Here is a 72,089-nt window from a genome sequence, read left to right as displayed (position 1 = left end):
ATATGAAATTTATTAACATTTTAAAAAACATTAAATGTATTTATACTTTTGTTCAACATTCCCCATGCTAGTGGAAGTAGGTAAAGTTAATTATTACTTTCTCAATATGTGCCCTAAGAGCACATGTTAACAAAAACCAATCTTATACTTGTAAGATTATCTTGATATTTTATAGTGACTTTTGCCTACACTTATTGTAACCATGTTAAATAGGTTTATCATTATATGTATTCATAATTTTTTTAAGTTACTTAATCATTTGCCCCATACCTTTTTCCCTCTCTCTATTGCTCTTTTCACTTGGCAAGTCATCTCATTGTTGACTAATTTCACCAATTCCGTGTTGTGCTAGCACATGATTGAGTTTGCTTTGTGGTGCCCTAGTCTTGCTATGATGCTCCTTACACTCACCTCCTTTGTTGATATATCCACCTATATATATAAGAAGCGCTACACCCTTCGTGGCTCGTATTTTTTTTCGATTTTACCCTTTTGCTTGGTTTTATTTATCAGTGGCTTACTTTAGTTTTCTCATTTTGACTTTTTTTTTTTTTTAACTACTCATTTCATCATTCTCTTTTGCTTTTTTGTCTTATTAGAAATCCTTCAATAAATTTGCTTTGTTATTTTGAAATTGTACATTTTAGTTTTGTTTTGCGATAAGTGGTGGTGGTACCAACCATGGTTCCTATAGAACCAAGGGACAATTTCAAAAAAAACTCAGGGTTTGACCTTTATAGCACTATAAATCCTAAGTTTTTAATTTTATCATTTAAATCCTAAATTTTTAATTTGTTTTCAATCTAAACCATTTACCTATTTTTGTTAACTAAAATCGACAAAAAAAATAGTATTTTAGCCATTAAACCTAATGTAGGTATATATAAAATGTCTAAAATACCCATTTTCATTGAGTTTAATAACCAAAATATCAATTTTCTATCGATTTTACTTAACAAAAATAGATAAATAGTTCAGATGGAAAACAAATCAAAAGTTTAGGGTTTAAATTGATAAAATTAAAAACTCGGGGTTTATTTTGTTACATGGGTCAAATCTTGAGATTTTTTTTATAATTTACCCTCAAACCAATAACAATAATGATAGTGGAGATAGAAGATAATGGTTGTGTTGTTGGTGGAAGAATAATGTAATGGAGATAAAAACGAGGGTGGCAGCCATGGTGGAATGATGGTGATGGTTATGGCAATGGTATGAATTGTAGTAGTAGTTGTTGTGGTGGTGGTAATGACAATGGCGATTATGGTGGTGGTGGTAGTGAAATGATGGCAGTACTTGTAATAAAAATGACAATAGTAATGAATGTGGTGGTCGTGGAAGGGTGGTGGATGTTGGTGGTGGTTGTGGTGATAGTGGTGGTAGAGGCAAAGGTGGTGATGGTGGCAGTTGTGAGGTTGTAATGGTGTACGTTAATACTTATGTATAACTATTTATAAATTTAGTCAGAATTAAGCAAGTTTCCTGTCATTTAAAGTTTTCTTAATTTTTAGCTTACATTTTAAGAGTCATTTAAATTTTTAAGAGATACAATTTGTTATTATCAAACGGACTTAATTGATTTTTATTTAATAGATTGGGTTTTAAGTGTTGAATTCAGTTATCAAATACTACCAAATTGAGGTGCTATTTGATAAAATTGAAAACTAAAAGATGAAAAGTTAGTACTAAAAATTGAATACTAAATTTTTTTTAGCTAAAAAGTTGTTTAATAAAAATATAAGTGCTAAAGTAAAATAAATTATTTGATATATATGATATTAATAAGTTTAAAATTTATTATTTAAATTTTTTTTTTATTGTGATAATGAGTTGGTGTTGGTGGTGGAAGCAACAATAGTGCCTATAGAGTTAATGACAATGGTGGTGCAACTAGAGAGACAATGGTTGTGTTGATGATGGAGGAGTAATGTAGTGATGATAAAAATTGAGTAACGGTAGTGTAATGAAGGTAGTGGAATGGTGGTGATTATTGTGGAGGTGGAATGATGGTGGTGGTTATGACAATGGTGGCAATGGTTGCTAATGTGAATTGTTGTAGTGGTGGTAGTAATGACAATGGCGATTGTAGTAGTGGTAGTGAAATAATGATAGTGCTTTTGGAAGTAATGATAGTGGTAAAGAAGGTGGTAGTCGGGGAAGGTTGGTAGATGGTGAGTGGTGGGTGGTGGTGGAGGCGGCAACGGTGATGGTGGTGGTAGTGACAGCATTGGTGGTAATGGCAGAGGTTGTGAGGTTTTAACAATGTATGTTGATACTAATGTACGGTGGTAAAATTTTCTTATTTTGGGCCTACATTTTCAGAACCACTTAAATTTTTAATTGATATCATTTGTGATTATCAAACATACTTAATTAATTATAACTTAATACATTCAAATTTAAATGCTGAATTAAGTTATCAAACACCACCTTAAATAATCTAATTAATTTACATATATTTAAATTTCTCAATAAAATTATTTCTTATGAACCTTCGACCTGTGTCTTGCACAAGCTTTTCTTTACTAGTATATATGTGTATATATATATATATATATATATCTTGTCTTGTACTCTGGTCTTCATCAATATAGTTTTCTTTTGCCGATCAAAAAGAAAAAGATAGATTTCTTAATTTAATCATATTTTGTTTTAGCTTACTTATTTATTTAAGTTAAATTTTATAGCATAATTTTTTATCAACCGAAAAAAACTTTTATTGATGAGGAAACCCATACAAAGTGTACAAGATACATCAATAAAAGAAGAGCAATTGCTCAAAGCATTATGGCGAGACAAATCAATCTCAACTAGCTTAGCACTGAAAAACATACCAAATCATCTGCTGAGCACCACGCCCACTGTTGGTGAGAAGCCAACAAAGCAAGACAAAACCAAACCAACACAACATTGCCCCCAACAGCAAACAAAGCTGCTGCTACATAGTCAAACCACAATTACAAGTAAAATCTAGCCTCCCTAATGTTTGAAACAATATCATGGATTGTGTACTGAACTCCTATGAAATTTCATTTAGCCCACATAGCCACACTCACCTTAACAAGTTCCCCAATCTCTGCAAATTTTGGTTGACGACCATTAAACACCCAATCATTTGGGTTTTTTCGGGTTTTGCGCATGAATTCTTGACTTTAAACTCAATTATTTTAATGATACGGTTTCGTAGTTTACCCTAACCTTGATAGTTTTGACCTACATACCTATATATTTTACCCTACTTTATCAATGTTCTCCTAAACGTTTTTTTATTAAAATCAGGTTGGGACAAATATAATTAGGTTGGGTAATTTTGCAGTCTCTTTGCCTTCCAGATCGACCACAACAGGGCAATAGGTACTGTTTTCTAATCTGCTACTCCATCTTCTTGAACTTGACACCCCTTCGCCATTGAAGCAATCCCTCCACATCTGCAGGTGTTACCCTGCTGATCTCCCACCAATCCAGCAAATCTGACCATACTTTTCGTACTCCTGGACAAAGTAACAGAACATGATTCCCTGTTTCAGCTTCAGATTTGCAAAAGGGGCAAACAATACCCTCACTACTTCTAATAACCCCAATGCTATGCAAGAAATCTGCTGTCTTTACCCTGCCTTTCCAACGTAACCACCCAAAAAATTGTGCTTTTGGTGGTGCTGCATTGTGCCATAACATCTGTGTAATTTGAAGCCAAGGTCCATACTTGGCATAACACTCCTTCCTTACTGATGCAACTGTAAACTGACTTGAAGAAGCAGCCTCTTACTGTAGGAAATCAGGGCAGTTCATTCTAAGCACTGGAGCATTACTCAGCAAACCCTGCAACCTGCCAACTTTTTCCTCTTCCCATGATAGGAGAGACCTTCTAAATGAGAGCATCCATTCCCCCGTGCTCCGTCTTCTTTGCACAAAATCCTTCAGAGAATCTTCTTTTTTGCATAGATAGACTATCGAACCTTGCGAATTCCTCTTTCAGTTGGATGCTCACGCACCACCTATCAACCCAGAAATGAATCCTGCAGCCATCACCTACCCCAATCTTTAGATTACTATCATAGAAGTTAAACAATGATGTGTTAGACATTACCACCTTCAACACGCCAAAGTGTTGATATCTTCCTTTCATCATCAGAGTTCATTACTAGTAGCCATCTTCCACCCTGTAAACCACACTTACACATTAGAACTCGTTTCCACAAAGCTTTATTTGCGGCCCTATACCTCCACTACCATTGCAATAAAAGACTCTCATTTACCTCTCATATCCTCCTAATGCCTAACCCTCCTTGATCTTTGTTCTTTGTCACTTCCACCCATTTGACCTTATATACCTTTCTCTTCAGCTCTGAGCCATGCCACAAGAATGCAAAATTTAGAGTTTGGTGTCTTGCATCATAGATACGTAATATAAGATCAATTCCTTATTTTATCCTAAGGTTATGTTTGGTTTATGGATTTGGAAAAGGAAAAGATATGTGAAATGTGAATGAAATATAGCTAAATTTCATACATTTTTTCCCTTTCCCTACCCAAATACATGAACCAAACAGAACCTAAAAAGAAATCTAAGATTAGTCACAGTTGGTTAATTATGCCTTGCAATTTTTTTTTCTTGTTATATATTGTTATATATAAGAGGAGTCAAAAATTTGTATTTCCAGACTCAAATATTATGGGAGTGAACGTGGGTCATAAAAAATCCTCCTTCCATTTTGACATATTGGACAATCTTGTTAAACTTAATTTATTTCATCAAGTTCTCAAATCTAATCTCCTATACTCTCAGTTTCACTTTGTGAGTTAGATTTGCTTGACTTCACCGAGTTCTAATATTTTATAGCTAAACTTCACCAGCTTTATAATCTATTTAGAAAATTTTAAATTTGTGCAAACAAAGATGTAGCATGAAAAATATTTTAATGGCATAATTGATTAACTGGAAGTTTCATGATTATTATTATTATTATTATTATTATTATTATTATTATTATTGTTGTTGTTTTTATAACCTAATTTTTACATGACTCGTGATTCTTTGTTGACAGGTTCTATCTTTTTGTTGCACTTGGCTAAAAGCACTAAAACATTATTGAATTCAACAAGATCAATTCATGATGTATATTTTTCATTTGTAATTTATGCCTTAATTAGTCTGTCAATATATATTTTTTAATAGCATGATTTCAACCCTTGTAGGAGAGTAACACCCTTGGCCATTGAATTGAACCCTCAAGTTTAAATTTACACTGTTATACTCATTCATTGTTAATAATTTACAGGTTGCTTTTTCTGCCTCAATTAATTGGGTAGAAAGGGGAGCACTACTTCCAGTTAGAAGAAAAATTGGAAGTAAATGTTATTTTCTTCTTCTTTTTTGTTTTTCTTATTGATATTAAGTTCATAATCGTTTGACTTTTATCCTCTCTTTTTTTTCAGATACATGCTTTGTTGTTGCCGTTATTGATGTGACGGCAAGTGCCCGTCACATATATTATGGAGAAGAGTTGGTTGCACTGGCGGCACAAGAGATCCTGGATTATATACCATGGAATCCGAAAAAAGGAGGATTGGAGATTATGGCATACGATTACATTTATAGGCAAGGGATCGCATTGGAGAAGTATTATCCATACACAGGAGTGAAAGGGAAATACAAAAAATCAAGAAAGGTATGTTTTACTTTTAATTAGAGTCAATTTGTGTGGCAAGTATGGTCAAACATCTGAATCATGTTTTACTTTTTTGTCCCTTTGTGTGGCAAGTATGGTAAAAAATCATAGGCCGGTGGGGATTAAAATGGTTATCCCATGTTTAGTTGAGAGCTTAATGTAGTGGTGGATGGGCTGGAAATTCAGAAGAAAAAAGGAAAGGAAAGTTTGGAGAGCAATTCCCATAGCAATTGTTTTGTCACGCCCTAAATTTTAATTACTTGAAAACATTACTAAGAGCATGAAATTTAGGTCCATTTGTTTTTAATTAAAAATATCTATTACCCTTGAGTAATAGAAACATAGTAGTGCATGTTCTCTCTCATTATGAGTACAACAATAATAATAAAAAATACATGCCAAGCTCCCGCTACGGAATTACAAATAAATAATTACAAACATCAAGGTACAAAGAGATTACACACAAGATATACATGAACTTCCTAATCCTTCAACCAGTCAATCTGAAATCTCTTCCTGTAAAAAAAATGAAACAATAAGGGGTGAACACAATTGCCGAGTAGGAATCTCATAGTTCTAAAACAATAACCATCCTATAGATAGAAATGATCATGCATGCAAGGTGATACCATATAGTAGGTGACGTTTTGTATTCTCAAAATGTCATACACAGAGTATCATTTTTCTCGAAATTTATTTGAACATTTAGTAAAACCTTCGACCATCAAAACTATTGTTTTTATCAGAAAACCAAAAATCCTTTTGGAAACAAACAAGGTTAAGGAACCACATCATTTTATATTTATTAACCCATTCCAAAATATTCCTTATTAAATTTCCATCTTAACATTCCTCCTTTTTATTCCCATTCTCCCCTTTTACTAGTTACATTTATTATAACTCCGTACCTCACGTTCATGTTCCCTTAATACTCAAAACAACCCTCATGCACTCTATTCCCACTTGTCAATCCTTTATTGCTATAACTCTTTAACGTAGAAATCCAAGAAAAATTACATCACATTCACATTTGCATTATCCAATATAACTCAACACATCACAAGGACAATAAACTCTTTTGATTCAATTTCTCAATTAAACACAAAGCAAAACTACTAATCTTTCTGTAATAACCCGACCCTCGTATATGTTTTCTAATATATTTTCAGACCCCATTCTGTGTTTTTGAATGCTTGTTGTGAAATTCCATGAGAAATTGAGGCTAAGTAAGTAGACCCCATGTTTAAGGGTATCCATCTGTTCAACAAGGGAAAATATCTGTTACACCTCTAAGTTAGAAGTAGAAATTGGAAGCTTTAGAGGCTTAATTATCTGAAATTGATTTCACATATATAATCAGCATAATTTTTAAGTAATATTAAGCATTTTTAAGAAATTTCAATTTCGGATGTTTAAACGATTAAATTTTTGTCCTTAGTCAACCTATATATATATATATACTTATAAAGCCCTCATGGAGGAAGACTTAACCATTTTTTTCATAGCATCTTCTTGGGAGAAAAGGGAAAAGGGGATGAAAGCAAGGAGGGATTGAAATTGAAGCTAAGGTGAATTCAACTTCCCTTGTCTAATTCTCCTCCTCAATTTGAAGTAGTAAGATTTGGCTATGGTGTGAGCTAAGTGTGATAAAAGTTTGGAGATGTGTATGTTGAAGACTTGATATGATAATCCTACTATTTGTGTATGTTGGACCAATTCAAATTATTTGATTAAGACCATCCTCTTGCTCCTTATTTATCAATTGATATCCATGTTTATGCCATGTTTTGTATATTATGTATGTGTGTATAAAGTTAGGAGCTTCAAGAATGATGATATGTGGATGAACTTCTAAGTTTGCTCCAAATCAATTGAGTTATATTCATGAGCCCAATTCAAGTTAGATGAATTTTGGCGTATTGTATTTATAATTTATATGTTTTTAGCCTTGATTTAGTACCTAGAAGTTTCAATTTAGAGTCTTGAAAACACTCCTAAAAGAATGGAATTTTATAGCAAATTTCGGACTGGAAGTGCAGAATCGCCGCACGTGCGGGAGTCATGGCCGCACGTGCGGGAAGTGCTGCCGCAGGTGCGGGGGTTGTGGCCGCACGTGCGGGAGAAGGGCAATTTTGGGGCTTTTGTTCTGCCAAAAAGGCACGTGCGGGACCTCAGGGCCGCACGTGCGGGGCCAACTGCCGCACGTGCGGGGCTCACAGCCGCACGTGCGGCTCATGCTGAAAAATACTGTTTGCTCCGTTTTGCGTGTAGAACCCTCTAATGTTATCGGAATGTGTATTTGATGCCTTTTAATATGTATAAATTCCTTCAAAGTAAAACGAAACAGAAAGAAATTTGATATGAAAAGGAAACTAAATTATAAGGGTTGAATGTGTGCAGGGCACACTCCGGGAGGAACAAGCACCTCTTCGTAACACTGTGAGTAATAGTACGAAGATATACATTTTATTTATCATTGATAACTACGATCACTAACGCTTTGTTTCTTGTAAGTGTTACACGAACATTTATGATGATTGAAAGTCAATGTGAACGTTGAAAGATTGGCATACATCGGTATGATTTTGAAATGACTATGTTCTGTTAATAATGAATAATAATTCTCTGTTATTCATAAGCAAACCACGTCGTTCCTGAATGAATATATGGAATTATGTTCATCTTTAAACCAAGTATCTGTATGAAACTAAGATTATTCCATTGTGATACATATGGACCTAAGGTCGTTAATAACCTATGACAAACATGCAGATGTGTAACATTCTTATGGGACTCACGTTAGGATGTGGGTTATTCTGTCCTTATTAAGCATATGGTAATGATGTATGTGGCCTCAGTTAACAGTTGTTATTATTATTATTCAGTGGTCTGCGAGACACCTGTATAAATTTGTAATCAAGCTATGGGAAACTTATGGGCCTTATTATATAATGGTATTCTACGAAAATTGGAATTATTTCTATTACTATTCCAATTATGCTATGCTAAGACATGATATGATGATTCGGTCTTTAAGACTTATGAAATTCTGGTATGAAACAAAGTGCTGTACGGAACTAAGTACTGCAATGCGAGTTACCTCCAGAATCTGTACGAGCCACCTCTTGAGTTCATACATGTAAGACAAGGTCTTTACGCCATTACATGGGCTTTACGCCAATCTGATAAGGGCTTATGCCGTTTTGGTATGAAACAAAGTGCTACACGGAACTAAGTGCTACGACGTGAGTCACCTCTAGAATCCGTGTGAGACACCTCTTGGGTTCATATATCTATGTGTTCAAGGGCTTTTTATGCCATATGTTCAAGGGCTTTTTATGCCATATGTTTCAAGGGCTTTAATGCCAATGTGTTTCAAGGGCTTTAATGCCAATGTGTTTCAAGGGCTTTATGCCATTGTGATGAGAGATTCATGCCATTTTGTTAAGGGCTTAAAGCCACTGTGTTTAAGATTGGGGCCAAGGCCGTTCTGTAAACGATACTTTAAGTATAAATGATTTTGAACATGACTATGCTATACAATGTTTAATGAAATCCGTATTTTGAGTTACGAAATGTTTCATATGATAAGTAATTTCTGAACTGATATGTTTATGACATGATACGCTTTCTGGATAATTTTCCCAAAATGCCTAGATGCACTATGAAACCCCAAATGTTCAAGATATGATAAGTTTTCTGAAAAAGATACTTTGCTATGCATATAGAAATAAATAAGCCATATGTTCTCTTTTTTGATAAATGCACGGATATGTAATATAATTGACGTTGAGCATTGAATTGTTATGTGCTATTATTCACTGAGCTTGACTCACTCTATTCTATGTTTGTTTCCGTAGGCACTCAAACTCGAGGTCAACCTTAACTTGTAGCTTTTGCTACCCAATTGTCAATCCCTGAGTATCTAAGCTCCTAGATGTTGATTGTTCAAGTTATGATGTTTTGCTAAGTTTTTAATTTGTACCCTACATATCTGTTAAAATCGATGTATATGTATATGTACGTAGCTATCTTCAGATGCACGTCTCTGTATATTTATCTGCATTATGTAATTTGTGATCCTGGCATGGTAGTGGTAGCTCAATGGGTATTATGTTACGCTACTATATGTTAATATATGCTTCCGTTCAGGCCCCATAAGTTATATTCATCAGGTTTTAGGTCCGTTTCTGAGGTGGTCATGCCCAAACTTTTAGGGGCGGGTTTGGGGTGTGACACTTTCCTTATAGATACAAAAAGCCCGGTGAGTTCTTTATCACTAACCCCTTCTCCAATTACCATTTCATTATCCATTCTTTTCAAATAATTTCTATATGTATTTCCATTTCATACCAATTTACACATCAAATGGTAATTTCACAAGTTCATCACAAGTCACATATATCATCACTGACCTCAACACACTTCACAACACATTCCACCTTTTGCTGGCTTGATACGGCGGGATAGCGGGCACCCAATTCATAGCACATTCCACCTTTTGCCGGCTATTATATGGTGGGAAGTGAACTCCCAAAAGTCATTCTCTCAAAAACCATATCTTTTTTTTTTTTTCGAAAACCATTTGCAACTTTTTAAAACCATCCCCCACATTTGCTGGCTATTATACGGCAAGACGTGGGCACTCAAAACATTTTCGAAAATCATCCATTTTTCCACTTTTGCCGGCTACAATACGGCAGGACTGTGTGGACACCTAAAATCATTTTTCCATTTTCGCCAGCTACAATACGACAGGACTGTGTGGACACCCAAAAATACTTTTGCCACATTCATCCAGCGATAAGCCTAGACAGGGCAATTGGGCACCTTGAATTCAAACCACCCCCACATTTACCGGCTATTATACGAATGGTTGTGGGCACCAAAAAACCATTTTTCAATTTTTAAAACCATCCTCCACATTTATCGGCTGTGATACGGACGGTCGTGGGCACCGAAAAACCATTTTTCAACTCCCCGTGCGGGTACTAACCACAACACAACTCAACTCAACCCAACACAACTCAACCAACTTAACACCACATAACCCAATACAATTCACATGACACACAACCATTTCAACACAAAGCTCATATCATCCATACTATTAGTAATTTCTTTTCCCCCAAGTTTGGTTCACATTATAACATAATTTAAAACATCAACATTGAGGGTTCAATCGCAGATTTTACATAAATTTGCAAACTCTTTAAAATTTCAATTAAACTTGTACATGTGTAATTTAACACTTCAATTTCATGATTCTACTATCAATTGAAGCAAAACCATTAACCATCTTCATGATCCAAACTAGGGTTTTTAAGAGAAGTTAAAGCTTTTCACAAAACACATTTTATTCCAACCCTTCTATTACTTTTACACCCAAACTCAAGACCCAAGATCTTAACCCAACAAGTGAACCCAACTCCCTTCAAACCCTAACCCTCAATCTCATGATTCATCACAATATGCATAAAAATATAAGCTCTTGTATTTATATAAAGAAAATACCACAAATCTATCCATAAACGAGGGTATTGAAAGAGAACTAGAAACCCCTACCTCTTCAAGCCAAGAGATGACGACCCAAAAATCAATGGCGACAAAACCACAAACCAATCGGACCAAAAGGAAGCCCTCGATGAGATCTACACTTTTTCTCAAAAGGACCATGGTGAAAAGATCACTCTAGGTGAATAGATCTAGAGGTCTTAGTGCCAAGAGCATGAGTTTAGAGAGAGAGAGAGAGAGAGAGAGAGAGAGAGAGAGAGGAGCACTCACGGTTTGAGAGAGAGGAAAGAGAAGAAAAGTGAAATGAAACTATGTTTGGAGCCTATTTATAGTAGTTGAAAAGTAGCCCTAAGGTCAATAAAATAATAGGCCCAAAACCTCCTAAAGGTAGGGCCCATTCAGACCTACAAATCTGGAAAAAAAAACACGCAGGGGTCGACCCTTCGGGTAGGGGTGTTGACCTTTTAGGTAGAAAAAGACAATCTGGCACAAGCAAGGGGGGTCGACCCTTAGACAAAAGGGGGTCGACCCTATTTTCCAACAACAAACACACAAATTCTACAACATAAGAGGGTCGACCCTCCCCAGACTGGTGTCTACCCTATTTTCCAGCAACACTTCTAGAAACATCACCAATAGGTAAGGGTTGACCCTTAGGAAGGCTGGTGTCGACCCTAGAATGGAATTTCTAAGTTTCTAATGAACTTTTTGACAAGAACAAGTGCAAACAAACAAACCCAACAAGTTTAAATCAGATCACACTCCTCCAAAACCAACACTCAATAACTCCAAAGGCTCCCAAAAAGATAAAAATAAGGGAATTAAATACAAACTCCAACGGATTAAAGGATGTGGGTGTTACATGTTTGGTCTATGTGGAAGCATATGAATGAATGTGTCTTTAGTGATACTCAACCAAACTTGGAGGCATTGTGTGAGTTTATCAAAGTAGGATTAGCCATCTAGTTGAAACCACATAATGTTGGGTGCTTTTACTCTATAAATGAGATTGTTTCAAATATACACTAGGTAAGAAGGTGTTGGAACCGAAGTGGTTAAGTCAGGACTGCTCAAATGAAGATGGAAACTGTGGGTTTGGCAGCTGCAGTGATTACAAGCTATTTCTGTGTCAACCTAGTTGGGATCGTTTAGTTTTGTTGTGATGCTCTTTTGCACCTACCTTCCCTTTATTGATAATAATTATTTGTATTGTTCCTTGATTATTATTATTAAAGTTTATTTTTGCTGATAAAAAATATATATATTGAATTTATGATGTTTATAATTTTTGTAGTTTCATAGTCCAAGAGTTTCTATCGATGGATATTTCGAGATGGGAGCCGGAAATGAGTATGAGATGTCAAGAATTCTCCAGTATCACCCGATCACTGTTGGTATAGCCTACCATACATCTTTTGATCTTTATAAAGGGGTATAAACTACTAAACACAAAAATGTTTTATTTGAATAATTTTGAAATAAGTTGTAATTAAATGCTATTGTAATTTATTTTTATATGTATGGTTTGTACAAGCCACCTCATTTTTTATTCGAGCTTGATATGGTGAAGCTGAGTGATAAATCAGATCTTGAAAACCATCCACTTCTGGAATTTCATGAGATTTGTCTTGTAGGCATGGGGACTTACAATGGAGAACCTGCCTGGCTGATAAAAAATTCATGGGGGAAGCAGTGGGGTGTAGGTGTTTATGCATACATCTCACGCGATGGAACCTACGCCGGAGCCTTAGGGATAAATTGTTGGCCAACTTATCCTATTATCGGTGATCACGAAAGATACGAGAAGCCTCGCCTCTATAAGCCACCTGCTGGGGTTATATTCCCGAAGAAGGATTAATCTTGTCATGTTCTCTACTTGTCATTAACATTCCTTTTGTTAGCTGTTTATTTATTATTTTTTATTTCTACAATCTGTTTCAATATATAAGGCATCTACTTGTACAGATGTGCACCTTTGATTTTGTGATAAACTCGTATGTGTGTCTGCTTATTTCATGGTCAAGCAAGGTAATGGAAATAAAAAGGATAATAACAAATAATAAAGGAGATGCATTCAACCAAGGTTTAGAGGGAGCCCAAAGACTCACAATGTTTCAATATTAGAGCCCATATGAGAATGGTTTTTTGCACGTATTTCAATTTGTTTAATGTGAATAAAGTTCTCTGGGTTTAGATTTATTAGATATGGTTCATTATGTTATTATTAAAATCTTGGTTTGGTTGAGGTTCTTTAAAGGATTCCTTGCTTTAAGTCAATAAATCTTGGTTACTTGATCAAGCATGGTAGAACACTATAGTTGGGCACATTTTTAATTTACACATGTTGGAGACTTAGATAGTAATTAGCTTTCCATGTATTTTACATCATGGTGTTGTGTGTTGATGGATATGAAATAAAGGGATTTGGGTTTCATTTCATATTGAAAGTAGTCGAGAGAATTGGTATTGAAGTGCTTCTATTTGAAGTGTTAAGGTAAAGGTATGAGATTCATCTTACTAGAATAGTTATGCCACTAGAATTTTGAAGGTTTTGGTCAAAATTCATGTTTTTTTTTTCTTCTTCAAAATCATTCATAAAGTTCTTATAAATCCATTCATGGAAAATTTAATCCAAGCTATATTGCTTGAAGTTCTTTTTGTTAGAAGGTGGAAAAATAAGAGGAATGGAAGAAGGTAAGAGCAGAAGGATATCAAAGTTCACCCTTTTTCTTCCAAAATTACTGAGATATGGTTCTCAAATTCATTCGTGGAGTTTGTCCTTGTCAAATGATTTTTAGTTATGTTTAGTCTTGCTAAGGTTCACTATAGGAATTTACACTTTTAGCTACCAAACTTTTAGTCGCCGAAGGTTCTTTTTTAGTCTTCGAAAGTCATTGGCGACTAAAGTTTTTATGTTGCCCATTTAGTCACTGAAGCCTTGTCGGCAATAGTCAATGGCGAATAAATTCACGTTGGTCACTAATTATATTATCTTCAGCTACTAAAACAAACTTAGTCGCCAATGGTCACGTTTTGGCGACAAAAGATTTAGTCGCCGAACGTGATCAAATAAAATGAAATTCTTTTTCAACGACTAAATATTTTAGTCGCCAATAATAACACATTTAGCGACTAAAAAATTTAGTCATTGTTTTATGCCACCATTAGCCACCAAATAGTTTTGTCGCCAAAAGACTGGATATTTTCATTGCATTGTATTTTACGGCCAAACATTTTTGCCGGCAAAGGTGTATTCTTCTTTCGTTACTAAAATATTTAGCCAGCAATATTGTTTTGGCTACTAACTATTTGGTCGCCAAAAGTCTTTTGTTTTTTTTTTTTTTTTGCTACAAAATATTTAGTCACCCAAAACCTTTGCCTACATTTTTGGCTACCAAATATTTAGTAGCCAAAAACTTTACAATCTGATTTTTTAATTAATTTCTCAACCACCTGTATTCATTCCATTATTAGTGCAACCTGTACCCTGTATATAAACAAAATAATCCATCTATTGATTATATTATCGATCATTCCAGAACGTGCACACATTTCACTTTCAACCATCCAATAAATTCATATTTAACGCCAAATTCCAAATGTAATAGAAGTTTCATATAAACGAAGTATAATCCAATCTCAAAAATGTAACTTCATACAGAACAAAGGATTAAACAAAATCCATGCCCTATAAACACAAAAAAGTAATCCAAAAAAATAATATATATGGACAATAGTAATATGTAGACTAAAACAATGTCCTCCGTAATTGTCCAAAAAAAGTCGTATCCACAATTCCACACCAAAAACCATCTGTAAAAATAAAATTAATCATTAGTATTGACTGAATATTGGCATATTTAAAATTATAAAAGAAAATCACATAAAACTCAAATGTAATTATTCTTTTCAAATTAATCATTAGTTTTGCATACTCAAATGTATAAAAAAAATCCAAAAAAAAAAAGAAGAAGAAAGAAATTCAAAAAAAAAAATTTCTAGTAATTTGTCTAAATAATTCTTCATAAACAACTCAAATCGCAGTTAGCAACTTTGAAATTCAACTGACAAACAAATTAGTATTGACACAGACAATTCATAATTCCAATTTAGTATTAAGATAAAAATAAATCTCCATTATAATTTCACCAAAAGCTAAGCCTATTTCAACAAAGTGATGCTAAACTTCTAGCAAAACAGGGCAAACACATAATATGTAGACTAGGGGCTCCAAAGAAAATTCAAAAAAAAAAAAAAGAAAAAAAAAAGACATTAATAATTTTCCCATTATGAGTATAGTCATTGTTCATTTGTGAAAGCTATGTTCAGGTTCGAAAGTGAAGGTAGACTTTTTAGTTTGTTTATGTTTTACTTCCATAAATGGAAAGTTTAAAAAAAAAAAAAAAAAGAATCAATATGCAACAACAGATCATACTAGAAGCAGAGTTGGAGATATTGATCTTCCTTTTTTTTTCTCACAAATCAAAACTACTTCTACTACTACTTGTGAGCAGCACATTTAAATAGCACAAATGGATATGGTTTTGAACAATTAATAATAATGTAAGAACATTTAAAACAATGGTTTGGGGCTATTTTGCATTTTCGCCCCCCAAATCCCATCTTTCGACTATGTTTAAGGTATAACTCTCAATTTATGTGTCCTATTTACATACCATCAGTTCTCACAAGTCATTTTTTGCACAAGGAAGCTGCTGTTACATCCAAACAGTGGTTGGGTGGCTGTTTTGCATTTTTGCCCCCCCTCGAACGCCCTTTTTCGACAAAGTTTAAGGCGTTTTTTACTCTAAATCCCAATTTACATGTCCTCTTTACGTACCATCAATTCTCACAGGTCATTTTTGGCACGACGAAGCTGCCTGTTACATTCCAACAGTGGTTGGGGAGCTATTTTGCATTTTCGCCCCCCAAACTAAGGATGGCAATTTGAACCCGGCCCGACGGGGACCCGACCCCCCGACCCCGATTTAAGCGGTTTCTTTCCGAAAAATATCCCCAACGGGATGGGGATGGTATTCAAAAATCAATCCCTGATCAGTTTCAGGCCGGGGACGGGGATAAGCGTCCCAGCCCCGTACATGGCCCGGCCCCGTCCCCGTCGCCGTCCCCGTTCATCCCTGAAGCAAGATTACTATTTTACCCCTTTATATATATATAAACCAAGCAACTCTTTCTCTAAGTCTCACGGCTCTCATCTCTCTCTCCCTCACTCACGATTTTTATCTCTCTAAGTCTCACCACCAGTTCTCTCATCTGTCTCCCTCACTCACTCAGATCTCTCTCATCTCTTATCAGCATCAACATCATCCAGATCCACCACCATCACCGATCTGAACAGATCGGTGAAGCCACTGATTTGAAGCCACCACTACCACCGATCCCTCCGTTGCCACCGATCTGAAGCCATGACCATGACCAGGACCGTGTACCGATTGATGTCTTGATGCTGATAAGAAGCTACTGATCTGAAGTCACTGACCGTAAAGCCACCAATCGTGAAGCCCCAATTCTATATATATATATATATATATCTGTTGTTGATTGATGAACAAATTTTTTTTCCAAGTTATTATCTATATTATCTGTTGTTGTTTGTTGTGTTTAATAGATCTATATAGATACAGATTAATTTTTTTTTTTCTTTTTTGTTCTTGTGTTTGTATCTGTGTTGAACAGATTTATCGGGGATTTTTCGGGGTCGGGGAAACCCGATCCCCTTTAGGGGACGGGGACGGAGACCGAAGAGGTGAAGGGTTTTCCACTGGGGATCGGGGGCAGGGCCGAGGCCGGGGATTTTGTTATTGTCAGGGATCGGGGATGGGGAGGGTCATCCCCAGCCCCTTCCCGCCCTGTTGCCATTCTTACCCCAAACCCCCATTTTTCAACTAAGTTTAAGGCATTTTTTACTCTGACTCCCAATCTACGTGTCCTATTTATGTACTATCTGTTCTCACAAGTCATTTTGGCATGAGGAAGCTGCCTGTTACATCCCAACAGTGGTTGGGGGGCTATTTTTCATTTTCACCCTCCGAACGCCTTTTTTTGACTAAGTTTAAGGCGTTTTCGATACTAACTTCCAATCTGCGTGTCTTATTTATGTACCATTAGTTCTCATAGGTCATTTTTGGTATGAGGAAGCTGCTTGTTATATCCCAATAGTACCTAGAAACTAACCAAGCACCCAATTCCCAAGGATAAAGAAAATAAATTGGGCAAATTACACTAATAGTCCCTGTACTTTATCTCTCATGTCACTTTGCTCCCCATAGTTTTAATTTACTCGATTTTGACTCTCAATTTTTGATTTTGTATCATTTTAGTCCAAGTGTTAACACCAGTTAAAATTGTCGACGGAAAACAAACACGTGAGACGCGCATGCCATACTCTTAGGGGTAAAATAGTAACTTCACCAATACTATTTATTTTGTTTCCTTCATATCAGTGAGTTAACTCATAGAGTTCACTCATTATAAGTTCACTCATAGAAAACAAACACGTGAGACAAACATGCCATACTCTTAGGGGTAAAATAGTAACTTCACCAATACTATTTATTTTTTTGCCTTCAAATCATAGAGTTCACTCATTATAATTTTTTCCTAAAATCTCATTTTTCTAAAGAGAGAACTAGGAGGAGGAAGAGAAGAGAAACAAAATGGAATAGGAAGAGGGGAATGTGGTGGTTTATCAATGTTGAGACGAAAAAGTAGTGTGGTTGAGAAGATTGAGAGGTCATGGTTGGAAGTCTAAGGCAGGGGTGTCACAGCTGGAGAATGGTGAAAGAAGCGTTGACAGAAAGGAAGAAGAGGGGGAGAGAGTCGTTGCTGAACGAGGATGACGGAGATTCTGACAGAGAATGAGCGGATCACGGTGAAGGAGAGCAAAGGTGAGGCTGATAGATAGGGGTTGTGAAGGGGCTAACTAAGCCCAAAACGATCGCAACTGAGCAAGGTAAGGAAGAGGTTGACAGATGGAAGTCGTGAAGGAGCTGACAGATGGAGGTCTGGATTGGGAGATGCCGATCTTCTAGTAGATCACGACGATCTGTTCAACAGATTGCAAAGAATCTTCTTTGCCAATATTCTTCTTCTCTTATTTTTTCTCTTCTCTTCTGTTGATTTTTTTTATTTGATTTGTATGATTTGTTGTTTGATTTGATTGAATTACTATTTGATTTGGAGGAATTGGTGGTCTGTCACTTTGTTATTGTTATTGTTATCATCTCTCTCTGTTATTTTTTTGACTGTCACTTTGTTGTTTGGTGATGGTGGGATGATAGGGGTAGATGAAGGAGGTTGGATGGAGGTGATCGATATGGCAAGTATGTTCAAAAGACAGAGTGGTGAGTTTGGTAGTCTGGGTGGCAGATGATACTAGGTTTGATGTGGTGGAGGTGGATGGTGCTGATGTTGGGATTAGCCGTGGATGATTTTGGTAGTGGAGGAAAGCAACGGTGGTAGGTGATTGTGTTACAAAGAGTCCAGAGGAAGAAGATGGTGAAATAAGGAAAGGGTTGTGAAATGTCTATATTGTCCTTGAAAAAGGGTCATGTGCGTCTCACGTGTTTGTTTTCCGTCAATAATTTTAACTGGTGATAATAATTGGACTAAAATGATACAAAATCAAAAATTGAAGGTCAAAATTGAGCAAATTAAAACTACAAGGACCAAAATGACACAAGGGGTAAAGTGGAGGACTGTTAGTGTAATTTTCCCAAATAAATTTACATGTTATTGGCTAATATATATGTAGCAATATTTCCAAAGTTGACTGGCCCTCCAACAATTATAATTAACAGCAAAGTGATGCTCATTCATTCTCCCTTTCAAACTTGACATTACAATGGCATAGATCATGCAATATACGTCTCTAATTATGCTTACCATAGACATACAGAACTTGAAATTATGATATGTATATTGCAATCAAGTTAGGCAAAAATAGATGTTAAAATTTTCAAACTTCAAACTCTCCGTAACACCAACTTGTAGGAGGTATGACAAAGGAACTTTCAAATGCCCATAAACATATTCATAATTTAAAAAAAAATATGTTATAGATGTGGTATTTATACTTCTTAGAGCAAATAATAACAACCTGATGGGTAAAAAATTATGCTTGGAAAATAGAATACAATTTATAAACCAGAAATAACTTGTGAAGGAATTCTTTCACCAGCTAAATTTTAGATTTCAAATCATGTTTACATCTCTGTCTTGTGCCATTAAGCTAGGAGAAACCTGGCTCTGATACCACTTGACAGAATGGAATACGCATGAAACTAGATATCATTTTAGTAGACGAATACTCTTGAATCCATAAGAAAGAAACCCTTGAATCCACAAGCAAAATAGAGTAACTAGAAAATTATAATGATAGATAATGCCTTTGCCTCTAGGGTTACATAACTATTTATACTAGATAAAGTCTTGGTCACCAAGCATACCTGGATACCAAGTAATATAAAAAGAACTAATTGACTAGGGTAGTACTAGTCTTGGTCAACAAGAATACTTGGAGACCAAGTATAGGAAAATATAAGAAAATAATAAATTAAGAAGTGGGGTAGGTCTGAGGATGAGATTCTTGTGGCTTCTGAGAAGAATTCGTGGTGTATGGTGTCATCCGAGCATAAGATCATGAGAGTGATGGAATTTTTTGTTAATAAAATGGGTTGGGATTCTTCATTTCTTGCAAGAAGTCCAATACTTATTGGTTTTAGCTTAGAAAAGAGGATTGTTCCAAGGTGTGCAATGTATCAAGTATTGTTGTTGAAAGGTTTGATTAAGAACAGTTTTAACTTGACAACTATGTTGAAGAAACTTGAAAAGTGGTTCCTAACGAAGGTTGTCAACTGTCATGAGGAAGAAGCTCCTGAGCTATTGAAATTGTAGAAGGACAAGTTGGCTCTTGCAAAGAAAATAGCATATAAGGATGTTTCTTTTGATACCAACTCAACAAACAATTGCCCTATTGTCTTGCTTCTCCTAGTTTAACACTGGTTATTGATTTATCTCATTTTGTCATCTGTAACCAAGTTTGAGGTCAATGTTTTCACTTTGACAAATGGGATTTGAAGGTTCACGTTGCTGCATTGAATCTTTATCATTATGTAATGGCTGAGGCTTGAAGCAGTGTACCTATATCTGAAGATTAGCCAACTCCTTAATGCTGCATTCATCATTTGAGTAACCGTTGCACATTAACAGTTATAATGTAGATTTTTGTGTCCAGTAAATTGTTGATGTTATGCCTATGAGATGTTAACAAAGTGTCGGTAAGATAAGCCATTGTCTAACTTTTTTGTAGGGCTAATTGTGCAAGCCTCATGTGAAGGTAAGTAATCTTTCAAAGTTTAAATGCCACGATTTCAAGTAGCAACTGACAAAGATTGTCACATTTTCTTCAAAGATGCATTTTGCATTTTCTTAAGTTCACTCTTCTATTGTAGGGTTCCCGAATATTGTATACTATTTACTGCATACAATAAGTGTAGTGGCTAGACCGGAACTAATATTTAGCTTCAATTTGAAATAACAATGATAGTTGAAATGGTTCACAACATATGGAAGTGTAGAGAAGCCTCTGGAATTCCTTGAAGGCTTATGGACTTGATGAGTGATCGGTATTAGAAGCTTCTTGAATGTGTTTAATTAATTCATCCATAGCTAACACCAACAAATAAGGATGCACAGTTGACCCTTGATGCAATATCCTGCAGTGATTGGAAATTAGCAACTAGCCCGGAGGTTCTGAATAAGCTGAAATTAGCAACTTCAATTATGCAAACCATTGAAACCTTTTCTGTACCCTGCATTTGGTTTGTGCAATTCTGGTAACCAGTGATGTTCATGGTCGTTCTGGTTGCTTAGTTTCCACATTTCTCATGTACATTAGAAGCATAACTGTGGTGTAAAATTGTCATATAGGCACTGAAATGTTCCACATTGTGAGCTGTGGGCTTATAATTTGAGGTTATCAAATCTAGGTTATTATTTGTATTCTATTGGAAGCTATTATTTGTTTTCTATTGGAATGGGCATGTGGCATGGCTGGTGCTGGACATTTTTACCTTATGACATTACCTTAAGTTGTATAAATAAGCTCACATTCTGTTGTCTTTTTATTGTCTATTTTTAGTTGGTTGAGATAGGGGATCTAAAACCTGATCCAACTTTGTGGCATGAGGATAATGGAAGGAAGCCATGGGAAAATTGAAGGTATACTAGATTGTCTTTTCATTCAAGTGCCAATTTTTAATTGATTGATTCTACTCTTGATGGATACTTGGCACTGTTGTCTTAATATTCTAAAAGAATTGTTGTTTTGGGCTTTCTTCTTTCAAGCAAGATCCCCCTGGAAGCATTTCTGGCTGGCATCTAGGTGATGCTGCACATCGACTTGTAGCTAATAGCTTACAGTTAAGGGCAAATCAGAATGGTTACAGCAATGAGGAAAAGAAAATATGTATAAGATCTGCAGAAGTAGCCAACAAGAAGCATTTGGAAGGAGTGAAGAAAATAGCTAAGCTGGAAGCAAGTGCCAAAGATTGCGTGGTCTTGTGCGGAAGAAGTTGCCAGGTCCTACAGCACTGGCTCAAATGAAGTTAGAAGTATAGAACTTGGGCTGGGATTACGGAGAAACTCGAGTAAGGAGGTCCCCTTTAACGTCTCGAAGTCCACACCCACCCCAATTGCCTAACTTTTCCCTTGATAGTGTACCAAAATTCTATAAAGAGAATGATTTTCTCATAGAACGTCTTTTGGCAATGGAAGAAGAAACAAAGATATAGAAAAAAGCTTTGGCAATGTGCACTAGTAAATTTCAAGCTTCGAGGTATATTTGTGCTAAGACAGTTAGCAAGCTTCAAATTTTAGAATCACAACTGCATGCTGATAATCAACAAAAAAGTCCATCAAAATCTAGTCTTCAGATCTCCACTAATGGTTCCCTCATTCAAAATGCTATCAGTCCACCGAGCTTCACCTCCATGTCTGAAGATGGAAATGACAATGAAAGAAGATGTGCTAGTTCTTGGGTTACAACATCGATCTCTAAGCTTTCCTATTTCAAGGGAAAGAACATCAAGAAATCTAACAAGGCTAAAAATGAAAATCAACTGGAGCTTATGGATGACTTTCTAGAGATGGAGAAATTGGCATCAAATGATTCAAATGGAGCCATCTCTGGTTCAGATATTTCAAATAATATGAGATCTGAAATGGCAAACCAAGTGTAGACGTCCCCGAACGCCCCGGGAGGGTTAGTCCCGTTCTGTTCATTTGGGGTCACTACAGCTCGGACTCTTAAATGTCACGGTTCCTAATCTGAACCAAAGAGTCCAAATCCGGCAAATCGTTTTTGAGAAAACTGATTTTTGAAAGAAGTGCCAAACATGGACTGCTTTGCCAGATACAGAGTCGCCACCTAAATATTTTATTTTGGGAAATTTAGGAAACCCTGACTCGGTGCCAAAAGGCCACGTGTCCGTCATCACCAAAGTTGCCTCGGCTCGGGAACTTGGGTACGATTGGGGAAGGTCACTTCATGAGCACCCCCGCTCGCCCGGTCATAGACCGGCCTCTACTAACCATGATATCAATTTTTGAAAACTTTGTGTGTCCTTATTCCGGTTTATTAGCCTAGGTTACTATGTGATGCGCACAGCATACAAATATAGACCGGGTCGCCTGAATTGGAACGAAACATTTCATGTTTGTTTTTGAAAATGGTTTGCTACCCGCAGGTAGGCTTTTAAAACATTTGATGATTTATTCCAATTTAAGTAACCCAACCTTCACCCACAGGCATTCAGGCAGTTGTATCATATAAGCACATAGCCTCATGGTAAGCATGCTATTCATGGCAGCACTCACACGCATGCAAGGATGCTAAAGCATAGAACTTACCGAGTACTCCAAGCCAAAATGGGAACTTCATTAGAAATCATGCATGATCCTAATTATACAGAAATGTCTAATGCAACACATGCAAAATGCAACTATAGCAGGCTCGGCTATTCTAAGATGGTATATGAAATGTTACAACTATCATGTATTCAATTTAGAATTGAAAGTACAATGCAGTTAGTATGATGCGCCGAGCCCAGTGCATGCAATAAAGATGAATGAATGCAAACATGCTGTCATACTGTATGCTAATTGAAATATGCCCTAATCTAACCATCAAAAGCGGATAAATAAAAGGGAGAAAGACGTGGGGTTGGAAGACATATATCACACTCACGCACACTTATTACAGTTGTGCCCTCGCGCAGAGGGTCCGAATAAATAATACAGTCCAAATATTACAGTCCCGAATAAAAGAATATTACAGTCCAAAATATTACAAAATTCTAATTAATTAATGAATTAACTAAGAAAAGGAAATAAAACTGGCGTGCAAGCCAGGGACTGCCTTGCTTCTAATGGATGATGCATGTCCGGGTTGTCTTGCGCGGAAATCCACCGGAATGCCCCAATTAGCCTCTGTTTACACCTGTTCTTGAAATGCGTGCCAAGTCCCAAAAAGCTGCTGATTCTTCGTTTTACTGCAACAGAGAGCAGGAAAGGGGCATAGCAATGTATTTGCACAGATATATGCATGTCTCGATCCTCGTGCCACCAATCACGCATACCGAGGCATGATGGCCGAGGAGTCGAAATGCACAACTCAATATAGGATGAATGCACATGAAACTACAGCTAAAACCTAACTCCATCATGGATAATCCGGAGTGTCGGTGACTGGGGAATTGAGACACATTCCGTCACTCGGAGTACGAAATGTACCTCGTTTCCAGTGCCCGGGCTAACTCCTATTCCGGACACGATGCAATATGCATGGTATGCATGAAATGCAACTAAGATACAGCCTAGCACGCACAATGTTATGAAAATGAGATGCCTCGAAGTGCGTGCACTCGGGCACGCAAATCGAGGCGATGGTATACGCAATACAATATGGCTAAAATGGCATGGAAAAGGCAACATGGACTTATACTAACATGAGAGAGCCTCAGCCACACTCACATAAGAAGCCGGTTGATGAAAATGAAGTGCCTCGAAATGCGTACACACGGGCACGCAAACCGAGGCAATGGCATATGCAATGCAAATGACATGAAAACATGATATGGGCTTATACCAACATGGGTGAGCCTCAGCCACACTCACATAGGATGCCATCGGATAAAAATGAAGTGCCTCGAAATGCGTGCACACGGGCACGCAAACCGAGGCAATGGCAGAATGCGATGTAATGACATGGAAACATGATATGGGCTTATACCAACATGAGTGAGCCTCAGCCACACTCACATAGGATGCCAACGGATAAAAATGAGGTGCCTCGAAATGCGTGCACACGGGCACGCAAACCGAGGCAATGGCGGAATGTGATGTAATGACATGGAAACATGATATGGGCTTATACCAACATGAGTGAGCCTCAGCCACACTCACATAGGATGCCGGCGGATAAAAATGAGGTGCCTCGAAATGCGTGCACACGGGCACGCAAACCGAGGCGATGACAAAATGCGATGTAATGACATGGAAACATGATATGGGCTTATACCAACATGAGTGAGCCTCAGCCACACTCACATAGGATGCCGACGGATAAAAATGAAGTGCCTCGAAATGCGTGCACACGGGCGCGCAAACCGAGGCGTTGACAAAATGCGATGTAATGACATGGAAACATGAATAGCAATCATTCTAACAGAATTTCAGCACTAAAATATGGGGGAAAACAGTCCCGAAATGAGGCGAAATGACATGAAATGCATGGAATTGTCCCGAAATGCGAATTTAGGCACCCGAAATGGCCTATAGCTATGCCAAACATGCACAATATGGACATGCAATGCAAAGACAGAAGCTATACAGTCCCAAAAAAGGCACTTTCACAGTTATAAACATGGCCAAAAAGCAAGCATAGGTATGGCAAAAATAGCATGCAAGAATAGGGGCCAAAAGAGGGGTAATGAAGCAAGTGATATAAACAAAATCCAAACTGAAAAATTTCCTTCTACAAAACTGAAGAGGGACAAAACATATGAATATTTACAGTATATGGAAGCCCCAAAATCAGTATACAAACATGATAGAAATGTGATGTAAAATGAGGCTCAAAAGTGGCTATAACATGAGGTATGCAAAATATTCACCAAACAGCCAAAGACCCTTAATAAAACATGTAGAATGGGCCAAAATAGGACTATTTCCAGAACTGTAAAATGGCCAAAAACAAAAGAATGGTAGGCTAACTAAACATGCAAGAATGGGGAATAAAAGAGAGATATAACATGAAGTGGCATATGGAGTCCCCAAACCATGAAAGGACCTAAATTAAAAATGAAGAATGGACAAAAATAAGCACTTTTTAAGAACTGTAAAATGGTCAAAAACAAAAGCATGGTAGGCTGCCATTGCATGCAAAAATGGGGAAGAAAAGAGGGATATAAAGGTAGGTATAACATGGAAGTCCCAAATGGTGTTGAGCCCTTCTTAAATGTTGAAGAGGGGCTCAAAATAAGCCTAATATCAGTTTATAACATGCTCAAAAACAGATTACTCATGGTCCAAAAATAGCATGCAAAATTATAACATATAAGAGGATCAATGAAGCAAGTGTATCATGGAGGGCTCAAACAGGGTTGAGCCCTTAATGAAAAGTGAAGATGAGCTCAAAAGAGGGCCCTTTTCAGTTAGGGCCGGAGCTTGAAACAAAAAGCATGTGGGGCTTACAAATGGATCAAGAAAAAGGGTCAAAGTGAAGAAATGTTACTCACCCTTGAAGACTAAGACTTTTGTTGCTTCTTGGATCAATTTGCAGCTCCTTTAGCCTTTGAGAATCCTTCCTTGTTGCTGGAAATGAGGTGGTGGTGGTAGAGCTTGGTGGTGTAGAAGAAATGGTGCTTAGGGACTTAGGAATTTTTAAGGAAATGAGAGGTATGGAGATGGAGTTGTGTATGGAGGCTTGAAGGTGAAGTTTTCTAACCCCAACAAATAATCTAGCTTGCTTGTTAAAAGGGCCAAAAAGGGGGTGTAAAGGTGGGGGAAAAGGAGAGTAACTTTCCCCCACAAAATATCCCCCGGATAAAGATCTTTTCTGGGGGATAAAGCTCCACAGCTGTAAAGGGAAGAGTGCAAGGAGCTCGGCCGGCCTGGTACTTTTGCTGCAGGTGACCGGCCGGCCACACCCCCTAGCCGGCCGGCTAGGGGTCAAAAAGGTCAATCAGATTTTCTGGCCGGCCACCAACTGGTGGTGTCCTCCTATCTGTGTACAACACAACCCTGTGGTTAAAAGTCCATGAAAGTGGGTCCAAGGGGTTCAACATTAGCTCGGAAGGAGGGGGTCAAAAGGGTCAAGTTGAATTAATGGCCGGCCATGAACTTTTAGGGTCCTCTCATGTGTGTACATCACAAATATGTGGTTCAAAATTCGAGAAAAAGGGTCTAAGGGGTTCAACATTAGCCCGGAAGGAGGGGATCAAAAGGGTCAAGTTGAATTAATGGCCGGCCATGAACTTTTAGGGTCCTCTCATGTATGTACATCACAAATATGTGGTTCAAAGTTCGAGAAAAAGGGTCTAAGGGGTTCAACATTAGCCCGGAAGTGCGAAAAACGGGCGCCGGAGGGCGTCGGAGGATGTATAACTGGTTGCTGCAACAATTGCTGGCCTCCCACCCTTTAGTGACCTCCCCGGTGATAAAACAGAGGTACCTGCCAAAAATGAACGAAAACCGTTGCAAAACGAATGCTCGGGGACCAAAACGCGCAGTTCGGGGTCCCGAAAATGGGCTGTTAAGCACCGAAAGTGGCATTCGGCCACGAAGTGGGTTTCTCAGCCCCCAGTGTCCCTCAAAAGGGAGCAAATAAGGAGTACGCCAAAAATTAGAGCAATAGGAGATGGTTAAGCGGTCCCGAACCGAGGCACACGGCCTACAGTCCCGAAAACCGGGAACCGGACTCCGAAATGGGCAAAATGGCCTACGGCCACAAAATGTAGCCTACGGACATTGAGAGATGGTCTACAGGACCTCTCCCTCCCCTCAGGAAAAGAAACAGAGAAAACCGAGTCTGGTTCGCAAACCGAGACAAGGCACAGAAGAGGGTTCGGAAGTCCGGAGGCAGGGCTCACGGCCGCGACTCTAAAACTTCTGAACGAGCACATTATGCAACATCACCAAGCGCTCAATCGGTGACGTCTGAGTCTTAAGGTCGGTCAAAAATGGGGTGTCTACACCAAGATACCACAATCAACTCATATTTCCATTCCAAAGAACAACCTGAGTTGGATTCGTTAGAAAATCATGAGTCAAATGCGGAATTGCCAGTACCAGATCCACAATCTGATATTAATCCACTACCCTTGATGAAATTCCAAATGCGAATCTCTATGTTGTTTGAGTCCAACGATGCTGACATGAAAAATATTTTGGACGACATCAGATGTGTTGTGCAAGAAACACGGGATAGCCTGCATCACCACGCCATGGGCTGTGTTTTCATGGAAAGTCACTACTCTGATGCCACTTGTGATAGGCAGGCTTGTTTTGAGGGGACTGAAGTAACTAAAAAGAAGGAAATGTCTTTGTCCAAAGATAGTTCCATTAATGAAGAATTGGTAGCTGTTGTATCTTGGATTCATGACTTTGTATTGGTTCTGGGGAATGAAGCTACGGCTGTCCAGGGAACATCTCCTAACGGGGATGTACTGAGCCAAAAAATTCAAAAGTTCTCTACCACCTTTGATAAGGTTATTAACAACAAAATAAGTTTGCTTGATTTTGTTCTTGACCTTTCATATGTTTTGATTAAAGCCAGTGAACTTCACTTTAATGTCCTGGGCTATAAGAATAATGAAGCAGAAACCAATTGTTCTTATTGCATAGACAAGGTTGGTTTACCTGAAAATAAGGTGGTTCGGGACACATCAGGAGACAGATATTCAAATAGTTGTGCTCACTTTTCTGATTCCGCTTTCGATCATGAAGGAAGTTTCATTTCAACCTTTGAATCAAATGCTACATCATGGAAATACTTGCTTGAGGAGTTTGAACAGTTGAAATTAAAAAATGATAATATGGCTTTGGATCTGGAAAGCACCAAGGCTCAGCTACAGGGAACAGAGCAGCTTCTGGCCGAAGTTAAATCACAATTGGCATCTTCTTAAAAGTTGAATAGCTTGGCAGCTGAAATGTATGGTCGAGTCATACAAGTCTCTTGAAACACATGCAGAGGAGTTGCAAACTGAAGTGAATCTTTTGCCTGCCAAAACAGAAAATTTAGATAACGAGTTTCAAGAGGAAAGGCGGAACCATCAGGATGCTTTGGCCAAATTCAAGGATTTTTAGTTCCTAGCATTTTTATCGCATACTGGTCATCCTGCCCACAAACTGATACGTATTTCAAGTACAATGTCCAAAAGGATAGTTACTGTAGACACCCCATTTTTGAACGTCCTCAAGACTTGGACGTCACCGTTTGAACACTCGGTGATCATCCTTGTTTGTGTTCGTCTTGAGTTCCCGGAGGTCTCGGCTATGCGCCTTGTCTCAGGATCTCTCGACTCGATTGTTTTGTGTTTGGTTTTGTACCAAACACTTGTGTTTTTGCTTTGGGAGGCAGGGAATGGCTTGTTGGCCATCCCCACACATCACCGGCCAAGGCTTGAGGCCACCGGCCTTGATTTCTTTCCACCGGCCATTGGTGATGGCCGGTCGGCTATTTGGATGGTCGACCGGCACTCTATTTAGCCGATGGCCTCCTTTTCTGGCCGGTACCACCTTTGTGCCTTTTTTAGGCATAATGCAAGCTAGTTGTGCCAGCTGGAATGCACGGACCCTGCCCCCCATGTATGGGTGTGGCTGTTTTGAACCTTTGCACCTTTTTACTCAAGATTCTTAGAGAAGCTTGCACTCTTTTGGTCTAGCTTCTTGAGGAAGCTTGACCCTTTGTCTTAGCTTCCCCAAGAAGTTTGGACCTTTGGGATAGCTTCTCTTAGAAGTTTGTTCCCTTTGACCCTTTTGTTTAGCTTCTTTGAGAAGCTTAACACTTTCTCTTGTTTATATAGGAGACCTCTCTTCTCCTTTGTTTGGGTTCAGCAAAACCAGACCTTAGACACACATATCTGATATATATATATATATATATATCACCTTCTCTCTGTATATCTCCCTCTCTCTCTTCATTTGTGTGTGTTTGAGAGCTTAAAAGTGTGTTTTGTTCTTAGTTTTGCACTAAGACACACACTATTACACCATACTTCGGTTGGGGAGGCTCTGAGAGGGTGTTCTTGGAGCTTTGAGTTGATTTTGATCAGAAGAAAGGGGCTAAGGTTGCTATTCTTCAAGAGTTCTTCAAGGGTGAGCACTATTCTTTTTTATCCCCCATTCTTGCACTAGTCTTTGACCCATCTTGCATACTGTTTTATACTTTGTGTATAACTGAAAAAATTCTTGTTTTTACTTGCTTAAGATAGTTGTTCAAGGGTGTTTTGTTGGTTGAGGTTGTTTGACCCCTCTTAGGGCTTGTTTGTCCCCATTTTGTGCTATTTTGGTTGAGCTCCGGGACCACCTTGCTTGGGCCTCCTCACCACTGAAATCTTGAGGGATTTCAGTGGTGAGGATGGTGGTTTGAGGTCCTAAGAAGGAGAGGGCCATCCCCTCTCCTTGTTGCCTTCAAAATTGGCCATTTAAGCCTCATGTGTGAGCATCTAGTTTAGGCTCATGTTGGCCATGTCCTAGCTCTTTTTTAGTGTTATTTAGCCATGATATAGCACTATGTTAAGTTGGTTTAGACACACCATGCTTTCCTTGCATACATGTCTTGTAATGCCATCATTTGCCTCAACATGTACTTAGCATGTAGATTACCATGCTTACTTGTTTTAGCCAAGCTTTGTGAAGCTTGTAGGCTTGTTTTGCCATGCTTAAGGTCTGATGTTGGTTGTCTTAGCCATGTTTGCCATGCTTTGCATACCCTCTTTACATTTTAGCTTGTTAGCTTTAAGTGCATGAACCATGAGCATGCTTTACTTCCTTTGTTTCAGTGATTTGGAACCACTTAACATGTCATTTCAGTCCTCATGATATACTTGTATGCTTGCATTTGATGCCCCTTTAATGCCTTAAGAGGTTGGTGTCTTATGCTCCATCTTTGTGCTATTGCGTATGCCTCTAGAATTAGATCATTTAGATGCCATCTAAGTGGTTTTGGGGGCTTACTTGTGCATGATTTAGGACTGTTTTGATCCACTTTGGTCATTTGCTTCATGTGTCATGTGATTATAGTTTAAATCCTTGGGCTAATCTTAAGCTTTGTGCATGCGTTGCTTGTTCTGTTTAAGTGGTTTGGCACCTCCTTTCATGTAATTCAGAGCTTACAATGCATGCCTTATGTCCATGATTGTCTTCTTTTAAGTGTGCTTAAGAGTTTCTCTTTATGTTCAAGTATTGGATCATGTGTGCATCAATGTTTGTGTGTACATTTGCCTCGCATTTTGTCACATACTTGACTTATCACATACTTGTTTGCATGCTTGAACATCCATATTGCATCTTGCATACTTGTTGGTTAACATTGCTTCATGCCTTGCATGCTTGTTTGCTTAGGTTATGTGCCTAGCTTGCATAATTTCCCTCATGCTCATGTTGCACACTAGCCTCCATGCCTTGGTTGCATTCCATTGCATGCATGCCTTGCCTCTTGAATTGAGTATGATAGAGGTTGGGTTTCATTTGTTTGTTTGATGTGCATTTCATTTGCAATTAAAATACACAACTTGGTTTCTTGGGCCATCATGCATCGAAATGCGCGATTGGTGGTCTGAGAATCGAGGACCATACCCCTTTGAGTCATAAACATGATAAGGGATGTGTTGGTGCACACATTTGCTTGAAATGCATTGCCATGCCATGTTTTCCCTCTACTGCTGTCAAAACAGGATCCTGCAGGAAGCTTTGGCCAGCGGGCCATCTTTAGTGCCGACTGACCAACAGTTGGTGGCCGATAGCTTCATTTGTGGCCGATGAGCATTCCCCATGGCTAGTGACAATTCCCCTTAGCCGGTGGTGTTCCACAGTGTGCAGAGAGCATACCTTGGGACTTGTGCAGTCTTCAGAGGAGGGAAACAGTGGAAACAGAGGCAACATGTGCATGACAGTGGACTTTTGAGTGGAGCCGAGCACGCTTTGTATTGGACCCTCTTCCCGAGGCCTTTTACTACTTTCCTTAGCTTAGTTAATTTGTTAATTAATTAAGTGGTCTATAATAATTAATTAGCTTGTAGGCTAATCAATTTGTATATTCTCTTGGTCCCTCCGAGCGAGGGAGAATTTGTAATAAGTGTGGGTGCGTGTGTGCATGTCTTCCAACCCCCACTTCTTTCTCCCTTTTACTTACCTGCTTTTGATGGTTAGTATTAGGACATATTTAATTTAGCATACCTTATGCAATGCATGCGCGCATCCTTCATTTGTCTTGCATGCACCGAGCTCGCGCATCATGCTAACTGCATAGTATTTCAAATCAAACTTGAATACATGCTATCTGTTGCATTTCACATGTCATCCTTAGATTAGCCGAGCCTATTCTAGTGACATTCTGTATGTGTTGCATTAGCCATTTAACATGGACTTGGATCATGCATGATTGCTAACAAGTTCTTTGTTTTGGCTCGGAGTACGCTGTAAGTGTTTTATGCTTTAGCATCTCGCATGAGTGTGAATGTTAACATGACAGCATGCTTACCATGTGGCTATATGCTTAGTTGATATAAACTGCCTGAGTGCTTGTGGGTGAAGGTTGGATTGTTTGAGTTGGAATAATTCATTAAAATCTGTATTTTAGCCTACTTGCGAGTAGCAAACCTCAAAACGTTTTCCAAACAAACGAATATGCGATACTTTGTTCCAAATTAGGCAATCTAGTCTATACTTTCGTGTTGTTCGCATCACATAGTAAGATTAGCTAATTAATCGGAATAAGAATACAAAACGTTTTCAAAACTGGATATCATGGTTAGTAGAGGTTGATCTTCGGATCGGGCGAGAGAGGGTGCTCATAGCTGACCTTCCCCAATCGTACCCAAGTTCCCGAGCCGAGGTGAATTTGGTGATGACGGACACGTGGCCTTAGGCAAACGAGTCAAGGTTTCCTAAATTCCCCCATTAAAAAATATTTAGGTGGCGACTCTATATTTGGCAAAGCAGTCCATGTTTGGCACTTCTTTTCTAAAAATATGTTTTCTCAAAATGATTTGCCAGATTTGGACTCTTTGGTGATTTATCAATCTCACATTGCACATTGTGAGGTCAGATTAAGAACCGACACAAAAGGAGTCCGAACTGTAGCGTGAGGCCCTCGGGCGCATCTACAGTTTCGGGCGACTCTGTTGGGGAATAGGAGAACTTGACTCGAACTCATGATATCTTGTTTTGACTGCACTTATGTGTTTCTTTGCATTGCATGTGCATTGGTGCGCCTAGGACACCGTGTTTGCCATCTGCCATTCCTGAACGGTTTTCCGGAGGGTTGTCTTGTCAAGGCATGACCATAAGGTTGACTGGTCATGGGCTCTGCCAGTATGAGAACACAATCCCCGGTTTTCACCGGGGCACCCTTTTTGACAATTCGACCTAGTGCATATTCGGAATCAATAGTGACCATTCCAAAATAGGACATGTTGCTTACCCGATGTTAGGTTGTTTGAAACCGCTGCGTGCGTAGTGAAACCCTAGCTCCTGACAAAATAGGGCAGGGAAACCTACCCCAACATAGGGGTGTTTTGGCTCTCACTTGCTTGCTATGTGCTTTTAGAGTGTATCTCTATAGGGAACGTACATACCAGTTTGCAAGTTTTTAGTATCAGGCCTGAGAGCATCAGTATCAGTGTTTTGGGGAATCAGTTGTATCTGCGGGTATCAGATTCAGTGTTTTGGGGCAGTGATTTTGGGGAACAGTGATCAGTGGTAGAATACAGTTATTCAGCTACGCTAGTGTCTGTTCTGTTTGGGCTGAAATGCTGCGTGCTTTCTCTTTCAGTTCAGAGAGTTGATACAGAATAGCCAGTGTTCTCCCTCGCTGAGGTAAGGCAGATATCAAATCCGTCAATCGCCGGTTGCGTCATCTCCATTCAGTTCAGCGGACTTTCGATGACCCAAAATTCAGAGGAAATTGTGGTTATGGCAGCCGCATTAGACCAAGGAATCACCCTGCGGGATGAGACCAACGTTAATGTACCACATCCGCCCAGGTCGCATGTTGCACACCCGATCTGGACACCCCAGTTGTATCAGGCCTGCGAGCCCACCACGTTCGAGTTGATGGGAATGATCGGCGACCTCCAGAGGTCCGTGGCTGATCTTGCTTATGGAATGTCGGCTTCGCCACCAACCATATCGTATGCCGGGAATTTTGTACCACAAGAGCCCCCGTTACTAAGACGGATTGTGATCGAGCTCAGCCAAACTGAGGTTGCCTCAAGCTATAACAATGATGTGTTAACAGCAACCCAAACCCTCGATCAGGCTGAGGCTAGAGGTAAGAACAAAGTGGGAACAGATGCTGATCCTATTGAACAACTGTTGTGGGCAGTCGAGGCTTTGAAAGCCGGGGGGATGAATAAGCAGCATGTATTCGCAGTTGTGGCCAAGACTGTGGATGATGCCTTCCCCACTCCACCTAAGGGTAGTTCAAGCCAGTTGGAAAATCGGGATAGGCCCCGTCATGCCAGAACAGTTCCTTCCACTCCTAACTCTGCATCCGGAAAAGATCAGAAAGTCAAGGCAGCACCATGACTCAACTTAGAAAGGAAGTATACAAAGATATGTGATTGATCCATGTGTCACAAATGACACTGGATAATGGCGTGGTGCTGATGTGGCTTGTCGTCGTGTGTGTGTTTGCACAACAAGCACTGTTTTCCTTGTACAATCATCTTACTCTAATCTTGTCCCAAATATTTTCTTGACTATCTCCTAGTGTCATGGCTATATTCCAAACAAAAAAATGTTTGTTGCTGAGTTAGGTTTGTACTTGTGCTATAATTGTCTTAATAATTCCATGCATTCAGTTTATGGTGGTTTCCAGGATGGTCAGGATTGCCCATTTTTTTTAATGAACATACATATTGGTTTACATTACCCACTTGCATCACATTCCTTCACATCCAATCTTGACCTTTTTGATGGGTCAGCGAGACTAACAGACCCACCCAACTAATAGGTTATGGTCTAACACTATGTTCAAGTAATAACGGATCTTGGCCCCTCGTCCAATATCATCATTGCTAAATCATGGACTTTATAGATATATATCTTGTTTGCTAGTCACCTGAATATTTTCGTGTTTAACCTATCCCATGCTAAAAATAAATTTAAAATCTGTTTGAACTATTTTTTGATTTTATTTAGGGCTACATACAGTGGTGGGATGAATGGTTATATAGCCCGTTGTGCTAGAGATCCTTGCTCCCTAATTTTTCGGTCACCAGTTTCTGGAATGGAAGATATTATGGACAATCAAGTCAAGTAAGCTTACATGCAATCAAAATAATTTTGTATTGGATTAATTGAATTCACCTTTTTTTATCTTGAGCTATTACATTGTGTTTACTTTTTCCTTATTCACTATCCAGATGTGCTATATACAGACTTCCAGATGCTCACAAACATATCACTCGACCACCTGCTGGGGTTATATCCCCGAAGAAGGATTAATTGTGTCATGTTCTTTTCTTGTCATTAACATTCCTTTTGTTAGCAGTTTATTATTATTATTTCTGCATTTTGTTTCAATATATAAGGCATCTACTTGTACAGACGTACACCTTTGCTTTTGTGATAAACCCTTATGCGTGTCTGCTTATTTCATGGTCAAGCAAGGTAATGGAAATCAAAAAGATAATAACAAATAATAAAGGAGATGCATTCAACCAAGGTTTAGAGGGAGCACAAAGAATCACAATGTTTCAATATTAGAGCCCATATGAGAATGGTTTTTTGCACATATTTCGATTTGTTTGATGTGAATACAGTTCTCTGGCTTTAGATTTATTAGATATGGTTCATTATGTTATTATTAAAATCTTGGTTTGCTTGAGGTTCTTTAAAGCAATTCCTTGCTTTAAGTCAATAAATCTTGGTTACTTGATCAAGCATGGTAGAGCACTTTAGTTGGACACATTTTTATTTTACACATGCTGGAGACTTAGTAATTAGCTTTCGATGTATTTTACATCATGGTATTGTGTGTTGATGGATTTGAAATAAAGGGATTTGGGTTTCATTTCATACTTAAAGTAGTCGAGAGAATTGGTATTGAAGTGCTTCCATTTGAAGCGTTAAGGTAAAGGTATGACATTCATCGTACTAGAATAGTTGTGCCACTAGAATTTCCAAGGTTTAGGTCAAAATTCATGTTTTTTTTTTTCCCCCTTCAAAATCATTCATAAAGTTCTTATAAATCCATTTGTGGAAAATTTAATCCAATCTATAGTGCTTGAAGTTCTTTTTGTTGGATGGTGGAAAAATAAGAGGAATGGAAGAAGGGGGGAGTAGAAGGATATCAAAGTTCACCTTTTTTCTTTCAAAATTACTAAGATAAGGTTCTCAAATTCATTCGTGGAGTTTGTCCTCGTCAAATGATTTTTAGTTATGTTTAGTCTTGCTAGGGTTTACTATAGGAAATTACACTTTCAGCTACCAAATTTTTAGTCGCCGAAGGTTCTTTTTTAGTCGTCGAAAGTCATTGGTGACTAAAGTTTTTTGTTACCCATTTAGTCACCGAAGCCATGTCAACAATAGTCAATGGCGACTAAATTCACGTTGGTCACTAATTATATTATCTTCGACTACTAAAACAAACTTAGTCACCAACGGTCACTTTTTGGCGATAAAAGATTTAGTCGCCGAATGTGATCAGATAAAAATGAAATTCTCTTTCAATGACTAAATATTTTAGTCGCCGTTTTATGCCACCATTAGCCACCAAATAGTTTAGTCGCCAAAAGACTGGATATTTTCATTGCATTGTATTTTACGACCAAACATTTTTGTTGGTGAAGGTGTATTGTTCTTTCGTGACTAAAGTATTTAGCCGGCAATATTGTTTTGGCTACTAACTATTTGGTCACTAAAAGTCTTTTGTGTTTTTTTTGCTACAAAATATTTAGTCACCCAAAACCTTTGCTTACATTTTTGGCTACCAAATATTTAGTAGCCAAAAACTTTATAATCTGAGTTTTTAATTAATTTCTCAACCACCTGTATTCATTCCATTATTAGTGCAACCTGTATCCTGTATATAAACAAAATAATCCATAAATTGATTATATTATCGATCATTCCAGAACGTGCACATATTTCACTTTCAACCATCCAAAAAATTCATATTTAACGTCAAATTTCAAATGTAATAGAAATTTCATATAAACGAAGTATAATCTAATCTCAAAAATGTAATTTCATACAGAACAGAGGATTAAACAAAAACCATGCCCTATAAACACAAAAAGTAATCTGTACCACGCCAAAAAAATAATATATATAGACGATAGTAATATGTAGACTAAAATAATGTCCTCTGTAATTGTCCAAAAAAAAGTCGTATCCACAATTCCATGCCAAAAACCATTTGTAAAAATAAAATTAATCATTAGTATTGACTGAATATTGGCATATTTAAAATTATAAAAGAAAATCACATAAAACTCAAATGTAATTAATCTTTTCAAATTAATCATTAGTTTTGCATACTTGAATGTATAAAAAAAATCAAAAAAAAAAAAAGAAGAAGAAGAAGAAGAAAGAATTCTATTCAAAAAAAAAAAAATTCTAGTAATTTTTCTAAATAAATCTTCATAAACAACTCAAATCGCAGTTAGCAACTTAGAAATTCAACAGACAAACAAATTAGTATTGACATAGACAATTCATAATTCCAATTTAGTACTAAGATAAAAATAAATCTCCATTATAATTTCACCAAAACTAAGCCGTTTCAACAAAGTGATATTAAACTTCCAACAAAACAGGGCAAACACATAATATGTAGACTAAAGGCTCTAAAGAAACTTCAAAAAAAAAAAAAAAAAGACATTGATAATTGTCTTCTTATCAGTATAGTCATTGTTCATTTGTGAAAGCTATGTTCAAGTTCGAAAGTGAAGGTAGACTTTTTTGTTTGTTTATGTTTTACTTCTATAAATGGAAAGTAAAAAAAAAAAACTGAATCAATATGCAACAATAGATCATATTAGAAGCAGAGTTAGAGATATTGATCTTCCTTTTTTTTTTCTCATAAATCAAAACTACTTCTACTACTACTTGTGAGCAGCATATTTAAACAACACAAATGGATATGGTTTTGAACAATTAATAATAATGTAAGAACATTTAAAACAGTGGTTTGGGGCTATTTTGCATTTTCGCCCCCGAAATCCCATTTTTCAACTATGTTTAAGGTATAACTCTCAATTTACGTGTCCTATTTACATACCATCAGTTCTCACAAGTCGTTTTTGGCACGAGAAAGCTACCCGTTACATCCAAACAGTGGTTGGGTGGCTGTTTTGCATTTTTGCCCCCTCGAACGCCCTTTTTCGACAAAGTTTAAGGCGTTTTTTACTCTAAATCCTAATCTACGTGTCCTCTTTACGTACTATCAATTCTCACAGGTCATTTTTGAAACGACGAAGCTTCCCGTTACATTCCAATAGTGGTTGGAGAGTTATTTTGCATTTTCGCCCCCTGAACCCCCCTTTTTCAACTAAGTTTAAGGCGTTTTTGACTCTAACTCCCAATCTACGTGTCCTATTTATGTACTATCAGTTCTCACAAGTCATTTTTGGCATGAGGAAGCTTATTGTTACATTCCAACAGTGGTTGGGGGGCTATTTTTGCATTTTCGCCCCCCGAACGCCTTTTTTCGACTAAGTTTAAGGCGTTTTTGATTCTAACTTCCAATCTGCGTGTCATGTTTATGTACCATCAATTCTCATAGGTCATTTTTGGTATGAGGAAGCTGCCCGTTACATCCCAACAGTACCTAGAAACTAACCAAGCACCCAATTCCCAAGGATATTCCCAAGGATAAAGGAAACAAATTGGGCAAATTACACTAATAGTCCCTGTACTTTATCTCTTGTGTCACTTTGGTCCCCGTAGTTTTAATTTACTCGATTTTGACCCTCAATTTTTGATTTTGTATCATTTTAGTCCAAGTGTTAACACCAGTTAAAATTGTCGACGGAAAACAAACACGTGAGACGCACATGCCATACTCTTAGGGGTAAAATAGTAACTTCACCAATACTATTTACTATTTGTTTGCCTTCAAATCAGTAAGTTAACTCATAGAGTTCACTCATTATAATTTTTCCCTAAAATCCCATTTTTCTAAAGAGAGAACTAGGAGGAGGAAGAAAAGAGAAACAAAATGGAATAGGAGGAGGGGAATGTGGTGGCTTATCAGTGTTGAGATGACAAAATAGTGTGGTTGAGAAGATTGAGAGGTCATGGTTGGAGGTCTAAGGTAGGGGTGTCACAGTTGGAGAATGGTGAAAGAAGCGTTGAGGGAAATGGAGAAGATGGGGAGAGACTCATTGCTGAACGAGGACGGCGGAGATTCTGACAGAGAATGAGCGGATCATGGTGAAAGAGAGGAAAGGAGGGGCTGATAGATGGGGGGTTGTGAAGGGGCTAACTAAGCCCAAAGCGATCGCAGCTGAGCAAGGTAAGGAAGGGGTTGACAGATGGAAGTCGTGAAGGAGTTGACGAATGGAGGTCAGGGTTGGGAGATGTTGATCTTCTCGTAGATCACGACGATCTATTCAACAGATTGCAAAGAATCTTCTTTGCCAATATTCTTCTTCTCTTATTTTCTCTCTTTTCTTCGGTTGATTTTTTTTATTTGATTTGTATGATTTGTTGTTTGATTTGATTGAATTACTATTTGATTTGGAGGAATTGGTGGTCTGTCACTTTGTTATTGTTATTGTTATCATCTCTCTCTATTATTTTTTTGACTGTCACTTTGTTGTTTGGTGATGGTGGGATGATAGGGGTAGATGAAGGAGGTTGGATGGAGGTGATCGATATGGCAAGTATGTTCAAAAGACAGAGTGGTGAGTTTGGTAGTCTGGGTGGCAGATGATACTAGGTTTGATGTGGTGGAGGTGGATGGTGCTGATGTTGGGATTAGCCGTGGATGATTTTGGTAGTGGAGGAAAGCAATGGTGGTAGGTGATTGTGTTACAAAGTGTCCAGAGGAAGAAGATGGTGAAACAAGGAAAGGGTTGTGAAATGTCTATATTGCCCTTGAAAAAGGGTCATGTGCGTCTCACGTGTTTGTTTTCCGTCAACAATTTTAACCAGTGTTAATAATTGGACTAAAATGCTATAAAATCAAAAATTGAGGGTCAAAATCGAGATTAAAACTACAAGGACCAAAATGACACAAGAGGTAAAATGCAGGGACTGTTAGTGTAATTTGCCCAAATAAATTTACATGTTATTGGCTAATATATATGTGCAATATTTCCAAATTTGATTGACCCTCCAACAATTATAATTAACAGTGAAGTGATGCTCATTCATTGTATCTTTCAAACTTGACATTACAACGGCATAGATCATGCAATATACGTCTCTAATTGTGCTTACCATAGAAATACATAACTTGAAATTATGATATGCATATTGCAATCAATTTAGGCAAAAATAGATGTTATAATTTTCAAACTTCAAACTCTCCATAACACCAATTTGTAGGAGGTATGACAAAGGAACTTTCAAATGCCCATAAACATATTCGTAATAAAAAAAATATTGTTATAGATGCAGTATTTATACTTCTTAGAGCAAATAATAAGAACTTGATGGGTAAAAAATTATGTTTGGAAAATAGAATACAATTTATAAACTAGAAATAACTTGTGAAGGAATTCTTTTACTAGCTAAATTTTAGATTTCAAATCATGTTTACATCTCTGTCTTGTGCCATTGAGCTAGGCAAAACCTGGCTCTGATACCACTTGACACAATGGAATACGCATGAAACAAGATATCGTTCTAGTAGACGAATACTCTTGAATCCACAAGAAAGAAACCCTTGAATCCACAAGCAAAATAGAGTAACTTGAAAATTATACTGATAGAGAATGCCTTTGCCTCTAGGGTTACATAACTATTTATACTAGATAAAGTCTTGGTCATCAAGCATACGTGGATACCAAGTAATATAAAAAGAAGGGCAAATTACACAAATAGTCCCTATAGTTTGGGACTTGTATTACTTTGGTCCATGACTTTTCAATTGTGACACATTTGACCATAAATTTTGAATCTTGTTCCAAATAAGGACAATTGAAGATATCATTAGATTTTTCAAGGGTAAAATCGTCAATTTGATAAAATATAAACTAATTTGACAAAAATAAATGTCAAACAAATATTTTTGAATTTTTAAAAATTATTTCTACCCACTAAAAATAAAATTATGTAAAATTGATAAATCTTTTAGACATTTATTTATTTTTTTTACCAAATTAATTATTATTATGTGTTTGGATAATGATCATGTAAATTTATTTGAAAACATTAATCATGTAATTTTTATTAATTTTACATAATTTTATCATTGGTGGATAAAAATAATTTTTAAAAAATTAAAAATATTTTTTGACATTTATTTTTGTCAAATTAGTTTATATTTTATCAAATTGACGATTTTACCCTTGAAAAATTTAATGATATTTTCAATTGTCCTTATTTGGAACAAGATTCAAAATTCAGGACCAAATGTGTCACAATTGAAAAGTCAGGGACCAAAGCGATACAAGCCCCAAACTATAGGGACTATTAGTATAATTCACCCTAAAAAGAACTAATTAACTAGGGTAGTACTAGTCTTGGTCAACAAGAATACTTGGAGACCAAGAATAGGAAAATATAAGAAAATAATAAATTAAGAAGTGGGGTTGGTCTGAGGATGAGATTCTTGTGGCTTCTGAGAAGAATCCGTGGTGTATGGTGTCATCCGAGCATAAGATCATGAGAGTGATGGAATTTTTTGTCAATAAAATGGGTTGGGATTCTTCATTTCTCGCAAGAAGTCCTATACTTATTGGTTTTAGCTTAGAAAAGAGGATTGTTCCAAGGTGTGTAATGTATCAAGTATTGTTGTTGAAAGGTTTGATTAAGAACAACAGTTTTAACTTGACAACTATGTTGAAGAAACCTGAAAAATGGTTCCTAATGAAGGTTGTCAACTGTCATGAGGAAGAAGCACCTGAGCTATTGAAATTGTACAAACACAAATTGGCTCTTGCAAAGTAAATAGCATATAAGGATGTTTCTTTTGATACCAACTCAACAAACAATTGCCCTGTTGTCTTGCTTCCCCTAGTTTAACTCTGGTTATTGATTTATCTCATTTTGTCATCTGTAAGCAAGTTTGAGGTCAATGTTTTCACTCTGACAAATGGGATTTGAAGGTTCACATTGCTGCATTGAATCTTTATCATTCTATAATGGCTGAGGCTTGAAGCAGTGTACCTATATCTGAAGATTAGCCAACTCCTTAATGCTGCATTCATCATTTGAGTAACCGTTGCACATTAACAGTTATAATGTAGATTGTTGTGTCCAGTAAATTGTTGATGTTATGCCTATGAGATGTTAACAGAGTGTCGGTAAGATAAGCCATTGTCTAACTTTTTTGTAGGGCTAATTGTGCAAGCCTCATTTGAAGGTAAGTAATCTTTCAAAGTTTAAATGCTATGATTTCAAGTGGCAATTGACAAAGATTGTCACATTTTCTTCAAAGATGCATTTTGCATTTTCTTAAGTTCACTCTTCTATTGCAGGGTTCCCGAATTTTGTATACTGCATACAATAAGTGTAGAGGCTAGACAGGAACTAATATTTAGCTTCAATTTGAAATAACAATGATAGTTGAAATGGTTCACAACATATGGAAGTGTAGAGAAGCCTCTGGAATTCCTTGAAGGCTTATGGACTAGATGAGTGATTGGTATTATAAGCTTCTTGAATGTGTTTAATTAATTCATCCATAGCTAACACCAATAGATAAGGATGCAAAGTTGACCCTTGATGCAATATCCTGTAGTGATTGGAAATTAGCAACTAGCCCGGAGGTTCTGAATAAGCTGAAATTAGCAACTTCAACTATGCACACCATTGAAACCTTTTCTGTACCCTGCATTTGGTTTGTGCAATTCTGTTAACCAGTAATGTTCATGGTCGTTCTGGTTGCTTAGTTTCCATATTTCTCATGTACATTAGAAGCATAAATGTGGTGTAAAGCTGTCATATAGGCACTGAAATGTTTCACATTGTGAGTTGTGGGCTTATAATTTGAGGTTATCAGATCTAGGTTATTATTTGTATTGTATTGGAAGCTATTATTTGTTTTCTATTGGAATGGGCATGTGGCATGGCTGGTGCTGGACATTTTTACCTTGTAACATTACCTTAAGCTGTATAAATAAGCTCACATTCTGTTGTCTTTTTTATTGTCTGTTTTTAGTCGGTTGAGATAGGGGATCTAAAACCTGATCCAGCTTTGTGGCACGAGGATAATGGAAGGAAGCCATGGGAAAATCGAAGGTATACTAGATTATCTTTTCATTCAAGTGCCAATTTTTAATTGATTGATTCTACTCTTGATGGATACTTGACAGTGTTGTCTTAATATTCTAAAAGAATTGTTGCTTTGGGCTTTCTCCATTCAAGCAAGATCCCCCTGGAAGCATTTCTGGCTGGCATCTAGGTGATGCTGCACATCGACTTGTAGCTAATAGCTTACAGTTAAGGGCAAATCGGAATGGTTACAACAATGAGGAAAAGAAAATGTGTGTAAGATCTGCAGAAGTAGCCAACAAGAAGCATCTGGAAGGAGTGAAGAAAATTGCTAAGCTAGAAGCAAGTGCCAAAGATTGCGTGGTCTTGTATGGAAGAAGTTGCCAGGTCCTGCAGCACTGGCTCAAATGAAGTTAGAAGTAGAGAACTTGGGCCGAGATTACGGAGAAACTCGAGTAAGGAGGTCTCCTCTAAAGCCTCCTAGTCCACACCCACCCCAATTGCCTAACTTTTCCCTTGATAGTGTACCAAAATTTTATAAAGAGAATGATTTTCTCACTGAACATCTTTTGGCAATGGAAGAAGAAACAAAGATGTTGAAAAAAGCATTGGCAATGTGTCTTAGTGAATTGCAAGCTTCCAGGAATATTTGTGCTAAGACAGTCAGCAAGCTTCAAATTTTAGAATCACAACTGCATGCTAATAATTAACAAAAAAGTCCATCTAAATCTAGTCTTCAGATCCCCACTGAAGCTTCTCTCAGTAAAAATGCTATCAGTCCACCAAGCTTCACCTCCATGTCTGAAGATGGAAATGACAATGAAAGAAGTTGTGCTGGTTCTTGGGCTACAACATCGATCTCTGAGCTCTCCCATTTCAAGGGAAAGAACATCGAGAAATCTAACAAGGCTGAAAATGAAAATCACCTGGAGGTTATGGATGACTTCCTGGAGATGGAGAAATTGGCATCAAATTATTCAAATGGAGCCATCTCTGGTTCAGATATTTCAAATAATATGAGATCTGAAATGGCAAACCAAGATACCACAATCAACCCACATTTCCATTCTAAAGAACAGCCTGAGTTGGATTCATAGGAAAATCATGAGTCTAATACGGAATTGCCAGTACCAAATCCACAATCTGATATTGATCCACTGCCCTTGATGAAATTCCAAATGCGAATCTCTATGTTGTTTGAGTCCAACGATGTTGACATGAAAAAGATTTTGGACGACATCGGATGTGTTGTGCAGGAAACACAGGATAGCCTGCATCACCACACCATGGGCTGTGTTTTCATGGAAAGTCACTGCTCTGATGCCACTTGTGATAGGCAGGCTTCTTTTGAAGGGACTGAACTAATCGAAGAGAAGGAAATGTCTTTGTCCAAAGATAGTTCCATTAATGACGAATTGGTGGCTGCTATATCTTGGATTCATGACTTTGTATTGGTTCTGGGGAATGAAGCTACGGCTGTCCAGGGAACATCTCCTGATGGGGATGTACTGAGCCAAAAAATTTAGAAGTTCTCTGCCACCTTCGATAAGGTTATTAACAGCAAAATAAGTTTGCTTGATTTTGTTCTTGACCTTTCTTGTGTTTTGATTAAAGCCAGTGAACTTCACTTTAATGTCCTGGGCTATAAGAATAATGAAGCGGAAACCAATTGCTCTTATTGCATAGACAAGGTTGCTTTACCTGAAAATAAGGTGGTTCGGGACACATCAGGAGACAGATATTCAAATGGTTGTGCTCACTTTTCTGATTCTGCTTCTTATCATGAAGGAAGTTTCATTTCAACCTTTGAATCAAATGCTACATCATGGAAATGCTTGCTTGAGGAGTTTGAACAGTCGAAATTAGAAAAAGATAACATGGCTTTGGATCTGGAAAGCACCAAGGCTCAGCTACAGGGAACAGAGGAGCTTCTGGCAGAAGTTAAATCATACTTGGCATCTGCTCAAATGTTGAACAGCTTGGCAACTGAAATGTATGGCCGAGTCATACAAGTCTCTTGAAACACGTGCAGGGGAGTTGCAAACTGAAGTGAATCTTTTGCCTGCCAAAATAGAAAATTTAGATAACAAGCTTCAAGACGAATGGAGGAACCATCAGGATGCTTTGGCCAAATTCAAGGATTTTTAGTTCCTAGCTTTTTTATCGCATACTGGTCATCCTGCCCAAACTGATACGTATTTCAGGTACAATGTCCAAAAGGATAGTTGCAGAATCAATTTAAGGCTTGATCAATATCAGGCCAGCATCAGGTTTTATTATATCAAACCTGCTCCATTCTATATGTTTTATGTGGTTAACTAAAAGTAAAAATTTAGATAATTGAACCTCTACATGTGACCCATTGATCCTTGTCTCTTGTTTCTCCCTCTAAGAAGTTAAATGATTTTCGGAAAGTACATCTTGCCTCTGTTCGTCTATATATTTGTTTGTTTATATGTACTAATGCCTCAAGTAGATTTTGATTTATCTCTGATTCTTTTTATTTTTTTATTTTTTTTAAAAAGAATTAGAGTTGTACAGTGGCTGACGCTGATGTGACAACTAACCAGGTGAGGGTTTATACTTATATCCACCTTGTGTTTACAATTTTGGACTTGTTCAAATGCTCGCAAGCTTTCACTTCTAGCTTCACCTAGCTTGTGTTGAAAGTAGGAATCTGATATTCTAACAGAGAGTCATACTTTGCTTTAGGATTTTGTTTATTTATTTAGAGTAATGCTAGGGATCATAAAAATGATCATGAAAGATTCTCCATCTTTAGATTACACCTACAATAAAACACCACACTCTAATCAAAGGATGAGAAATTTTTATGATGCATTTTATGATAATTTTTTTCATGATCCCTAATATTATTCATTTATTTATGATTAGATCTGCCTCTGCATGCTGTTGGAGTTTAAAATTTTACGATGAAAAGTTTTGCTTAGTCTCTAAATGTTTTTATATTATTTTTTCAAAGAAATGTAGTTGCGTTCCGTACTCTTTCATTTCGTTTCACTCAGCCTTGCCACTTTTGTTTGTAAATAGTAGAGTCTGTATGTGGCCATGAGAGTTCTACACGATCCTTGAAATGTAAAACTTTGTGGAATGATAATTTAATGAGTTAATTATGTAAAAATCCTATTTATAAATATTATGATAACTCAGGTCCTATCTAAGATTTTTTGAATTAATAAGTTATATTTAGTAAAACTGATAATATTATCAGTTTTTTTCAATTTTTAAAACTAAGAATATTATCAATTTTGCATAATAATGTTCCAGATAATTGTTTCAGAAACTAATGGAAAAAAAACAAAGCATGAGATTAAATGTCTTTGCCTTTCTACTTATTGGTTTGATTCAACTGTCCAATTAAATCGAGAACATTATCAATTTTTTTTTTTCAGTTTTAAAACTCAGAATATTATCAGTTTTTTCATACTTGTCTATAAATGCCCCATTATTAATCCTCATATACGAAGTCAAGACCAACATTTTCTAAAATTCGTGACTTCATAACTTGCATCCCAACTTTTATAATTGGCTGTCTGGCTTTTGCCTCAAAGACATATTACACTTGAAGATGCATTACGTTCTTGTTATTATATGGTCTTAAAGCTTGATTTGTTTTGATTATTTGTAAAGTAACACATTGCATTTTGTATATGTAATCTAAGAGGACATCTAGACATGAAAATTGAAGCAACAACACGTATTTTTTAAGCATGGCATAGATTGGTAGTGTAATCACAAACGTGCATTTTCTCATTGTAAAAACTAGTGTACAATTTGTGCTATGCATGAGATTAAATAATGATGGATAAATTTATTTATTAATTAATTAAAAATAATTGTAAAAATAGATAAGTAAATTTTAACTATTTTAACTAAGTGGTTGTTTGAAATTAACATTTTTAATGGTTTTTTTTTTTTTTTTTGTTGATTACTTTAAGAGATAAGAAAAGTTATTGTGTTTGGGAATGAATTTTTTAAGTGTATGAGACAACGTGAAGAAAATGTTTGAGTTTGGCCAAGAATATGAAGTTAACCTAATTCCATAACTTGAATCAATAAAATCTTAAAGTCAATTTAAAAATTTTAAAATCATATTTGTTTCTAAATAAATTCATTCGAAAAACATTAATATATCTTGATTATATTTTCCCATCTCTATCTTATAAAGACTATGCATATAAAAAACAAATTTACAATATTTAGATTGAGTAAGTTATTTGAATTGTCTGTATGATTTTGTGAAATTGCATGCCATTTGTAAGCCCTTCATATTAGTTAGAGATTTCAAGAAATTATGAGCATTTTTTTTTAAATGGAAAAAAGCAACTTTATTGATGAAAACAATACATATTGAATCAAGCATCAATATATATATATATATATATATATTTGTGAGTTCATATTAGTTAGAAATTTGAAAAATTTAAGAGTGAATGATATGGTTAGATAATCATAATTCATAATAATATGATAAATAATTGTAGACACCCCATTTTTGACCGTCCTTAAGACTTGGATATGCTTGCAAGTACATCCAATGGTAAGTTTGATTGCTTGTCGAGTAGTCGAATTTTGTGGCGGAACGTCACAGGTTTGAGCTTTCCAAACCCTGTATCCTTTCTGCCCCATTTTTGGACCATATGTTGGTCCTTTCAGCATGCTTCTTGTGAGGCATTGCCGGCCACCTTTTGGCACTGTCGGCCTTGAGTTTAGTCCTGCCTGCCATTGATGAAGCCTGCCGGCCATCAATGAGGCACTGCCGGCCACCACTGACGGCCGGAAGGACACTTTGTTTCAGCAGATTTCGTGCTAGATCTTTTGAGCCAGCTGCTTTTCACTAAGCCATCCTCCATACCATTTCAAGCTTGTTAAACAAGCTTTACATTGCATTGCTCTATATAAGGGGGAGCTCCTTCCCCTTTCCAGAGGTTCAGCAATTTTAGAGACAATATATATCTCTCTCTCTATATTTCTCACACACTCTCTCTATATTGTGCTAGTTTGTGCCTTAAAGTGTATTTTCTCTTCACTTTTGCACTACAACACCTAGTATAACACCTTCACTCTTGCACTATATTGTGCTAGTTTGTGCCTTAAAGTGTATTTTCTCTTCACTTAAGCTTTTGAGCCATCCTTTGAAGCTTTTGTATTAGTCTTTGTTTGGCCTTTTAGCCACTGAAATCCAGTGGATTTTCAGTGGCAGAAATGTGGTTTTGAGACCCAAAATGGGAGGGGGTGGTCCCCTCTCCTCTTGTTTTGCATGTATATGTTGATGGCTCACCAAATGAGGATGTGTTTATACTCCTTTGTGGCTTTGCTCAAGCTTGTTTTTGTGACTTTTTGGACCTTTCATGACTCTGTTTTTGGCTGGTTTGGTCATTGTTTGCTTGCATCTCATACTTGTGGTGCAATCCTCTTAGTTAGCCTAACATGCTCTATGCTTTGGACCACCATTTTAGCATGTTTTTGGCTCTGCTCCAGCAAGCTTTTACTCATGTTTTGCCATGCTTAAGCTCTATGTTAAGTGGTTTTGGTCATGCATGCCTTGCTTTGTATAGCCAGGGTGCAATCTTGCTCACTAGCTTTGAGTTTCAAAGTGTCTAGCATGCTTTACTTGAGTTGTTTGCATGCTTTGGCCTCATTTCTACCATGATTTCAGTGTATGAAGTGTGGTCATACTCTCTCATGCTTCACTCTTTCAATGCTTTTGGAAAGTTATGCTTTATGCCTTGATCATGGCCTAACTTGTATGCATTAATGCCTAAGCTTTTGGGCTACCATCTCAGTGTGTTTTTGGTCTTATTTTTCCATGATACAACTCTATTTTTTGTTGGTTAGACGATCTCTCATTTGCTTCTTACACTTGTAGTGTAATCATGCTCATTGGCCTAGCTTACTTGGTGTTTTGGCCTTTTATTCTAGCATATGTTGGCTATGTTCAAGCACATTTTTGGCATTATTTTTGTAGACTGCCCGAACTCCGCTCCGCGCGCGAGGGTACGAATTGTAGTTCTAGCTACTACAGTTCAGACTCCTGTCACGGTTCTGAATCTAATCTCACAAAGTGCAATGTAAGACTGATAAATCACCAAAGAGTCCAAATCCGGTAAATCATTTTGGAAAATCAGATTTTGAATCAAAAAGCGCCAAACATGGACTGCTTTGCCAGATTTCAGAGTCGCCACCTAAATGTTTTGTTTTGGGAAATTTAGGAAACCCTGACTCGTGCCTAAGGCCACGTGTCCGTCATCACCAAAGTTGCCTCGGCTCGAGAGCTTGGGTACGAGGGGGGAAGGTCATGAAATGAGCACCCCCACTCACCCGATCAAAGATCGGCCTTTACTAACATGATATGTTGTTTTTACAAACACATGTGTTCTTATTCCAGTTTATTAGCTGAATTACTACGTGATGCACACAACATACAAGTATAGACTCAATCACGCGGATTGGAAAAAAACAACTCATGTTTGTTTTTGAAAGTGGTTTGAAAGTGCTACTTGTAAGTAGGCTAAGACGTGGATTTGCCACTCTCAAGTGGGCTTAGAAAAACATGAGTTTGCCACTTCAAGTGGGCTTAAAACTCACAATCGTCGAGTTGTTTCAATTCAGGAAATCAAGCTTCTATCCACAGGCATTCAAGCAGTTAGCCTTATGGTAAGCATGCTATCATGGCAGTCACTTACACACATGCAAGGATGCTAAAGCGTAAAAGCTTACCTAGTACTCCGAGCCAAAACAAAAGCTATGTTAGAAATCAATGCATGATCTTAGCTATGTTAAGAATGCCTAATGTAACACATGCAAAAATGCAACTAAGATAGGCTCGGCTATTCTAAGATGTCATGTGAATGCAACTTGATAACATGTATCCAAATTGGTATTGAAATACAATGCAGTTAGTATGATGCGCCAAGCCCGGTGCATGCAAGACAGATGAATGATGCACGCATGCAAAGCATAAGTATGCTAATTGAAACATGCCCTAAACTAACCATCAAAAGCTGGTAAATAAAAGGGAGAAAGATGTGGGGTTGGAAGACATTCACACACACATGCACACTTATTACAAATTTCGCCCTCTCGACGGAGGGTCCAAATAATAAGCTAACTAGCTAATCTAAGCTAATGAAATTAATTATTACAAAACGAAGCTAATTAACTAACAAGTTAACTAATTACAAACACAAATGAATAACTAAGCGCATTAACTACTTAAGTACAGAACCAAATAGCTAACTAGCTAAGCAAAGCAATAAATCAGGAGCCTCGAGGCGGGAAGTGCATGCGTGCTTGATCGCCTCGTTCGGAAATCCATCACTATGCCCCAACTTGCCTTTGTTCGCATTTGATTTCAGATCACTGCACAAACCTCCAGATAGCTTCTACTCCAACATGGAGACCTCCAGGATAGCTGCCGACCCGTAAAGGGTGGTGTAGACCACCTGCCGACCACCCAAGTATGCTGCAGACCATAAAAAGTGGTCGGCCAGCCACTTTTACTGGTCTGCCGACCAGAAATTCTGCCACATTCCAGTTTTGCTGCAACAACGAACAAGAAGGGGCACAACAGTGTATTTGCAAGGCATGTGTGCACAACCACTCTCCCTATCATTTCTTAAGCTCAAGGGGGTGTGGTTCTTGACTCTCGGGCCACCAACCGAGCATCGCGATGCACGATGGCCGAGAAGCCAAGTTTGCACAATTCAACGTCAATGAATGCACAAATAACAAATAACAGCCATAACCTCTATCATGCATGATCAAGAGGGTCAGTGACCTAGAAATGAGGCACGTTTCATCACTTGAAGTATGAAACGTCCCTCGTTTCTCATGTTTGGATTAACACTCTATCCAAACACAATGCAATGCAACATGATCAACCTATCAATGCTAATGGCATGCAAACAAAATGCAATGCATGCACAGGCAAACAACATGCAATGTAACAACATGCAAACTCAATGCAATACAACAACATGCAAACAACATGCTATTCTACCAATGCTAGGATGACATACCCAAGATTCTATCTTGCAAACAATGCATGCATGGCAAGCTTATAAGCTTAAGGCATCAAAGCTAGGAAAGAGGATCTCACAAGAGGCATGCAAAACAATGCTCAATGGACTTAAACCGAATATGGACAGACCTAAGTCATGCCAAAACAGTGGCCAAAATGCTATGAAATGATGGCATGAAATGCAAGATAATGCATGCTCATGCATTGGCCCATCAACTAAGCATAATAGCACAACTCTCAAACATGATTAAGAAGTGACAAACATGGAAGTGTGACAACACTATATGCACTGAAATATCATGTGAAATGATGTCATGGCAAGCAAGCATCTCAAGTATGTCATACTGTGGTGCTCAAAACTTAAGGCTAGCAAGGCCAATTGCACTACAGCTATGCAATACATGAATCACATGGCCAAGACAACTCAAAACAGTCCTAGAGCATGTCAAATCAAGGTTAAAACATGCACGGAGTATAGCCAAAACAAGATAGCACGAAGGGCATAAAGCATGGAGTATGCAAGGCCAATAGGGAGGATTACACTGCACCTACCAAAACCAAGCATGAGATGACTTCACCAACAAAAATCAAAGTTGTATCATGGCAAAATAGGACCAAATACACACTGAAATGGTGGCCCAAAAAGCTAGGCAAGATGGCATACGTATTAGCTCATACTTAAGGCATAAAGCACAACCCCTCCAAAGCATTGAAAGAGTGAAAGATGTGAGTGTATGGAAATGCTATATGCTCTGAAATATCATGTTAAATGATGCTAAATCATACAAATAGCCCAAGCAATGCATGCTAGTGACTTGGAAACTCAAGGCTAGTGAGCTAGAATGCACCATGGCTATACAAAGCAAGGCATGCATGACCAAAACAACATAAAAAAGAGCTTAAGCATGGTAAAACATGAGTAAAAGCTTGCTAGAGTTGGGCCAAAATCATGCTAGAATGATGGTCTAAAGCATGATGCATGTTAGGCTAGTATAGAGGATTGGACTACAAGTGCAAGGAGCATACAAGAGGTAATCAAGCCAACCCTAGACAGAGGTATATCATGCTGAAATAAGGCTTGAGACATGCTAAGATGGAGCCAAAACATACTTAGCAAACATGCTACTTTGATGAGCTACAAAGAGGATTACACTACACATACAAGAAGCATGCAAGGGGTGACCAAGACAACCAAAAATAGAGTCATGGCAGGTCTAAAAGGTCACAAAAATGTGCTCAAACAAAGCTTCAAGAAGATAGAACTACATGCTCTTGTGATGAGCCATCAACACAAGCATACAAGAGAAGAGGAGGGGGGACAACCCCCACCCATTTGGGGCCTCAAAACCAAGTTTCTACCACTGAAATTCCTCTGGAATTCAGTGGTAGAAAGGCAAAACAAAGGCTAAAACAAAAGCCTAAAGTCATGGCTCAAAAGCCTATCAAATAGGGCATGCAAGGGAGTAGATCACCCCCAACACCAAGGAAGCCTCAAACAAACATCTTAAACACTTAAAATTAGAGCTTTTTGTAGTTTAAAGTTAGGCCTAAAACATCATGAAAATAGGGCCAAAAGCTTAATCAAAACAAAGCTTGAAAGAGGCTAGAGACTTACCCTTGTAGAACAACTTCAAGGAAGCAACTCCAGCAGCTTTTTTGAGCTAAAAACCAACTCTTGAGTTCAAACAAGACCCTCAGGTACCTCAACAACAAGAGTGTGGTGTTTCACTATGTGTTTGTGTGCAAAAGTGTGAAGAAACTGCACTTTCAAGCACAAATATGGAACCAAAGAAGAAATATAGAGATAGATATGTATGTATAGCTCTATGCAACTTTTTTGAACTTGAGACAAGAGGGAGGAGGCTCCCCCTCATAGAAAATCAAGCATCAAGCTTGTTGAACAAGCTAAGAGCTTGAATCAATCCCTCCATATACGTGTATGGAGGATGCTATCTGTGCCCAACAGCTGGCACAGTTGGCATCTACAACACTTACAGAAAATGCAGGAAAGCTGCTGACCAGTTGAAGTGGTCAGCCAGCTACTTGCACTGGTCGGCCGACCAGAAAAAATGGTCTGCAGGGAGACCAACTGGTCGGCAGGGAGGAGGAGTGGTCTGTACAAAGAAAGCAAGGTGGTGGCATCGCTGCCGACCACTTTTGGTGGTCCAAAGACCACCAAGACCAGCTGGCCAACCAGAAAACTGGCTGGCAGGAAGAAAATTGGTCTTAAGGGAGAAAAACTGGTCTACAGCCCTTATTCCACCCTCCAAGCAAGGAAAACATGGTTTGTGCCAAAAACAAACCAAAAAGGATGCAAGACAAGAGTCCGCGGGACAAGGCACGCAGTCGGAAGCCCCGAAAACTAGTCTACAAGCACAGAAAGTGGTCTACAAGACCGAAAGGTGGTCTACGACCACAAAAAGTGGTCTACAAACCTCTGTTTCCTTCTAGACCAAGGCAACAAGGCATGGTCCAAAAACCAAGCCAAGAGGAGAACTCTAAGAGGTCCCGAGACAAGGCGCTCAGCTGAAGGCTTCGGAAACCAAAAACTGGTCTACAAGAGGGAAAAGTGGTCTACAGACCTCTCCCTCCCTCCAGGCAAGGTCAACAAGGCATGGTCCACAAACCAAGCTGAAACACAAAGAGTTCAGAGGCCCGGAGGCAAGACATGCAACCGAAAACTCCAGAAACTCAAAACGAGCACAAATATGCGCGACCATCGAGCATTCAATCGATGACATCTGAGTCTTAAGGTCTGTCAAAAATGGGGTGTCTACAGTTTTAACCTACCTTGGGACTATTTTGGGTCATCTTGGCCCTTTGGGGCTTGCTTGATATGGCTATGGTGCAAGTACCTTAGCTAGTCTTGAGTTTTGAGCCTTCTAAGCATGCCTTATTTGTGATGTTTGGATGATTTGGCATCATTTAACACTTGATTTCAGAGCATATAGCATTGCCCTTTTCTCATGCATATCACTCTTTGATTGTGTTTGAGAGTTTAGCATTGTACCTTGTTTGTGGCCCAACATGTATGCATGCTTGTCTAGTCCTTTGAGCTTCAATTCCAACATGTTTAGGCCTTTGTTTTGGCATACATAAGATCTGTTGGGAGCTGGTTTAGTCCATCGAGCATTGCTTTGCATGATTCTAGTGTTATGTCCTTCACTAGCTTTTAATGCTTAAGTGTCCTAGCATGTTGTTTGCATGACATGTTGCTTCCTTTACATTGTGTTCAATTGGATGTCGTATTGAACACGAGGAAGATTGGTTCATTTCATACTTGAAGTGATGTAATGATCCAATCTCCCTTTGGTCTCCATTGCCTTTGATCTCTCGTGACAAGGAGATAGTCTAAGTGTCTTGTTTGTCATGCATTTATTGAATTTGTGCATGTTGGATCTTTGGCCATCATGCATCGAGATGTGTGATTGATGGTCTTGGATCCAATTATGCCTCTCCCTTGATGTTTTGAGATGATTTGGAGGGGCATAGTACATACATGTTCTAGGGAGACCCTCTATTTTCTCTATTTTGTGCTCTGTTGCAGTTTGGTCTCACAGCACACCAATGGCTGGCACCCTCTTATTGTTGGCTGACAACTTTTCATTTGTGGCCGGCAGTGTGCTTCCTTGGCTGGCAGGGGGGTCGGCAGTAGCTCCGTATGGCCGGCAGGCCACTGGTGCACTCCCCAGCACTGTTTTGGTGAGATTCAGCAGCAAGTTCTTAAGGACACCCTGCAGACAGAGCTTCTGAAGAGCATTTGGAGAGCTTTTCGGGACAAGAACCGAGCATGCATCTTCAATTTCTTCAAGGCGGAGCTGAGGCAGCCTAGTTTACATATTTTAATGCTTAGCATGAAGTTGTAATTTAATTAATTCATTTGTTAATTAGTTAAAGTGTTGTAATAATTAGCTTAGTGTTTGCTAGTTATTCATTTTGGTTGTGTAAAAATTAGTCTAATTAGATTATTAGATTAGTTAGATAAGCTTAGCGTAGCTAGCTTAGCGTATTCATTCAGACCCTCCGTCAAGAGGGCGAATTTTGTAATAAGCTTGTGTGTGTGCGTGTGTGAATGTCTTCCAACCCCCCGTCTTTCTCCCTTTTACTTATCCGCTTTCGGTGGTTAGATTAGGGCATATTTCAATTAGCATACCTTATGCTTTGTATGTTTGCATCATTCATTTGTCTTGCATGCACCGGGCTCGGTGCATTATTCAAACTGCATTGTATTTCAATTCCTATTTGAATACATGTATCAAGTGTAGCATTCATATGCCATCTTAGATAGCCAAGCCTATTTTAGTTGCATTTTTGCATGCGTTGCATTAGGCATCTTGTATAGTTAAGGTTATGCATGATTTCTAATTAGCTTCTTTTTTGGCTCGGAGTACACTGTGAGTGTTTATGCTTTAGCATTCTTGCATGCGTGTAAGTGACTGTCGTGATAGCATGCTTGGCATGAGGCTATTTGCTTAAGTGTTAAATTGCATGAATGCCTGTGGATGAAGGTTTCATTGCTTGAATTGGAACAATTCATCAAAATGTGCGTTTTAAGCCCACTTTGCGAAGTGGCAAAATCATGTTTTCAAGTCCACTTGAGGGTGGCAAATCCGCGTCTTAGCCTACTTGAGGGTAGCATCTTTCAAACCATTTTCGAAAAACAAACATGAGATGTTTTGTTCCAAATTGAGTGATTTAGTCTATACTTGTATGTTGTGCGCATCACATAGTAAACTAGCTAATAAACCGGAATAAGAACACATGTGTTTTCAAAAACAACATATCATGTTTAGTAGAGGCCGATCCTTTGATCGGGCAAGCGGAGGTGCTCATTTGATGACCTTTCCTTCTCGTACCCAAGTTCCCGAGCTGAGGCAACTTTGGTAATGACGGACACGTGGCCTTTGGCACGAGTCAGGGTTTCCTAAATTTTCCAAAATAAAATATTTAGGTGGCGACTCTGAAATCTGGCAAAGTAGTCCATGTTTGGCGCTTTTTGATTCAAAATTGATTTTTCAAAACTAATTGCCGGATTTGGACTCTTTGGTGATTTATCAGTCTTACATTGCACTTTGTGAGATTAGATTCAGAAGCGTGACAGGAGTCCGAACTGTAGTAGCTAGAACACAATTCGCGCCCTCGCGCGCAGAGCGAGTTCGGGCAGTCTACAGTTTCTGGCGACTCCGCTGGGGATTTAGAGAACTTGACTCGAACATCATGATATGTTGTTTTATTTACACTTATGTGTTTCTTTGCATTGCATGTGCATTGGTCCGCCTAGGACACCGTGTTTGCTGTCTACTATTCCTAAACGGTTTGCCGGAGGCTTGCTTGGAAAAGCGTGCCATAAGGCTGACCGGTTACAGGCTCTGCCACAATGGGAACACAAACCTCGATTTTTACCGAGGCACCCTTTTGACCATTCTACCTAGTTGCATATCAGAAGCCACAGTGACCATTCCAAACTAGGACAGGTTGCTTACCCGATTGTAGGTTGTTTGAAACTGCTGCGTGCGTAGTGAAACCCTGGCTCCTGACAAGATAGGACAGGGAAACCCTACCTTTCCATAGGGATGTTTTGGCTCTCATTTGTTTGCTATGTGCTTTTAGAGTGTGTCTCTACAAGAACGCATGTATCAGTTTGCAAGTCTGAGTATCAATCTGAGAACATCAATATTTGGGGGAATCAAATTTGAGGAAGTGATTTGGGGGCAGTGATCAGTGTTGAGAACAGTGTGTTCAGCTTCCAATATCAACTGTGTGTTGTGTTTATTTAAGCCAAAATGCTGTCCATTTTTCTGGTTGTATGTTTCCGTATTTTGCTTTATTTTTCTTTTTGCAAGGTAGTATAGCATCATTGCTTCCGAAGAGGCAGATACCCCTCGAGCACTCTGGACTAGAGGTAGAAGGCCTTCCCGATCTGAGGATCTAATTGATGGACAACTAATGTTTGTGCCATTACCCCCGATTACTAGACGGAGGTCAGTTAGGCGCAGCTCATCAGTACAACGGTTATCAAATCAGCGGTCATTATCCACCCTACCAGTGTGTAGTCAGGCTAAGGTTTTCGTTTCTACCACAGAGAGAGATACACTTATTGTTCAGTTGGATCAGCACCTTATGGCCGGTATGAAGGAGATGATGCGTCAGCTCCAAGAGACTATGCAAGCCATGCAGCGGGATGCTGCTCGCCAGGCCGAGTTTGCCACGCATCAGGCAGAGGTTGTGGCTCAATAGACAGAGCTGATTGCCAAACTTCAGCAATAGCACCAATCACAACAAGCTGGAGCATCTGCTTCGCATCCACCCCCAACCCCACCTAGGGTTCTAACACTCGGGGATACTACAAACGTCCAGGAAGATACGGACGCTCCAACAGGGCCAGTCCCGCCTCCAGTTCTACCGCAGATTTCAAAGACACCGGCCTTCTCAACAGATACACCGTTTGAATCTGAGATGGACCCAACAGCACTGAAAGTGAGCAAGCTAGAAAAGCTATTCAAAAGAGCTCAAGGCGTTAATTCCATTCCGGATATAGAGGATGGATACACCGATTCGGCGATGACTTTGCCGAACCGGTTTAAGATGCCGCATATAGACCATTTTGACGGTTCTGGGGACCCCATGGTACATCTGCGATTTTTCTCGGATATCCTAAGGCCAATGGGCCTCTCCAGATTGCAAAAGCTTTCCCTCTTCGGCCGGACCCTGTCAGGTGTTGCGGTTATTTGGTACGCAAAGCTAGAGGACTTTGTCAAGAGAAGCTAGGAGGAGATGGCTGAGGCCTTTGTAGCTCAATACTCCTACAACATGCAAATCGAGGTCACAACTCGTGATCTCGAGACAACGAGGCAAGAGCCAAAAGAGGGCTTCTCTAACTTTGTAACCTGTTGGAGAGCCAAAGCTTCTATGATGACCACCAGGCCGGTCGAGAAGGATCAGATACAGATAGTTGTGTGCAACCTCCAACCTAAACTGATGCAAAAGATGATCGTCTTACCCCTTCCCACCTTTGCAGATTTACACGAGATTGGGGTACAGATTGAGGACGCCATGAAGCAGGGTCTGATCGACCACGAGAGAGAGCAGCCCAATAGGGCATTTACCCACTGTTCGAATGCAGGCACGAGTAGTGTTGCAGCTTCCAGAACTTCTGATGTGGGTATGGTCACCACCACCACACCAAAAACAGCAATCCCATTCCATTCCAAGTGTTCAAACCCAAATTCATGAGAAATGGTAACTAAGCACCATAATTACATATTTGCCATCATGCAAAAAGGAACGAATAAATGTTCGACTGTTCGAACCATAATGCATGAGAAATGGTACGTAAACACTGTAATTACATATCTACCATCATGCAAGAGAGTCCGAATAAGTGTCCGAGTGTTCGAACCATAATGCATGAGAAATGGTAAGTAAACACGATAATTACATATTTGTCGTCATGCAAGAAGGTTCGAATAAGTGTTCGATTGTTCGAACCGTAATGCATGAGAAATGGTAAGTAACACCATAATTACATATCTGCCATCATGCAAGATAATCCGAGTAAGTCTCCGTGTGTTTGAACTCTAATGCACGAGAAATGGTAAGTAAACATCATAATTACATATCTACCATCATTGAAGACGGTCCGAATAAGTGTCCGGGTGTTCGAACAATAATGCAAGAGAAATGGTAAGTAAACACCATAATTACGTATTTGCCATCATGCAAGAGGGTCCGAATAAGTGTCTAAGTGTTCGATCCGTAATGCATGACAAATGGTAAGTAAACATCATAATTACATATCTGCCATCATTGAAGAGGGTCCGAATAAGTTTCCGAGTGTTCGAACCCTGATGCGTGAGAAATGGTAAGTAACACGATAATTACATATCTGCCACTATGCAAGAGGGTCCGAAAAAGTATCCGAGTGTTCGAACCATAATCCACGAGAAATGGTAAGTAAACATCATAGTTACATATCTTGCATCATGTAAGAGGGTCCAAATAAGTGTCCGACTGTTCGAAGCATAATGTATGAGAAATGGTAAGTAAAAACCATAATTGCATATCTGCCATCATGCAAGGGGGTCCGAATAAGTATCAGAGTGTTCGACCACAAATGCATGAGAAATGGTAAGTAACACGATAATTACATATCTGCCATCATTGAAGACGGTCGGAATAAGTGTCTGAGTGTTCGAACCTGAATGCATGAAAAATGGTAAGTAAACACCATAATTACATATCTGCCATCATCCAAGAGGGCCCGAATAAGTGTTTGAGTGTTCGAACCCTATTGCAAGAGAAATGGTAAGTAAACACGATAATTACTTATCTGCCATCAAGCAAGAGAATCTGAATAAGTGTTTGAGTGTTCGAACCCTAATGCATGAGAAATAGTAAGTAAACACCATAATTACATATTCGCCACCATGCAAAGGGGTCTAAATAAGTGTCCGAGCGTTCGAACCCTAATGCATGAGAAACCATAAGCAAACAACATAATTATATATCTGCCATCTTGCAAGATTGTTCGAATAAGTGTCCGAGTGTTCGAAGCCAAATGCAAGAGAAATAGTAAACAAACACCATAATTACATATCTGTCATCATGCAAGAGGGTTCGAATAAGTGTCCAAGTGTTCGAACCCCAATGCTGGAGAAATGGTAATTAAACACGATAATTACATATCTACCATCATGTAAGAGAATCCAAATAAGTGTCCAAGTGTTCGAACGATAATGCATGAGAAATGGTAAGCAAACACCATAACTACATATCTGCCATCATGCAAGAGGGTCTGAATAAGTGTCCGAGTGTTCGAACCCTAATGCAAGAGAAATGGTAAGTAAACACGATAATTACATACCTGCCACCATGTAAAGGAATCTGAATAAGTGTGCAAGTGTTCGAACCCTAATGCACAAGAAATGGTAAGTAAACACCATAATTACATATCTGTCACCAGGCAAAAGGGTCCGAATAAGTGTCCGAGTGTTCGAACCCCAATGCAAGAGAAATGGTAAGTAAACACGATAATTACATATCTACCATCATGCAAGAATAAGTGTCCGAGTGCTCGAACCGTAATGCATGAGAAATGGTAAACAAACACCATAATTACATATCTGCCATCATGCAAGATGGTCCGAATAAGTGTTCGATTGTTCGAACCCAAATGCTTGAGTAATGATAAGTAAACTCCATAATTACATATTTGCCATCATGCAAGAGGGTCCAAATAAGTGGCTGAGTGTTCGAACCCTATTACATGAGAAATGGTAAGTAAACATCATAATTACATATATGCCATCATTGAAGAGGGTCCGAATAAGTGTCCGAGTGTTCGAACCCTAATGCGTGAGAAATGGTAAGTAACACGATAATTACATAGCTGCCACCATGCAATAGAGTCCGAACAAGTGTCCGAGTGTTCGAACCATAATATCTGCCATCATGCAAGTGGGTCCAAATAAGTGGCCGACTGTTCGAAGCGTAATGTATGAGAAATGGTAAGTAAATACCATAATTACATATCTGTCATCATGCAGCGGGGTCCAAATGAGTGTTCGAGTGTTCGAACCATAATGCATGAGAAATGGTAAGTAAACAACATAATTACATATCTGTCATCCTGCAAGTGGGTCCGAATAAGTGTCCGACTGTTCGAAGCGTAATGTATGAGAAATGGTAAGTTAACACTATAATTACATATCTGCCATCAGCCAAGAGGATTCGAATAATGTCAGAGTGTTCGAACCCTAATCCATCAGAAATGGTAAAGAAACACGATAATTACATATCTACCATCATTGAAGCGGCACCGAATAAGTATCCGAGTGTTCGAACCCCATTGCAAGAGAAATGGTAAGTAAACACGATAATTACAACTATGCCATCATGCAAGTGAATCCGAGTAAGTGTCTGAGTGTTCGAATCCTAATGCATGAGAAATGGTAAGTAAACACCATAATTACATATCTGCTATCATGCAAGAGGGTCCGAATAAGTGTCCTAGTGTTCGAACCCTAATGCATGAGAAATGGTAAATACACACCATAATTGCATATCTGCTATCATGCAAGAAGGTCCGAATAAATGTCCGACTGTTCGAACCATAATGCATGAGAAATGGAAAGTTAACACTGTAATTACATATCTGTCATCATGAAAGAGGGTCCAAATAAGTGTCCGAATGTTCGAACCACAATGCAAGAGAAATGGTAAGTAATCACGATAATTATACATCTGCCATCATGCAAGAGAGTCCGAATAAGTGTTCGAGTGTTCAAACTCTAATGCATGAGAAACGATAAGTAAACACCATAATTACATATCTTCCATCACGCAAAAGGGTCCAAATAAGTATCCGATTGTTTGAAGCCTAATGCATGAGAAATGGTAAGAAAACACTATAATTACATATCTGGTATCATGCAAGAGGGTCTGAATAAGTGTCCGTGTGTGCAAACCCAAATACAAGAGAAATGGTAAGTAAACACGATAATTACAAATCTACCATCATGTAAGAGAATCTAAATAAGTGTCCGAGTATTTGAACCCTAATGCATGAGAAATGGTAAGTAAACAACATAATTATATATATGCCATCATGCAAGAGAGTCCAAATAAGTGTCCGAGTGTTCGAACCGTAATGTAAGAGAAATGGTAAGTAAACACGATAATTACAAATCTGGAATCATGCAAGAGAATCTGAAAGGGTGTCTGAGTGTTCGAACCCCAATGCATGGGAAGCGGTAAGTAAACACCATAATTACATATCTTCCATCATGCAAGAGGGTCCGAATAAATGTCCGACTGTTCAAACCATAATGCATGAGAAATGGTAAGTAAACACCGTAATCATATATCCGCTATCATGTATGATGATCCGAATAAGTGTCTGAGTATTCGAACCGTAACGCATGAGAAATGGTAAGTAAACACGATAATTACATATCTGCCATCATGCATGTGGGTCCGAATAAATATCCGTGTGTTCGAACCATAATGCCTGAGAAATGGTAAGTAAACACTATAATTACATAGCTGCCATCATGCAAGAGGGTCGAAATAAGTATCCGAGCGTTCGAACCCTAATGCATTAGAAATGGTAAGGAAACGCCATAATTACATATCTGCCATCATGCAAGAGGGTCCGAATAAGTATTCGAGTGTTCGAACCCAAATGCATGAGAAATGGTAAATAAACACCATAATTACATATCTGTCATCAGGTAAGAGAATCTGAATAAGTGCCCGAGTGTTCAAACCCTAATGCATGCGAAATGGTAAGTAAACACCCTAATTACATATCTGTCCTCAAGAGATATGGAAGGTAAACACGATAATTACATATCTACCATCATTGAAGAGGGTTCGAGTAAGTGTCCAAGTGTTGAACCCTAATGCATGAGAAATGGTAAGTAAATGCCATAATTACATGTCTACCATCATGCAAAGGGGTCCAAACAAGTGTCCGAGTGTTCGAACCATAATGCATGAGAAATGGTAAGTAAACACCACAATTACATATCTGTCATTTTGCAAGAGGGTCCGAATAAGTGTCCGACTGTTCGAAACGTAATGTATGAGAAATGGTAAGTAAGCACCATAATTACATATCTGTCATCACGCAAGAGGGTCTGAACAAGTGTCCGAGTGCTCGAACACTAACGCATGAGAAATGGTAAGTAAACACAATAATTACATATCTGCCATCATTAAAGAGGTTCTGAATAAATTACGAGTGTTTGAACCCTAATGGTTGAGAAATTGCAAGTAAACACCATAATTACATATCGACCATCATGCAAGAGGGTCTGAATAAGTGTTCGAGTGTTCAAACCCTATTGCAAGAAAAATGGTAAGTAAACACGATAATTACATATTTGCCATCATGTAAGAGAATCCGAAAAAGTGTCTGAGTATACGAACCCTAATGCATGAGAAATGGTAACTAAACACCATAATTACATATCTGCCGTCATGCAAGAGGGTTCGAATAAATATCCGACTATTCGAACAATAATGCATGAGAAATGGTAAATAACACGGTAATTACATATCTGCCATCATGCAAGAGGGTCCAAATAAGTGTCCGAGTGTTTGAACCCTAATGCATGAGAAACGGTAAGTAAACATGATAATTGCATATCTGCCATCATTGAAGAGGGTCCAAATAAGTGTCCGAGTGTTTGAACCCTAATGCATGTGAAATGGTAAGTAAACACCATAATTACATATCTGCCATCATACAATAGGGTCCGAATAAGTGTTCGAGTGTTCGAACCCTATTGCAAGAGAAATGGTATGTAAACACGATAATTACATATCTGCCATCATGCAAGAGAATCTGAATAAGTGTCTGAGTGTTCGAACCCTAATGCAAGAGAAATTGTAAGTAAATACCATAATTACATATCTGCCATCATGCAAGCGGGTTCGAATAAGTGTCCGAGTGTTCGAACCATAATGCATGAGAAATGGTAAGTGTAGACACCCCATTTTTGACCGTCCTCAAGACTTGGACGTCATCATTTGAACACTCGAGGATCATCCATGATTCATGTTCGTTTTGAGTTCTCGGAGGTTTCGACCGTGCACCTTGCCTCGAGACCTCCCGACTTGTTTGTTTTGTGCTTGGTTGTGGACCAAACACTTGTATTTTTGCTTCTGAGAGTAGGGAATGGCTTGTTGGCCATCCCTACACTTGACTGGCCATGGCTTGAGGCCACCGGCCATGTTTTCTTTCCACCGGCCAAGAGAATTGGTCGGCCGACACTGTTTTTGGTCGACTGACCATCTGTGTTGGTCGATCGGCCCTTTTTCTGGCCGAGACCTTTTCTTTGCCTTTATCAGGCATTGTGCATGCCAGCTGGTAAGCACAATCCCGCCCTCCATACACGTGTATGGAGGGATTTCATCCTTGACTTAGCTTCCTTTGGAAGCTTTGGATTGCCTTGCCTATAAGAGGAGGACCTCCCCTCCCTTTCCAGGGGTTGAACAACCTGTGATATAAGTGATATATCCATATATCTCTATATCTCCCTCTCTTTATAGAGTTGTGTGTGTACTAGTGTTCTAAAAAGGGTTTTTGTTCTTAGTTTTGCACTAAGACACCTAGTGTTACACTATACTCTGGTTGCTGAGGTTTCAAGAGGTTGATTTCAGAGTTTTGAGTCGTTTTTTATCAAAAGGAGGTGCTGAAGTTGGTGTTCTTGAAGTGTTCTTCAAGGATGAGAACTTACCCTTTTATTCCCCATTTTTGCTTAAGGTTTTAGACCTATTTGCATATTGTTTCGAGCTTAGTGTATAACTGATAAAAGTTCTGTACTTTCATGCTTAAGATGTTTGTTTAAGGTTGCTTTTGGGTTGGGGGTTGTCTACCCCCCATTTGCCTTGATTGGCCTCTTTTGGTACCTTTCTCTTTGGGCTTTGGAACCCCTTTATTTAAAACTTCTCACCACTGAAATCCAGAGAATTTTTAGTGGTGGAGAAGTGGTTTTGAGGTCATGTATAGGGGAGGGACACCCCTCTCCCTTTGTGTCTCATTTGCTTGCATTTAGGGCTTATAAAGGTAGCATGCTTGCTTAGCTTTATTTGGCTCCATTCCAGAGGTTTTTTGGTGTTATTTAGTCATATTATATCTCTATTTTTGGTCGGATTGGTAGCCCATTGCATGCATCATACACTTGCCTTGCAATCTCCTCATTTGCCTAAACATGCATAATGCATTTAGACCACCATGCTTACATGTTGTAGCTTGACTTCATGAAGCTTTTAGTCATTTTTCACCATGTTTAAGCTATGTTTGGTGTTGATTTGGTCATGCTTTTCATGCTTTGTATGGCTACCATGCATTTTAGCTTGTTTGCTTTGTGTGTGCGAGTCATAAGCATGCTTCACTTGAGCTATTTCAGTGATTTAGAATCACTTATCATGCTATTTCAGTCCATGCTTCATGCTTGTATGCTTGCATTTGCCATCCCTTCAATGCTTTGAAGAGTTGGTCTTTATGCCTTAAAATAGGACCTTGTGCATGCCTCTTTGTTTAAGTCCTTAGGCTGCCATATCAGGGGGTTTTGGGGCTCCTTTTGGCATAATATAGCTCTGTTTTTCATCGCATAATCCATGCCATGTTTGGTTGAGGTGGTTGTAGTAGAATGCTCTCTTTGTAGCCTTGAATGCCCTCCATTTTGTGCTCATTTCTTAGCATGTTTTGGCCCTGTTCCATGCATACTCTAACCCTATTTTGGTCGAGGATCACTTTGGTGCCATTCCTAGACGAATGGGCGAACTAGGTGGCCGTATAGCTTCTTGTGTTTATTTTTTGTTGTATTTTAAAGCTTCATTTTTTAGACCTCATGGTTTTGCTTGTGCATGAAACGATTTGAAGAAAGTCCTTACTTCAACCGATGACGCCGTTCTTTCAGGAATCAAAGTTGCGCTCAAATACTTCGGCCGTCCGAGTCTTCAGAAACAAGGGAGGGTGGCCCATGTTCTACTTCGCTACGAACCGACATATACGACTTTCTCGGCGGCAGAAAACATCCCTATTTCGATGGGTGAAGAGTTTCTTACCGCTTTTATCTTGACCGACTTCAAAAACCTGCGGCAAGTTGGTTTCGAGGGGTCCGATTCGGAGCGGGTGGAAGTAGCTGAGGTTGCCTAATCAGACCAGTCCAAAGAGGAAGTAGACGAAGCTTTAAAATTGGCCTTCGAGCAAGCCGGCCTCAACTCAGCCGACCCTCCGTCTACTTTGGGCCGAGGGGACCTGTTTGACGACATTTTTAACGGTTTAGAGGACCTTCCCGGCACATTCCCCAAGGACATGGCTGGGTTAAGCCTCACGTAACTTTCAAAAAAGAGGAATGCGGAAAGGTTGGCCGCGTGGCGAAGAGCTAAGGCCATTCGATCTGAAGTGTCACCTGTTGCCGAATCTCAGCCCTCGCTGCCTGTTGCCGAATCTCAGCCCCCCTTACCCGTTATTGAGGAAACGAGCCAAAACTGATCGGCTGAGTCCGAGGTGGTTGTTCAGGCCGATCGAGATGCTAACCAAAGGGCAGACAAGCGTCCTACCAAGGTCGAGGCCGGCTCAGAAGAAAACTGTGCCGACAAATGGCCTCGTTTAGAGGAATCGGATATGAGTGTGCCTTTTGTCATTCAACCGAAGATAAAGAACACGCTGATCTCCTCTGATGCTTCGGCAATTAAAGACCCTGCCGTCACACTCAACATGGCAGCGTCCATCTCATTACCGATTGAGAAGGCGGTTTTCCAAGCGGAGCCAGATCTGCTGGCGATAGCACTAGCCGCTCAATCGGCTCTCCTGGTATATACCTTGACCTTGTCTTTCTCTTTTATGCAAATATTGTTTTGGTTTTAATTTCCTGTTTCACAGACGGTCGGGAGAATAGCCGAGATAGGTCGTCGCCAGCACGACGCCGTCGAACGACTTGGTCGTTTACAAACGGAAGTAGAGGGCCAAAGGAGCAGGGCCGACTTCGAGGCAACGAGGGCGAAAATGGAAAGTGCCAGGGCCGAGGTCGAGATAGAGAGGGCGCGTAATGTGGATCAACTGAGATCGGCCGCCGAGAAGAGGGTAGACGCGAGCGAAGACGGGCTCAAGTTGGCCCAAGAGGTGAACTCCAAACTGGAGGCTGAGTTAGAAGAAATAAAGAAGGTGAAGGAAGCAGCTGACTCGGAGGCTTCCAAGGCATTCGAGGCCAGGAAAAGTGCTGCTTTCGCTGACTATGTGGAAGAAGTCCCCAAATTTGAAAATTGGGGATTCAAACACGGCTGGCTCAAAGCCCTTGCTACTGCTGATGTGACATTGGCTATGCTGATTCCATACGAGCAAGTGGATGTTGAGCCGCTGGAGTCTGACTCTGATGACTAATTTGGGCGACACTTGCTTTTGTTTTAGGATTTCGAATATATTTTTACAACTTTTCGTTTAGTAGTTTTCATGTATTACTACAGTCATAGTTTTTTTGCTAAGCATTTTCATGCGAACTTGTAGCTTTTTGTTTAGTAGTTTTCGTATGTAAAATGACTACAATTTGTGCCCAATTTACTAATGAAAATTTCCTCTTTACTTTGCTATTACTTGTGCTAAATTTTGTTATTGATGAATGGTATTGCTTTCAATTGTAAAATGGCTACATTTTGTTTTCAATACCAAGTATCATAATTCATGGAATGGCTGCGACATAAATCAATCGGCATTCGGTTTAGGTACTTGGCCGATCCGATTAATAAATCTGCCTTACCCCAGCTAGTGCATGAGCTTCAGAAGCCGAATAGGACTAGTTCATGGAATGGCTGCGGCATAAATCGATCGGCATTAGGTTTAGATACTTGGCCAATCAGATTAATAAATCTGCCCTTGCCCCAGCCAGTACATGAGCTTCAGAAGCCGAATAGGACTAGTTCATGGAATGGCTGCGGCATAAGTCGATCAGCATTGCGTTTAGATACTTGGCCGATCAGATTAATATATTTGCCCTTGCCCTAGCTAGTGCATGAGCTTTAGAAGGCGAATAGGACTAGTTCATGGAATGACTGTGGCATAAATCGATTGACATTAGGTTTAGATACTTGGCCGATCAGATTAATAAATCTGCCCTTACCCCAGTCAGCGCATGAGCTTCAGAAGCCAAATAGGACTAGTTCATAGAATGGCTGCAGCATAAGTCGATCGGCATTGGGTTTAGATACTTGGCCGATCAGATTAATAAATCTGCCCTTGCCCCAGCCAGTGCATGAGCTTCAGAAGCCGAATAGGACTAGTTCATGGAATGATCCGATCGGCATCTGGCTTTTGGCGTTTAGCATTAATGACATCGCCTCGGGGGCGCTACATACATTAAGAATAAATGGAGTGAGTTCGCGCCAGTGATTCCACTTATTCTTTTTCAAACTCGATTTAAACTAGCTTGAGATAAGTGCAAATGTCAAACAGACTATTCTTCAACAGCAGAGGAGAAGGACGAACATTGGCCGAGCTAGACACTACAATGAACCGTAGCAGCGAGCCTATACGCACGGGAGGAACGACGTCCGAGGAACGGGAAACACATCAGCCCCCAAGTCGTCGAAGCAGATGACCCCGAAAAGAAAAACAGCAACGGGGAAGCTCCCCGCGATGGCAATCGAGAAACGAGCCCGACACGATGCCACAGCCGTTGAGTTTTGCAATTTTCATGGGAAATAAATCGATGACGGAGGCGGATTCCATCGTTAACGATCCAGGTGTAGCAGTCGAGTTCGCTCGACAGATCTTTCCACCGGAAGTCTAGTAGCCGATGGTAGGATGACAAGATTTTGAAGTATTTCGAGAAGGCATCCATGGGGCGGTGAAGGGGCTATACACCGCTTATGAAGTCGGCATGCGTCTGTGTGCCCCGCGACGGGAAATAGAGAAGAATGACGAATGAATCCATAGTTTGGAGGCTCGCGCAGAGAAGGCCAAGCATAAACTTAGGGAGCTTGCGAAGGCTCAAGCCACCGAGCTGCTTGCGGCGGATCAATCTAACCCAATCATGGAGGAGAGAGTGACCCAACGACAGTTAAGTCACGCCATTGCCGACCGAGATACCGCAAGCATGTTTTCCGTAGAAAATGCGAGGACCATGGGTTTTGAACAAGGCTTCCATGCGGGCTGGAAGGTCGGGATCGACAAAACCAAAGAGAAACTTGTAGAGGAGGTCTGCCGATGCGAGAACCGGGGCTTTAGGCACAGTTGAATCAAGGCACTTCAAGCCACGGAGGCTCTCCGAGCAGAGGGTATTGATTCGGCGTTGCCGCTGTACCAACGTGGTTACTTTCCCTTTTCCGCCTTTGAAGTCGAAAAGAGTGACGATAGGGAGATGCCATATAAAAGTAAACATTGTGGGCATTGTAATGCAAAATTTATGTAATTTTTGGCTAATTGAATAACAGTACATTTTCTATTTCAAGTGTTGGCATACTTTCTGATTGTATTAGTATACTCCATTTCAATCGACTGATCTAAGGATACGTTTATTTTGAATGTTCACATGTTTTAGCCTGCGTTTATACGACATGTTTTATTTTATTTTGAATGTTTAATGTCTCAGCCTTCGTTTATAGGGCTTCCCCCATTTCACATTTATACGGTGTCACGCACTAATCGTGATATCCACGAAGGGCGCTCCGAATCTAGAGACTTAATCGACCCAAAGGTCTTACACCGATGGGGCTCCGAATCCGGAGACTGGCCAATCGTGATATCCACGAAGGGAGCTCTGAATCTGGAGGCTTTATCGGCCCAAAGGCGTCATGCGCCAATGGGGCTCCGAATTCGGAGACTTAGTTCGGCCAATAGTGATATCCACGAAGGGCGCTTCGAATTTGGAGGCTTTATCGGAACACTTTTGAACTGATTTTAAGTAAACAGGGATCTTTGCATTAGAAAAGTGGAGAGTGTACATGGTGAACCATTCAAAACTAGTATCATTCCCCATAAGTCGGGTTCAATGATAGAATTTACGTAAGTGCGTTGAATTCCAAGGCCGTGGAAGACTCCTTCCGGACATGTCCTTGAGCTGATATGCCCCTACTCCTGCGATCGAATCGACCTGATAGGGGCTGTCCCAGTTAGGACCCAATTTTCCATCAGCCGGTTTCCTGGCAGGTGGAAGTACTTTCTTCAGGACCAATTCTCCTGGTGTGTAGTGGCGCAGCTGAACACGTTGATTGTACGACTTCTCAAGATGTTGCTGGTATCGTGCCATGGACGCAAGGGCATGGTCTCTTCGTTCTTCGATCAGAATCAGATCCAAAGCCAACATCATGTCGTTTCGGTCCATATCAAAAACTTGCGATATCAGGGTTGGGTGGCCGATCTCCAGGGGTATGATCTCCTGGGTTCCAAAGCATAAAGCAAACGGCGTTTCTCCAGTGGATTGCCTCGGTGTAGTTTGATGAGCCCACAATACACTCGACAATTCTTTGACCCATTTTCCTTTAGCTTTCTCCAGCCTCTTCTTGATACCGTCCAAGATAGATTTGTTCGAGGCTTCGGCTTGACCATTGCTTTGGGGGTAAGCCGGCATGGAAAAGTAAGGCCGAATACCATACTTGCTGCACAGCTCTCGGTAGACGCCACAATCAAACTGGGTACCGTTTTCTGAGATAAGAGCTCTTGGAATGCTGAATCGTGTTATGATATTTCTCCATACAAAGCGCTTAACATTAGCATCTCAAATGTGAGTTAATGCCTCCGCTTCGACCCATTTTGTGAAGTAATCTGTCGCGACGATCAAGTATCGCTTGTTTCCTAGGGCCTTCGGCAATGGTTCTACGATATCAAGTCCCCACTGGGCGAATGGCCAGGGACTGGTAATAGAGCTTAACTCTTCTGCAGGCAAATGGGTTAACGGGGAGAACTTCTGGCACTGTTCACATTTTTTCACATAGCATTCGGCATCAGATCTCATTGTCGGCCAATAATACCCCTGTGTTATAGCTCGATGGGCCAAAGAGCGCTCACCAGAATGTGTGCCATAACTGCCTGCATGTATTTCAGTCAGAAACTCTTCGACTTTGTCTAGATGCACGCATTCTAGGTATGGACCAGAAAGGGATTTTTTATAAAGCTTTCCTTGCGGATCCAAGTAGTAACGCAGGGCTTTGTTTCACAGCTTGTGCGCTTCTTTCTTGTCCTCTGGGAGCTGTTCGGAAGACAGGATTGCAGCAATCGGATCCATCTAACTCGGTCCAGATTCTATGACATTTGCCTGGATTTCCTCTGAAGGACCAATGCTTGGCTCCGGGATGAAACCCACCTTGATGGTCCGTTTAATCTCTGAGTTAATGGCGGAGGCTAGGCAAGCCGGGGCATCTATGTGTGTGTTCTGATCACGCGTTATCTAATTCAATTCATGATGGTCAAATTTTACCAGCAGGGAGTTAGCCATTTTCATGTAAGCCGCCATACGGTTATTTCTTGCCGCGTACTCTCCTTTTAGCTGATTGATCACCAATTTTGAATCGCAAAATACAAGCAGACGCCGAGCACCCAGAAGATGTGCATTCCGCAAACCGGTTAGAAAGGCTTCGTATTCAGCTTCATTGTTTGACGCTTCAAAGCCGAGTTTGACGGCCGGCTCAATTATTACGCTGTCGGGAGCCATGATTACTACTCCGGCTCCACTGCCCCGCTGATTGGACAATCCATCATAGTACAACTGCCAAATGTCCCCAACAAAAATTCTCCAGTTCGGCTTAGGTCGAATTTCATCAGACTTAAAGTCGGCCACACCCCTGCTGAATTCGGCAACAAAATTGGCAAGCACCTGTCCCTTGATTGAGGTTCTAGGTAGAAACTGAATGTCATACTGGTCGAGTTCGAGAGCCCAATTTGAGACGCGTCCTGATGCTTCTGCACTACGTAGTACTGATCGGATGCGGTAATTTGTTAGCACCCTGATGTTGTGCCCCTGCAAATAATGCATTAGTTTTCTTGCTGCCATGACTAGGGCTAGGATGAGTTTTTCCAGCGGAAGGTAGCGTGTTTCGGCGTCAACCATTGCCTTGCTCACATAGTATACTGGCTGCTGCTCCCCCAGCTCTTCCTTTATCAGTACAGCGCTGACGGCCCGGTCGGAAACTGCCAGATACAAAATGAGCGGGTCACCTGCCAAAGGTGTTGTCAAGAGTGGCACTGATCCAAGGTTGGTTTTAAGGCCGTTGAAAGCGGCTTCGCACTCGGCGGACCATTCGAAGCCTTGCCCTGCCGTAGTGTATGAAAGAATTGTCGGCACCGATCTGTGGACCGGCTGATGAACCTGTTGAGTGTGGCGGCCATCCCCATCAACTTTTGAACCTCTTTTACTGAACAAGTGTGATACCCCTGTTCTGTATTATGCTAATTGGTCCCAAATGTCATTGTGATTATATGTTTTGATATGATTTGTGTGCCATTATGTGAATATTTATGATTTTGAAGTTTTACCTGTTCACCATAGGAATATCTGTTCGAATAATCAGCTTGGGAAATTCAATCGAGGGCCTTATCGGCCACAGAACCCGAAATTTATTACGCCATTGTGTTTGGCATAATTTTTAGAGCCTACGGTGAAATTTAATTGAGAATTTATTCGGGCCAGATTAAATTGAATTATTTAATGGCATTGTGCTCCAATTGTTTAATATCTTAATTGTGGCTAGTGGGGCTTCTTGTATTTGAGCACTACACATCT

At 39.2% G+C, this 72,089-nt stretch overlaps 1 protein-coding gene and 2 pseudogenes across 1 annotated transcript; all 3 read left to right on the top strand.

Annotated features, from left to right (window-relative positions):
* Positions 1 to 2,024: 2,024 nt before the first annotated feature.
* Positions 2,025 to 13,041, top strand: LOC145804017 (zingipain-1-like). The gene is made up of 6 exons (XM_082897427.1): positions 2,025 to 2,160; positions 5,046 to 5,116; positions 5,280 to 5,349; positions 5,437 to 5,669; positions 12,478 to 12,615; positions 12,718 to 13,041. The coding sequence occupies exons 1-6, from the start codon at positions 2,025 to 2,027 to the stop codon at positions 13,039 to 13,041; spliced, it is 972 nt and encodes a 323-aa protein (XP_082753553.1).
* An 8,369-nt stretch (positions 13,042 to 21,410) lies between these two features.
* Positions 21,411 to 28,602, top strand: LOC114296913 (filament-like plant protein 4 pseudogene; annotated as a pseudogene).
* A 14,231-nt stretch (positions 28,603 to 42,833) lies between these two features.
* On the top strand, positions 42,834 to 45,136 carry LOC114318436 (filament-like plant protein 4 pseudogene; annotated as a pseudogene).
* The last annotated feature ends 26,953 nt before the right edge of the window (positions 45,137 to 72,089 follow it).

Source organism: Camellia sinensis, chromosome 12 (genome assembly GCF_055761805.1).
Source record: "Camellia sinensis isolate YWXY chromosome 12, ASM5576180v1, whole genome shotgun sequence".
Lineage (NCBI taxonomy): Eukaryota > Viridiplantae > Streptophyta > Magnoliopsida > Ericales > Theaceae > Camellia > Camellia sinensis.
The sequence above is the reverse complement of the archived record's forward strand: the minus strand, read 5'-3'. Positions and strand labels throughout refer to the sequence as shown.

Bases quoted from the DNA above. Each gene is read 5' to 3' on its own strand.
- LOC145804017 (XM_082897427.1), top strand. From the start codon at position 2,025: ATGGTGGCAATGGTTGCTAATGTGAATTGTTGTAGTGGTGGTAGTAAT. The intron at 5,670-12,477 runs GTATGTTTTACT...TAATTTTTGTAG, and splicing joins AATACAAAAAATCAAGAAAG to TTTCATAGTCCAAGAGTTTC. The intron at 12,616-12,717 runs GTATAAACTACT...GGTTTGTACAAG, and splicing joins CTTTTGATCTTTATAAAGGG to CCACCTCATTTTTTATTCGA.